The 72,089-nt window shown below is 36.3% G+C and overlaps 1 protein-coding gene and 3 pseudogenes across 6 annotated transcripts; 2 read left to right on the forward strand and 2 right to left on the reverse strand.

Annotated features, from left to right (window-relative positions):
* Positions 1–8,573: 8,573 nt before the first annotated feature.
* Positions 8,574–9,620, forward strand: LOC149235359 (polycomb group protein FIE1 pseudogene; annotated as a pseudogene).
* Positions 9,621–22,711: 13,091 nt separating this feature from the next.
* On the reverse strand, positions 22,712–36,496 carry LOC149235360 (uncharacterized). Of its 5 annotated transcripts, none has more exons than XR_016246164.1 (3): positions 35,501–36,496; positions 23,461–26,119; positions 22,712–22,997 (listed from the first exon to the last, which is right to left on the reverse strand). XR_016246164.1 is itself a non-coding variant. In XM_089372088.1 (3 exons), exons 2-3 carry the CDS (start codon positions 35,572–35,574, stop codon positions 25,864–25,866), a joined length of 330 nt encoding a protein of 109 aa, XP_089228214.1. In that variant the 5' UTR covers positions 35,575–35,668; positions 36,021–36,496; the 3' UTR covers positions 22,712–25,863. The 5 variants fall into 5 exon arrangements, 2 of the variants coding, with proteins under 2 accessions (XP_089228214.1, XP_089228213.1); XR_016246165.1 differs by adding an exon at positions 26,241–26,382 and having other exon boundaries at positions 22,712–26,119; XM_089372088.1 differs by having other exon boundaries at positions 22,712–26,119; positions 35,501–35,668; positions 36,021–36,496.
* Positions 33,887–34,724, reverse strand: LOC149235361 (UDP-glucuronate:xylan alpha-glucuronosyltransferase 1 pseudogene; annotated as a pseudogene). Its single transcript, XR_016268194.1, has 2 exons — positions 34,718–34,724; positions 33,887–34,596 (listed from the first exon to the last, which is right to left on the reverse strand). The product of XR_016268194.1 is annotated as a UDP-glucuronate:xylan alpha-glucuronosyltransferase 1 pseudogene (transcript).
* Positions 36,497–56,309: 19,813 nt separating the features above from the next.
* LOC149235362 (polycomb group protein FIE1 pseudogene) lies at positions 56,310–57,125 on the forward strand (annotated as a pseudogene).
* Positions 57,126–72,089: the final 14,964 nt, after the last annotated feature.

Genomic DNA, 72,089 nt, shown 5'->3' on the forward strand with positions numbered 1-72,089 from the left:
ATTGTTGCATGTATGATTGGCTTTCGAAACTGTGTTTACTTATTTCTTTCCATGTCAGTGATCTATTGTGAACTAGTTTGCAATTAACTTCTAGCATGTTGTTGTTTATGTATGTCTGATTGGGTTTTGGCTCACTGATCCCTCTCATGGCATACCTCTTCTTATTGCTGTTGAGACTTGTTTGTACCTCTTTCTGTAGTTTGTCAATCTTGGGCTGATTTTTTTTCATTGTCTAGGCTTTTCATTATTGTCCCCACTCTAACACCTTCTCATTCGACAACCAAGAGCGGAAACATTCATGGTGGCAACCAGGCCCACATACCGGATGAGGCTCCTATCCCAAAGTGTGTGAGGTATAATTGGGACTTCACATCGGGGAGACCCCCTAATTGTTGGCTATACATTTCAGCTCGTCAACAGGTTAAAACATTTCAAGTAGTCTCACTATTCTATGTTTTGGTCCCTTTTCAAGTATATTTTTTGTCAATTTTGTCTCAAGTTCAACAAGTATTTGTTGGCATTACAAGTTTAAGTTATGTAGTCTACACAATCCAAGTGCCCAAGGGGATATTTAAGGAATTTAATCCATTTATGCATTCAAAAATGAAATTTAGGCATTGAATTTGTTTATGCATTCCACAATGCAATTTAAACAATGAAAGATTACATCTGGTATGTGTGTGTGTAGAACCATTATATATCTATCCTAGCCATGGATCTATGAAGTGTCGAAAGGGATCAAATCTCTTGAGGTGAAAACCCTTGTTCGAGTTTTGCACTCTAAAATAGGTTTGAACCTAAGAAGATTTGATCCCTATCAATGCTTGTTAGATCCATGGTTAAGATGGATATAAACTAGTTAAATAAAACTTTGAACCTTTCCCCGTGGTTTTTCCCATTGTTGGGGTTTCCATGTAAATCTAGTGTAACGTGGTAAATTTTATATTTACTCTTTATTTATATTTAAGTTTATTTCAATCCTCTATTGTTTTATTATTAACAACTAGTGTCTAAGCGGTAGGTTCTTGTTGTTATTAGTGTAAGCTAGGTCTCATAAGAAATATGGAGACCATTGTTGTAACTTCAGAAAGTGATATGAGAGCCAAGAAATTAAATGAGGGTGACATGCCACCCTCCAATTGGCAACTTACATGCAACAAAGTACAAGGTACAAGGTAATCATGAATGAATGTTGGCCAGCTCATGGGAGGTTGTTGATCTGATGGTTTGGTCACATGGGAGTCTAGCGAAGGGCAATCTATTCTATATCTGGTGTGTAGCAACATATTAGAGGTTATTAGTGGAATTAATGGATGATTTTTTGTGTATGCTAGCACAATATGGGGGGGAGAAAGTTATAAACTCCCTCCCTACTACCTCCAATATTATGAAAAACCACTCTTTATGGGTTATCTGCAAATTTTTCCATGGTTTCAATTCTTGGATATCATCTAGGAAAAAGGAAAGTGGATCGATGTCTTATTTTTAATGGAGTTTCCAGTGCATGAAATTATAGTAGTGGTCATTAGCTCGAAATTGTTCAACAGAAGGAATGCCACCACCGATTTGTTGTGAGCTTGGCTAAGGAAACTCAGGTTCGACAAAACAATTATGTATGTCTGCAACGATGTCTCACTTATGAATTTCTTGTTATCAGTACCGAGCTTAAGACTTAGGATTGTTGTTTTTTAGTTTTTTATCCCCTCCCTTGGGTTGATAATTTTGGGAGGGTTCTTTTTATTGTCCCCCCTATGAGCATTCTTCATGTTTATCTCTTCCCTTACTATGCACATTTCCCTCTCCCTATATTACTTAAGCCTAAAGTAGTCACGCCTCTCCTTTATATGTTTACCTCTTACCCTTGTCGTTCATTCTCTGACGACTCCCCTGGTTTGTCCTTCATCTCTTTTCCCAACCTAATCTATGATTTTAACCTCTCACTTCCTCTCTGTATTCTCAATCTTTTTTCTCTCCCTCTCTAAGGCCCTCATTTAATGGCCAGATGTCATCATTATGCATCTCATTGATGTGGTAGGAGAGGCCAACCAATTCCTTCTATTTCCTCCAATGCTTGCCCCTCCCATATCAATCATACTCAAGCTCAGGCAATGGCTCAAGAAGTTATGGCTAGATACATGGATATCATCACTGCAATTGTCCAAAGGGAAATTTTGGATGTTGAAGAGAAAGTAAGACAAGTAAGAAGGCACATTCATAATAATAAAGTTGGATTCCTGATGTGGTAAACTCTTCAAGAGCTCGATCCTCCTCTTATATGAAAATTATCAATTTGTATTAGCATGTTAAAACTCTCATAGGTTGAGTTCTTACTAATAACGCTGACACTCAATAGGAAATGATAATTTGCATGGAAAAGTTAATGGATAAAGTGGATAGGATTAATAGGAAAGTCCCAGCTCTAGCCAAGGATTTGAAAAACATTGACTTCTCTTTCTTGAAAAATGACAATGAGCCACATCCATTGATCTAGGTGGTCTCTCTAGTTGAATGATAATCAAACAAGCTATATATTTCAAACAATGTTTTTATAACAGCACTGCCATTGAAATGTCTATGAGTTTATGGTTTAGTTTCTTTATTAGTTTTTTTTTTTCATTCCTAGAGATAATTAGATAGCATATAGCATTAGATATCATACAATTTTGAACTTGTGCTATTGATCTAGTTTCCCAAGTGGTAGATCAATAGCTAGTGATAATTGTTGATGTGAATATTTTTGAAAGTAATATAAATTGTCTGATCTTACAAAAAAAAACAAAAAACTTTATAAAGTGAAGTTTTATTTATTGTTTCAATAGAAGATACATGTTTATACTTATAAATATAACATTGAATGGGTACTTGACATTAGGGAATCTCACCATGTAACTCCATGCAAAAGCATTTTTGTTGCATGTGAAGTCAATGCTTATGGTATAGTACATTTTAGAAACAATGAATCCTATAATATTATTGGAGTAGGAGATGTTTGAATCAAGACAAAGGATGGATAGGATATAATGCTAAAATATGTTAGGCATATTCTAGAGATGCATTTGAGCTTGATCTCTTTGGAACAATTAGATGATGAAGTTTGCTCTACAAGCTTTGGTAAAGGTGGCTGCAATATTAGTAAAGGGTCATTGGTTATGGCTAAAGGATTCAAGATAGAAACATTATACACATTGAGGGAAAAAAAAAAATTATTATATGTGGTTATTGTTGCAAAAAAAGGAAACTGGGCAGATCTATGGCATAAGCACTTAGGTCACATGAGCAAAAAGGACCTAAAAATCCTTGTTGAAAAAAATTTGATTCTGAATTTGAAATCCTATGAACTTGACCTTTGTGAGCATTGTATATATGGAAGGAAACAAAGGGTTTCATTTATGAGAGGTGACCATGAATTTTTAAATAGATGTGAGGGTCAAATTGGCCAAGGCATGGGCTGTTGGCCCAATGGTTAAGTTTGGCAAATTTGGTGGGGGTAGACAGGGTTCAAACCCCCACCGCCCCCCACATAGTATATTATGGTTCCATCGTTGTTTGGAATGTTTGCGCATTATATATTTTGGGTGGCGTTAGTTTGGATTGTTGACACTTGGAGCCGCCCGAGTGGTGGGCCAGCCCACCAGGTCAGGCGAGTTCAACCCCCGTCGGCTCCACATTATATTGATAAAATTTCATTGGCCGGTGGCTCGGGCGAGTCTGTTGGTGGCGGCCCGCCCACCAGTTATATAATATTTTTTAAGATTATCGTTGGGAGGGGTAGTGGGGTTGGTGGCCCGTCACTCCAAAAATATATACATTTTTTATTTTCTTAAACAATATAGTTTGAATTTACCCACCATAAATTAAAGGATATTAGAAAAACTAATTAGATGACAAATTCATCCATTCTAGTGGTTGGATTCTGTGTGTCGAGATTTTGTCAATTTGTTGCCTCGTTAGACTGCCACTTGGCCAAGTTTGACTTGAACTTTAACTAGCTATAACTTGAGCATACGAACTCAGATTTGAGTGTCGTTCACACCATTGGAATTAGGGTGACGAGAACTACGATTTGGTCCTAGTTTCACTTCCATATGATGACTTTGAGTTTTGAGTTATCTTCAAGGCCACTTCTATTTCTGGATCCTCCCGGATCACTAGAGTATGAACATGACCCCTTCAAATGCAAATGTTGTCATGAATACAAACATCTTATTAGGGATTGTAAAATGAATGAAAAGGAATCGCCTAAAGAACACCCCTCAAAAAGAGAAATATAATTTAGGAAAAGTTCCCCAAAGAAGAAGAAATTTCAGTCATTAGGGTGCCTCAAATCCTAACCAGATCCCTAGATCTGAAAATAGCTTTGAGTCTCTCTCCTCTTCGAAAGAGTCTCTAGAGCAAGATAATAGTCAATCAAGCTTCCAACCAGTAGAAGGAAAAACCCATAATCCCTTATTAAATCCTCCAAAGCATGTGCAATAGTTTCTAGAAGATTACTAGTAGAATCCATTGCTACAGGAAATAGTTTGCTTCCTATTATAAGAAGTTGAAGTGAAAGTCATACCAAAGAATATGGATTTGGATGATCCACGGCTGACTGCCCTTGCAAAATAATGGCATGGAAAATCTATGAAGGACATGTCAGTTCATCCCACTAAGATTCTTTACAAGGCCTATCTTTGGTGCAAGGAAGAAGACTAGCTAGGATCGAGTTTTTCAAAATCATGTCTTGGGGTTCACACAAAGGATTTCAAGGTGGCCTCCAAGAAAGACAAGGAAGCCAAAAAATGAGTCTACAAGAGAAACAAGGCATTGATCCAAGTAGATGGAGAAAAATTAGTCAACTCAGGGAAATCATGCCAATGTCAGAGGCATTTCCTCCCTTGAAATCTTGAATCTTCAAGGAAATTTCTATGTAGCAATGATTATCATAGTTAGTTTTTGACTGTATGTTATTGGTAGGTAGCTTGCTAGTCTTAACCAATCTTGATATGAAGAATCTCCTAGATTTTGGTCCTCTTTCGGAAATCCACACTATATGTAACTTTTTCCTGATTGAAGAAAGGATCCACTAGCTTATATATATATATATATATATATATATATATATAAAAAACTTATATTTTCAGTTTCCATTGTGGTGTGTAATTATGATATTTTAAAAATATTTTAATATAGGACTTAAATAAACTATTTAAATATCCATATCTACTTCTTATATATGTATATATAGAGAGAGAGAGAAAAGGTCATATATATATATATATATTAGAAAGAAAAAAAAGTTAAAAAAAAAACCTTATATTTTCAATTTCCATTGTGAGGTGTGTAATTCTTATATTTTAAAAATATTTTAACATAGGACTTAAATAAACTATTTAAATATCCATATTTACTTCTTATATATGTATATATAGAGAGAGAAAAGGTAATATTCAATCCAGGGTAGTGATTTGCAGATTTAATGGCTTTTGGCCTAGATTTAATGATTTGCATCAATGGGTTTTTACAACATGGACAAAAAAGTATGACGTATAGATGAGAGAACATTAAAAGAAGAGCCCTAGTTTTGGGGAAATGCACGACCCTTCATTATCCCTGGGTTCCCATATATTGATGCCACAATAATGGTGGTCTCAACAATACCAGTGTGGGCGAGGCTACCAAATCTTCCCCTTCCTTTGTAGCATCACAAGGTTCTTGAGGAAATTGGGAACACCTCGGGGTCATTCAAAAAGATGGGCCTTGACTGACAATGAAAGGGTCATTTACCTTCTTCAGAATCTATGTAGAAATAGAACTAAGTAAAGGTCTACCTGATCGCATTCAGTTGAAACATAAAAAAATTCAGTGGACTCAACTTCTGGATTATGAAAATACAACATTCATATGTCGATCATGCTACCAAACAAGACACTTACATAACACATGTCCTTAGGCAAAGAAGAACCCAAAAAAGAAAAAGGGACAGGGCTACAAAACAAAAGGATGGCAACCTTCTGATCCCTACCCCATAAAGGAGGAGGAAGAAGAAATCCTAGAGAATCTTCCAAACCAAGAAAAAGGGGATGCTTTGGTCCAAAATGGCAATGCAACCCACAAGTAAAATAGTACAAAATCATAAATGATCCATGAACCAGAACAACAACAACAAAAAAGTGGCACACAAAGAGGATGGGACAATGCTCACAAAGAGAGTTCATGTTTCCGGATGTTTAGATTCAGACAAAGAACTCCCACCAAAGATAATTGGGAGTGATTTGGCAATGGTTCTAGTCAACCCCAACTCAGGGGGATGACAGAAGGTCCATAAAAAGAAATCCAAGAAAGAGAAGTTAAGTGATTACTAACACACTAAATTTCGTAGGTTTTTGTTATTTTTAAAGTTTTTTCTCATGCACATAAGCCGAGCAGAAACATTGTTAACATTCATTTTTTTCAAAAGTTGAATAAAATTAAGGGTTTTTTCCCTTTGGGATATATATATATATATATATATATATATATATAGAGAGAGAGAGAGAGAGAGTACAAAAATTCAATTACTTCGAAGATGTATAATTAATTCAATTCTTAATATTAAATTGATACATAAGATTTATACATAAGATTTTAAAAATATTAATAATAATAATAAATTCAATGTAGGTCATAAATAAAATCTTTCAACATGTAAGGTTAAGTAATATTGACATGTATTTAAAAATATATTAATAACCAAAAAACATTTTAATGTAAACAATGTAGTTCATAGATACAATATTTTTATGCTTATGTTAAGTAAAATATTTCAATGTTATTGTGTGTATATAATGGTTTAATTTTTTTATGTATATATTATATAAAACAATTGAAAAGATAAATTCTTATGGTTATGTTGTAGCCGCTACAACAAAACCCAAAATTTTAGGCATATCCAAAATTTTGGGTCCCCCTCTGCTCGCTCAGCCCACTAGGGTTTCAATCAAGTTTTCAACTGATTACTCTCTCACTGCACTTCCTATCAAATCTTGATGTTCTATCCATTCACACGTTACATTTTTCACCTGCACATCATGTCGCCTTAGATACTGACCTTATGATTGCATTAGGTTTTTGAAAGATTGTTGCTTCATTGATGTGTTAAGAGTTTCCCATGAATTCGAAACTTATCTTTCCATAATATGCATTGCAATTAGTAGAGGAACTGTGTGGGGGCGAGAAGGAGTTCAATTGTCTCCCCTTATGTTGACCATATTAGGGGTTTGAGAGAAACCCTAGAATGTCAAAATAAGAGTTTCCCCCTCATGCTTTAACTTGACGTGTATGGCTATAAGGGCACATTCTCATCGACATCACATGATATCATGGTGACAGTTATTGCAAAACATATTCCCCTAAGTTCTTGATTGGTCCTACACCTCAGCGTGTGCATTAGGGTTTGAGATAAGTATATATTCCCCTTGCATCCTTGTAACCCTATGCATATGTGATTGAAGATCCAACCTTGCTTTGAATTAATCCCCACTCTCTAGGCTGTTTATCATCTTCACCCTACTCATCTTATCTCGAAACATGATCACAACAGTAGCATTAGGGTTTATGGGAATGCCTTTTGTCCATGACTTCGCCTCACCATCATCCTCATCCCTTCCAAATTCATTAGGGTTTATGTATTGTTATCCTCATCATGCACGCCTAAAACCCTAGATGGTTGAATAAAGCCCCAACCTTGTTCAACATTATCTTATCCTTTAGATGTGTTGCCTCAAACATGTTATGGCACTGACAGCACACCATAACATCATCATGGCATTGATGTGTCATATTTCTATGATTGCACCAGGGTTAGAGGGGATTTGTTGTTTTAGCGATGCATTAGAGGCCCTGTAAACCCGCACACATGTATTCCTCTACAACACTCATCGTAATCAAGCTGGGGAATTTTTTATAACTAACCAGGGCATCTATCCTTTGCGTTAGGGTTTATAAAGCTATTATCTTCCTAACACATCCTTAAAACCCTAGGTGGTCAGAATGAGATTCACCTTCATGTTGTAGCCTCACCCATTTACCCCATGTGTACGCTCTCATTAACATCTCATTGCACTAAATTTGTGTTATTACAATCCCCCCTTGACATGTTAACACCACCTCGACCATTAGGTTAATGCGTGTGTTCGGAACTAGACAAACTGATATAAAGAGATCGAGAACTAGCACATGACCATTTAAAACAGCATTGACTATTGATGCACACATCCATACACCCTAGGTTTTGGTTTCTGATGAGTTGTGAAAAATAATATATATATATATAGATAATGTAATTAACACATGTATTATGTGGGCAAGTGGGGCAATGCCTTTTATTTTGTAATAAGGCATAGTTAAAGGGGCATATCTCCTACACACGCGAAGGTTGTATATACATGAGGCAATTTGTTATAGTCAACACTAATTGTGACCATTACAATTACATGGTGGAAACATTACCTCTTATGGCATTATGAAAATACAACTAAAATATGCGCAGAGATCAACGTTGATGAATTTTTTGACAAAGGCATTACATCGAAAGGGCCTGTATCTAAATGTTAATGACCAAGGTGACAATTTACCAATGCTTGGAAGGAGGGGCTATTTCTGTTTCGCAGGCATGTGGTGGCGAAGATAAAGATGAATCACTTTTTACATATTAAGTTGGGCATGCGATGTTAATGGTTCACCATTATTAGTTGCAGGTGGTCACAATGGTATAATTCGAGTGCCTGGCCATGGAGATTTTGTGAATAAAATAAAGACCCAAGCACCCAAACCTTCCCTTATTTTATCTGCTAGCAATGATGAATCTGTACGACTCTGGAATTTCAAAACTAGAATATGCATGTTGATATTTGTTGGAGTTGGGGAACATTGCAATGAAGTTCTGAGTGTAAATTCTCATCCTCGGATGCATATCATATTGCAAGCTGTGACATGGACAACACGGTCAAGATTTGGTCTATGAAAGAGTTTTGGACCTATGTTGAGAAGTCATGTACCTAGACCAATTTTCCATCGAAATTTCCCACGAAGTACGTGCAATTTCCTGTTTTTATTGCTGCAGTGCATTCAAACTATGTGGATTGCACTTTCTCCTTCATGCATCTGTATACATGTATTATCTGCATCCTTCTTCGAGGTTCCTCTCCCTCGAGCTATTTCAACATATGAATTATGTAACAATCTGCTCTGTTATATTTTCTCAATATAATACAATACTGCTTTTTCTTTCTGAAAAAAAAAAACTATGTTATATTTTCTCAATATAATACAATACTGCTTTTTCTTTCTGAAAAAAAAAAACTATGTTGATTGCACTAGAGGGCTTGGAAACTTCATCATATCAAAGAGTGTTGACAATGAAGTGGTTTTGTGGGAGCCTTACAACAAGGAGCAAAGTACCTGTTATGGACATCATGTAGAAATATCCAGGGCAAGAATGTGACATTTGGTTTATCAAGTTTTCATACAATTTCCACTATAATTCTATGGCAGTCACTGGAAACAGGGAAGGAAAATTTTATGTTTGGGAATTACAGTCAAGCTCTCCTAATTTAATTTCCAGGTCCAACCATTCCATGCTGGCTCAAAATATGCCATGAAATAGAGGACTATGTAACGAAGCATGAAAGGAAGTAACACTGCACGTACTATGCCAATTGTCCATGATCCAAACTTGAAAGTGATAGGGCCGCAATATTTATAAATAGTGTGTGTGGTTTTGGGCACACAACGGCAAATGCGCACATCAAAGGGAGTTCTCAAGTCATGTGTTTTAAAGATGGTTTGATTACAAAACAATAACCCTCCCATACTAAACCAGGTCAAAGTGAAGGGATATATAGGCTCGTCAGAAATCACGCTCAATGATTACGATGAAATTCGTTCCAATATGCATCCCCCATGGTATATTTAAGCATTCTATATGGAAAAACCATGTGCCAGAGACATGGTTTTGGGCCGACGCGATGGCTATATTCATGATGATACATGATTATGGGATGCCATGTTATCTGAAACGTATGCGCACACCACCAAAGCAACGACTATGCAACATGATACTGCATTGATAGCGCAATGGGTAACGCATTGAGGACCGTGACATGCTTGCCACCAAATTCAAATAAGTGCACACTAATTTGGAGGAGATGAAGTTGAATCACTTAGCTCAGGAATTAAATGCAATTGATAGTTATATCCTCCAGCTTGATGCGCTTTGGGTAATTGGTATGGTTTGTAGAAGGGTCATACGAATGCCCTGGAAATGTTTCAACGGGCCATACATCTTGACTCACACCCATACGCTCGGTGGTCATGGATATCTCGCTCTCTCAAAGAAGTGGTTGTTGGAGTGCGTGACATCTGAAAAACCTCCAGATTAATTGTGCAAAGCGAAGAGAATAAACACGAAAATGAAATAACTCTCTTCTCATGAAATGGAGGCTAGTATGATGTAATGAATATAAAGGTTTTGGAATTATTGCTATAGATGCGACTTTCACTGCCACAATGAACCCTTAAGTTCATATCACACTCTTATCACTCATCTAAAGGCCCACACACTACTTTGTAGAATGAGCCTGTGACCTAGATACGTCCACTCTTTCGAGGTTGCAAGTAACTTTCTCGTTCTCCAACGCGGAAACTTGAGATTGTGACCTACACTTATCTTAACAGATGTTTCCTGTACCAAGGGTTGAAGCTACAACTCGGTCACAAATCGCAAAGACAAATTTGATTAACCTTTCTTTGGAAACTTGCCATGCAAGGGATAAATGGGGATACTTGGGCACCTCAAATTGTTGCCCCTCATCAGTCAACTCTGGATACAAAGTTGCGCACTTCACCTCTAACCCTGCCAACTCCAGTGAAAATGGAAAGCACCCTAAACTAGACACCCACTGCTACCACTCAACGATCCCACGTTCAGCTTTTCATTGGATTCATGACTCAGATGACTCAGATCCTTCAAAAAAATTGAAACCTTCGATCACTCAAGTACATCCCATGAATGATAGAGTTCATCTGCAACCTTTCTCAACCATTACCATCCTACTTCTGCAAACGTTGATCCGCCTTGATCTCTTATTGTCGTTTCAAAAACCTATACAAAAATGATGTATTTACTAGGTCAGAAAAATAAAATGAACAAGAGGATTCAGATGGCTACCCGATCCTTAAATGGGTTGAATTGCCATCAAGAGCAAGAGAATGCAGAAGACTGAAAACGGTTCCGCAGATGAATAAAACCAAGCCCAGTTTCGGTGACCATTAAAACCCTTGTCATGCCAGGGAGTGTGAATTTTGTTTTCTAAGTCCCCAAATTGCTTGTGTTGATGAGACCTTATGCTATTTGTTCCCTCTTCTCTGAAACGATAGAGAAGAAGAATCAGATCATAAAATAAAAACCTCGATCTGGCAAATTGCAGGGGAAAACGAACAAGATCATAAAACTAATATCTTGCCTTAAGGAAATTGCAGGAGAAAATGAAGAAATCAATAGCCAGGCTCTCAAGCACGGAACAGAGTTCTGCAGGCACAGCAAACAATGAGGAATTACCAATTGAGACCTGCAGCAAATGCCTCCAGCCAGTGCGCCTCTGAGAAATAAATCCTCTTTCAGAGCATCGTACTTGAAAATGAGTTACTTGTTCGCTACGTTAGGAGATAAGAGGGTTGGGGAATCGATCTAATCTCCCACTATAGCGAATCAAGAACTCATTTTCAATTATGATGCTGGACCTCATCGTTTCATGTACTTTCCAAGTGATGAACCTGCTAGCCAGGAGTAAGAAAATTATTGATTTGTAGCAGTAGTATTAATTTTGCAACATCAAATGTGCAAAACATTCTGTAAAGTCGAAAAGCTTAAAACATGAATGATGACTAGTTCAAACAACAACAAGAAACCACCGATGGAGAGTTAGAAAATGGATCTGAGACATAATGAAGGAAAACAACGGTAGCGTGGCAAATCTGGAAGAAGACAGGGCACCATTAATGGTGCAAATGTGTGGCTGAATAGATATAACGAAGTCGGTGGAATGAAAATCGAGGAGCAGAACGTGATGCTAACGTGCTCACAGCTGTGCATGACCATGGGTTTTTTTATTTATAAATATTAAAAGAGTAACTAACGATGAAATTTTCGAGAATCGCCACGGGGTTTTGCTGTCCGCAAACGAACTCAAAAAGACGCTAACGGGTGGTAAACAGGAATCGAATTTTACGTGCATATTGTCGGTCCCTGGGTGATTTGTTCTTCCAATATACTTAATAAATTTGTAAAATAGTGAAATCGTTCTTTGAAACTTGAAAAGGGTCAACTTTGACATGTGGGTTTGTCTTAAAATTCCAACCTTGGTAGGAAGTGGAGAATCTTTTTAACATTGACCTTTAGAGGAATGAAGAAACAAAATCTTTTTCAACCTTGGTAGGAAATCGAGAATCTTTTAGCATTGACTTTTAGAGTAATGAAAAAATAAAATCTTTCTTTATTTTATATATGATACTTATTTAGCTATGGAAAATTTAACCTTCGAAAGTGTGTTTTTGGAAGTCCTTCAACTGCGTTTTTTATGGCAAGTGTCAATGGAGGGAGTGGAGCTCCTTCATATGGTAGGATTGTACTAGATTATAACTCTTTCAAACAACCTTTTGCCTCTAATCCCAATGTTTATAGTCAAAACCCCAATGGGAAGTAATGAAATGTTGCACAGTGAAACGTCCAATCACAAAAACAATAGTGGGGAAATGCCTCCCCACAACAACATTAGACCGTAAATTCAAAGTGCACTCTACCCATATTAGGGAATATATTCAATGCATGTGAAACCATGTTGTGATCAAAAAAATTATTAGTATATAAATTCAAAGTGCAATCCAACCATATTAGGGAATATATTCAATGCATTTGAGACCATGTCGTGATCAAAAAAATTATTATTAGTATTTGGCCTTCAGAGAAAGCACTCTCCCATTGGATCTAGGTAAAATGGAAACCCAAGGGGCAAATTAAACTGGAATTGAGAGCCAATGGTTTTTTCACCATATTATTCCCCAATATTGAAATAGAACTCGAGTGTTTGAAAATGGCACGTACTTCTTCAACTCTGTCGGGTTATACTCCCCTTCTAGACGAGAATATCTATGCCTTATAAGGAAGACTTCACAACAACTCTGGTATGGGATGTATTCATTGTTGCGGGAATTCTAGGACGATGAAACTCTAGCTAGCATTGGTAATGACATTGGCCATTTTGTTAAAGCTTTGGAAGCAACAAAACAAGCCAAAATATATTTTATACATGTATTTGTGTTTACATGAATATCTCATAACGCTCCTAGAGTCCATAGACATTTATTACTAGGATGAGTCAAAGGTGTCATGAATATAAACATCTTACAAAAACTGCCCTCTTCTGGCTATAAATGTTAACCCTAATCCCATCCCTTCTTCGGATGAAGATGGCTTCACAAAAGCTAGACAAGTGAAAGGACCCTAAAAACCTTCCCCCGCAACCCTCCTCCATGGGGAACCAACCTTCCACCAACAATCGTTTCGACCTCCCCCTCCATGATTCCAACCTATCTCCACTCTCCTCTATCGAGCTACCACCCTCCCCCCTCGACCTCATTTTCCCTTGAAATCGTCATGCATGATTCCAACCTATCTCCACTCTCCTCTATCGAGCTACCACCCTCCCCCCTCCTTTGCACCCCCGCTTGCCCCACCCCCGCATCAAGCTACCCCAAAAAAAGGTCCAAACCAATCCTTGGACTTTAATGAGGATATGGACTTAGATTTGCTTGACCTTGTTGAAATTGCTAAACCCTAGAAAGGAAAAGATCATGGCACCCTTCCAGAACATCAAGTCAAGGTCTTATGTTGAGAAAAACTCAAATCTCACCAATTTGCCTTAAACTTGACCTCAAGGCAATCTAACACAAGATCAGTAGGAGTTCAATCCCAGCCAATGAAGGAGCCCACCAAACCCCATAGGAAGAAAATAAAAAGGGGCAGGGAAAACAATCAACAAATCTTCGAAGAATTGGGAGATATGTTAGACAATTCAGGATGAAAGTGGCTTCATACATTAATAAAGTATCTAAATAAGGGGGTTAAGGTAGAACTCTCATAATCTCACACCTTGAAGCAATCCATATATTACAACTCTATATGGAGCTCAAGTACGAAAGGTATAAGAAGACAATGAAGCAATCCAAAGGTTAGAACTTTGGAAATGTATTTAAGTGAAATATATAAGACACATACATGGGAAGTTTCAATTAGAGAATGCTTGTGATCATTGGTACATGGACAATGGTCATTTCTAGGGAAAACTACTTATAATTTGTATTTGATGACTACTCTCCACTACATGAAGAGAACATTGATGGAAGACACGAGTCAGTTATAAGTACTAGCATTTAGCTTGCATATTCTTTAATGGTAGTTTTCCTTTAAGATCCACAACCAACACTTTATAGTTATATGGATGATCTTTTGGACATGAATGATTCTATTTATTTGGATTTACATTACTATGGTGGGCATTTGAAATACCAAGTGATTCACCATATTCAAGGTTCATTGATTGGGAGTCAACATGAGCACCTCAACATGGGACTTGGGTTCATGGATAAGCTTATTAGGCTCATCCAATTGATGCACATACTTGTACATGGGACCCTAGCTTATGGGTCAACTGCTAAGACCATTTCATTGTTGCAGTTAACATTCCTACATGAAACCCAAGTTTATAGATGAGTTGTTGGATTACTTCAATTTTGTATCCGTTCTTATACATGGGACCTTTGTTCCTCAAACTACTTTATTGTTGCGGTCAACACCCATACATGGGACACTGGTTTATCGTTATGAATCCTTACTATAAGCATTGAAGGCAATTATTTTCGAAAATAGATGAAGTATTGAGATCCTCTATAAAGGTTTAATCAAGAGTAAATTAGTGATGGTCTTTTGGTGTAATGTGTACTAGGTTCACTATGTTCATTATTATTAAATAAGGTCTGCCAAGTAATTAACATGGGGTTGTGATTAAGGTTTCATGTTTACTATTTGGCCATAAAAAATGATGGACTTTGATTTTTCCTTGTAAATAATGTATTGGAGCTAACCTCATTTAGAGGTTGTCCTCTTAGAGAGGCAGGTGAATAGGATTGCATTATTTTCATGATGAATCTGAAAAAAACTATATTTTTAAAAGTAAAGTGTTCATCAATTCTCTAAACATAAAAATAATCAACATATAAAATGAATGTGCATTTTTATATGCATATAACACTACTTGTGTATCATAAAGACTCAATTACAGCTGCTTGATTTACGAGGGCAATAATGTCTACTTTTTATAATAAAAAAATAGTGGTCCATATAACATCAATAAACAGAAAATATATAAAATATATTTAACATGTTATATTATTCTAGTAACAATTTTATGATAAACCTGAAAAAAATATATTTTTAAAAGTAAAGTGCTCATCAATTCTCTAAACATAAAAATAATCAACATATAAAATGAATGTGCATTTTTATATGCATATAACACTACTTTTCTATCATAAAGACTCGTTTACAGTTGCTTGATTTACAAGGGCAATAATGTCAAGTAACAATATATTTAACATGTTATATTATTCTAGTCACAATTTTATGATGAACCTGAAAAAATATATTTTAAAAGTAAAGTGCTCATCAATTCTCTAAACATAAAAATAATCAACATATAAAATGAATGTGCATTTTTATATGCACATAACACTACTTTTCTATCATAAAGACTAGTTTACAGCAGCTTGATTTAAAAGGGCAATAATGTCTACTTTTTATAGTAAAAAAATAGTGGTCCATCTAACATCAGTAAACAGAAAATATATAAAATATATTTAACATGTTATATTATTCTAGTAACATTTTTATGATGAAATCTTGATTTGTGTTATGTTCATTATTATTAAATAAGGCCTGCCAGGTAATTAACATGGGGTTGTGATTAAGGTTTCATGTTTATTATTTGGCCATAAAAAATGATGGACTTTGATTTTTCCTTATAAATAATGTATTGGAGCTAACCTCATTTAGAGGTTGTCCTCTCAAATAGGTAGGTTAATAGGATTGCATTATTTTCATAAAAGAATTGCTATACATTGTTGACTTATCATAAGAATAATTTTTTATGTTTGAAGTAGATGAGCATTTCTAACGTATTGTTTGTAATTCACTTTGCAATGTAAAATATTACCACATAGAAGAAAGAATTTTCCCAAGACCAAAAAATACAAAAATTAAACTAAAAGAACCACTCTAATATTTTACAAAAATAAATCTTAAAACTACAAATATTTCTCCCAATAACATAAATATGAATCCCGAAAAAGCATTATCACACTTGTAAAAAAAACTTTTACTTTCCTGGTAGGTGTATCAATAAGTCTCTAGTCATATTGGTGGCCCTATTATTTGGACTATGTTAGTTAGTATATGTGGATTAATGAATCTATCTAATCACTGTATCATTGATATTACTAAGTCTATTATTTGGATTATATATGTCAACATATAAAACAAATCTTCTGTAATAAGAAGACATATAAAAGAAAAGTCAGATAACAACAATGTTCCCAAACTGTTTTAACCCAAAAAAAAATAATCAACATATAAAATGAATGTGCATTTTTATATGCATATAACACTACTTTTCTATCATAAAAACTCAATTACAGCGGCTTGATTTACGAGGGCAATAATGTCTACTTTTTATAATAAAAAAGTAGTGGTCCATCTAACATCAGTAACAGAAAATATATAAAATATATTTAACATGTTATATTATTCTAGTAACATTTTTATAATGAACCTGAAAAATATATTTTTAAAAGTAAAATGTTCATCAATTCTCTAAACATAAAAATAATCAACATATAAAATGAATGTGCAATTTTATATGCATATAACACTACTTTTCTATCATAAAGACTCAATTACAGCTGCTTGATTTACGAGGGCAATAGTGTCTACTTTTTATAATAATAAAATAGTGGTCCATCTAACATTAGTAAACAGAAAACATATAAAATATATTTAACATGTTATATTATTCTAGTAACATTTTTATGATGAATCTGAAAAAAATGTATTTTTAAAAGTAAAGTGTTCATCAATTCTCTAAACATAAAAATAATCAACATATAAAATGAATGTGCATTTTTATATGCATATAACACTACTTTTCTATCATAAAGACTCGTTTACAGCTGCTTGATTTACGAGGGCAATAATGTCAAGTAACAATATATTTAACATGTTATATTATTCTAGTAACAATTTTATGATGAACCTGAAAAAATATATTTTTAAAAGTAAAGTGCTCATCAATTCTCTAAACATAAAAATAATCAACATATAAAATGAATGTGCATTCTTATATGCATATAACACTAATTTCTATCATAAAGACTGGTTTACAGCTGCTTGATTTACGAAGGCAATAATGTCTACTTTTTATAATAAAAAAATAGTGGTCCATCTAACATCAGTAAACAGAAAATATATAAAATATATTTAACATGTTATATTATTCTAGTAACAATTTTATGATAAACCTGAAAGAATATATTTTTAAAAGTAAAGTGCTCATCAATTCTCTAAACATAAAAATAATCAACATATAAAATGAATGTGCATTTTTATATGCATATAACACTACTTTTCTATCATAAAGACTTGTTTACAGTTGCTTGATTTACGAGGGCAATAATGTCAAGTAACAATATATTTAACATGTTATATTATTCTAGTAACAATTTTATGATGAACCTGAAAAGATATATTTTTAAAAGTAAAGTGTTCATCAATTCTCTAAACATAAAAATAATCAACATATAAAATGAATGTGCATTTTTATATGCATATAACACTACTTTTCTATCATAAAGACTCGTTTACAGCTGCTTGATTTACGAGGGCAATAATGTCTACTTTTTATAATAAAAAAATAGTGGTCCATCTAACATCAGTAAACAGAAAATATATAAAATATATTTAACATGATATATTATTCTAGTAACATTTTTATGATGAAATCTTGATTTGTGTTATGTTCATTATTATTAAATAAGGCCTGCCAGGTAATTAACATGGGGTTGTGATTAAGGTTTCATGTTTATTATTTGGCCATAAAAAATGATGGACTTTGATTTTTCCTTATAAATAATGTATTGGAGCTAACCTCATTTAGAGGTTGTCCTCTCAGATAGGCAGGTGAATAGGATTGCATTATTTTCATAAAAGAATTGCTATACATTGTCGACTTACCATAAGAATAATTTTTTATGTTTGAAGTAGATGAGCATTTCTAATGTATTGTTTGTAATTCACTTTGCAATGTAAAATATTATCACATAGAAGAAAGAATTTTCCCAAGACCAAAAAATACAAAAATTAAACTGAAAGAACCACTCTAATATTTTACAAAAATAAATCTTAAAAACTACAAATATTTCTCCCAATAACATAAATATGAATCCCAAAAAAGCATTATCACACTTGTAAAAAAAACTTTTACTTTCTTGGTAGGTGTATCAATAAGTCTCTAGTCATTTGGTGGCCCTATTATTTGGACTATGTTAGTTAGTATATGTGGATTAATGAATCTATCTAATCACTGTATCATTAATATTAGTAAGTCTATTATTTGGATTATATATGTCAACATATAAACAAAGCTTCTGTAATAAGAAGATATATAAAAGAAAAGTCAGACAACAACAATGTTCCCAAGCTTTTTTAACCCAAAAAAAAAAATATCAACATATAAATGAATGTGCATTTTTATATGCATATAACATTACTTTTCTATCATAAAAACTCAATTACAGCTAGTTGATTTACGACGGCAATAATGTCTACTTTTTATAATAAAAAAATAGTGGTCCATCTAACATCAGTAAACATATAAAATATATTTAACATGTTATATTATTCTAGTAACATTTTTATGATGAACCTGAAAAAATATATTTTTAAAAGTAAAGTGTTCATCAATTCTCTAAACATAAAAATAATCAACATATAAAATGAATGTGCAATTTTATATGCATATAACACTACTTTTCTATCATAAAGACTCAATTACAGCTGCTTGATTTACGAGGGCAATAGTGTCTACTTTTTATAATAATAAAATAGCGGTCCATCTAACATTAGTAAACAGAAAACATATAAAATATATTATGATGAATCTGAAAAAAATATATTTTTAAAAGTAAAGTGATCATCAATTCTCTAAACATAAAAATAATCAACATATAAAATGAATGTGCATTTTTATATGCATATAACACTACTTTTCTATCATAAAGACTGGTTTACAGCTGCTTGATTTACGAGGGCAATAATGTCAAGTAACAATATATTTAACATGTTATATTATTCTAGTAACAATTTTATGATGGACCTGGAAAAATATATTTTTAAAAGTAAAGTGCTCATCAATTCTCTAAACATAAAAATAATCAACATATAAAATGAATGTGCATGTTTATATGCATATAACACTACTTTTCTATCATAAAGACTCGTTTACAGCTACTTGATTTACAAGGGCAATAATGTCTACTTTTTATAATAAAAAAATAGTGGTCCATCTAACATCAGTAAACAGAAAATATATTTAACATGTTATATTATTCGAGTAACATTTTTATAATGAACCTGAAAAAATATATTTTTAAAAGTAAAATGTTCATCAATTCTCTAAACATAAAAATAATCAACATATAAAATGATGTGCATTTTTATATGCATATAACACTACTTTTCTATCATAAAGACTCAATTACAGCTCCTTGATTTACGAGGGCAATAATATCTACTTTTTATAATAAAAAAAGTGATCCATCTAACATCAATAAACAGAAAATATATAAAATATATTTAACATGTTATATTATTCTAGTAACATTTTTATGATGAATCTGAAAAGATATATTTTTAAAAGTAAAGTGCTCATCAATTCTCTAAACATAAAAATAATCAACATATAAAATGAATGTACATTTTTATATGCATATAACACTATTTTTTTTATCATAAAAACTCAATTACAGGTGCTTGATTTACGAAAACAATAATGGCTACTTTTTATAATAAAAAAATAGTAGTCCATCTAACATCAATAAACAGAAAATATATAAAATATATTTAACATGTTATATTATTCTAATAACATTTTTACTATAAACATTTTGAAAAAAAAAATGCTCATCAATTCTCTAAACATAAATTTAGAACACAACACAGTGCCAAGAGCGATATCACAAGAAGTAAAACACAATATCTTTTACTAGAGAAATTTTCCATTTCCAGTGTACTAACAAACAACAGCAAGAAAGGATTCATGGACTATATTTTGTGATGTGAAGGATGCCAAGAGAACAAAATAAGGGATTAATAAGCTATGCTCTGCAATGTGAAGATGCCGAAAGGCCAGAAAAGGATTAATGAGCTATGCGAGCTATGCGTGTAATATGAAGGATGTCCAAAGAACTTATTACAGTTGTGCAAACAATCATAACCATGGAATTGTGCAAACAGTGACTACTTCATATGTTTTTATTTTGATAAAAAATTATTTTGGTTCAGTAAAAGTGATTAGAATAGTATATTAACTTGTATCTTAATTGATGATGAGAAGTAGATTAGTTGGTGACGGTGGGATTTAGTTTGGGTCAGATCATTAATTCAAATGTCATAAAAAGGTTGAGGCCAGCAGCCACCTACATAAATAAAATAAATCTAAATCTTAAATATCATAAAAAGGGTTGAGTATAACAACCACCTATGTAGATAAAACAAAACACAAACGCAAGCCTCACATAAAACAAACCCAAACGCAAGCCTCACATCATTGACACTTGCTAATAGCCCTTATCTAGGCTCAACCTAATCAGATAAATATAGAGAATACTCAACCAATCCTAAAAGCAAATTGTCAGCTTTTGCCAAGAATTCATCAAACCCTCCATTAACATGCAGATAAAGAAAAACCGACTTCTTCACACCAAACACATGCATCTGCGAAGGTTGTACTCTATAAAATGCATAGACAAACAAATCAATGAACAGTAAAGAAAAATGCAAATCAGTGAAGAGAAGCAGAAACACACTAAGATGCCCATCAGTTTTATAGGTATGTGTGATAAGGCAAAAGTACAGATGAGAAAGCTACTATCCATGTTATCAGAGCCATAGATATTCAAGTCATTTTATATGAAAGTAGCAGTCATTAAAATTATATATATATATATATATATATTTTTAATGTAGAAGTAAAGAATTTATATAATTATGGAGTTGTTTTTAGTTGTGATTTTTTGGAATTTCCCATTTTGGAATTCAGCCAAAAATTTTGAGGTGAAATTTTGATTTGTGTTATTTAAACTAGTTTTTGACTGTATATATAGATTCAGCACCCAAAAAAACCCCTACTGCACTTTTATTGTGCAAGGTTACCCACCAAACTTGTGATTTTAATGAATTCTGGCCGGATTTTAAAGAAATTATATCGGAAAAATCCACTGAAAAACACTTCCAGAAAATCACACTAAAACAACTCGTGTAATTATAGTTCATAAAGTGTATTTAATCTTCAGAAAATAATGCAGAGATCGAGTAAAACTGAGGTTGCAAATAATGCATTCGAACGAATTTTAATTTCGAAACCTACACACTAAAACAACTCGTGTAATTATAGTTCATAATGTATTTAATCTTCAGAAAATAATGCAGAGATCGAGTAAAACTGAGGTTGCAAATAATGCATTGGAACGAATTTTAATTTCGAAACCTACTTCTTTAATAAGGCACTGTCTTCCTCCACCAAGGTAGATTCGAACGAATTTTAATTTTGAAACCTACTTCTTTAATACGGCACTGTCTTCCTCCACCAAGGTAGATTCGAACGAATTTTAATTTTGAAACCTACTTCTTTAATACGGCACTGTCTTCCTCCACCAAGGCGGCCAGTTTTACTTGTACTAAACTGTGGAGATATACATCCAGAGAAAAAGGAATTACAATTTCTTTATTAGCTTACACCAACATATTGTTGCTGCTTCCATTTCTTTGTTTTTCATCACATCATTTTCATCCTTCATGTATGGAACCATTGCATCCTTGCAAATTCAAGAAGTTCATAACCTTCGACTCACAATTGGACATATTATGATAACTGTATTGAAATGTTATCTAAATCCAAGATCGGTACTAAAGCCAACCTTGAATTTGAAATTCGTTAGTGTTTTCAATGCAAGCTGCACTAAAGGGGAAACACTAATTTCCCAAACTTGACGAGGATTGATGGCAGTGTTAGCATGAACCACTGATCCATCAGGCACTTTGTTAAATGGTGTAATTTCTCGGGCTATTTACTGTTATTGAGAAAGTTCTAGAAAAACTTTAGTTATTAAAGTTCACTATGTCAAATTAGTTAGATCAACCTTAGTTGTTGAAGTTCAGTATGTCAAATTAGTTAGATTTAGATAATTATTCTTTAAATATTTGGAGAAAACTATCCTTAATTTTTTTATTCTTTTTAAGAAACTATATTTATAAAGATGTTTTTCATAAATCAATAAAACAATATCTTCCTGAGTAAAAACCAAAATCAACCACTGTAATACTTCTGAAATTCTTCATTCAAATAGAATGTCTTGCTCACAAAATCTAAATTTAACTTTACTTAGTCAAATGATCTATTGAGTGTACTATGTAATTTACCTAAAAACTATGTAACGAAGAGCTTCCACCAAGGTAGCTCACAGACCAGCAGAAAACATGGCATCAAATAAGAAACTTTGTACATGAGTTTCCGTAGCAGTACCCATAGCTTTTGCAAAACTCCCTACACACGCGAGTGCTCCCAATAGGTGGGTTTGCCCTGGCGTGACGTGATCTGCAAAGAAGTTGCATTTCAAAAATTAGTTGAGCGAGAGGGTTGATGAGTCCAAGCGAGGCAGAAGGAACGTTGTAATTTTGTTTTTAATTGATAGTGTCAGACCCTCAAAGTGGCAAACCTAACGTCTCAACATGCTGCAGCAATACACAATCTTTCCCCAATAACTATGAAGATATACAATGGAATGAGTGCATAAAACCATTGTAACTGCCACCATCGATTAGAAGAACCACCTCAATGTATGGAATATGAAGTTACAAAACACCATGTGTCCCTAATGCTAATCTAATAACAGGAAAGAAAAAGGTTATTATATTTGTACAGGCCTCAGCTTACTTCATTTCACTCTCTTAAACCCACCAGATAAGAAACGGAACCTCTTGATCAGAGCCTTGGAACTGCCCGTATTTGTTATTACAGAAGACCTGCAACTAAAAATGAGAAGAGAGTTTGAACTTACCGGACAGATAGGACATGTCAGGCTAAACTCCAATTTCACAGAATCAGTTTAACGTGCATGTAATAACAGCATCACTGCCAGTAAAGTCGCGTGAGCATTCAGGCAAAATTTCACTAATATGCCCATGCTCTGAATCTCGTGTTGATCTGAAACACAAATCAATTCAATTAACCAAAGTGACTTCAATAGCTCTATGTATTTCGCCTGTAACTTTGTCTTGAAGTTCAGGCAATTGAATGAGCTATGTACCTGCAATAAAAAATGAAACCATATGACTAACGTCTAAAACCCAAAGTACTGTGAATGAATGCTCCGTTTAAGCATTTCAGAGCACTTTAAGAAACATATAGTTACAATGCAACTGTAGTGGCAGGGGTTTGAGTAGTGGCATTCTCTGTGTAGTTTGCCATAGCATTCTCTCCCAAAAGTGGAAACTTTCAACACATATATTCAAATTGTTGGAAACACTGAGAGGCAGGTGAAATCAGTATTTGTTATTAATTAGTATATTTTTAACTTCACAGAGCATTAATTGTTATTAGCATCATATAAACTTAAACATTCAACAATGCACAAAAATAGAGACAATAGACACGGAGATTTTAGGTGGAAACCCTTCCAAGACAAAAACCACTGAACACTTCTTGATATTTGTCTTCAATAAAATGTACATCAATAGGAAGCTCCAACTTCCATCATTTTCACCTACAACTAAGGGAGGCTCCAACTTGACAGATGCACCAACACCGTGTTTACCAGTTGCTACTAGATGGACACTTTGATGTCCGAGTTTACAGGGTCCAACCTAAAGGAAGCACCAACTCCCTGATTCACCAGCTGCTACTGGAAGGATGCTACAACACCTTGCACAAGCTCCAACCTGCCCTAGCACCACCCTACTGCCCTGAAGTTTTCTCAAGCTTCGACCTGAAGGAGACTACACTCTCCTAACTTGTACCACCCCACCACCCTAATCAGTGGGCGGAGCACTTTCACAATTTTCAAACCAGATCCACCGGTGCTCAATAATTAATACAAAAAGAACTGCAATACAAACTCTGATAATCAAATCTTCCTCTGCTCAGTTTGTGCATCAAACCCTAGCTATCAATGTCAATATTGTACTTCAACTTCTACTATTGTCACTTTCACTGCCACTACTAATACTAATTCTCTAATTGCCGCTACCTGATCAGCAATCCTGCCCCTGCTCAAACTACATGTCAAACCCTAGCATCAGTGAAATCACCAAACCCTGGCTGAAGAATAATTCTATCAAGTACCCTGTCATAAATCTGCCTCTGTTCAAACTGCATGTCAAACCCTAGCTGCATCATCAAATACTTCTTTGCACATTATCAAATCAAACTCTCTAACATTCAAAGCACCAATCAATACTGTCAAGATACTTGATTAACTTGTCTCCCTACTCAATCAACAATTCTGCTAGAATACCTTTGTTACCGCCAAAACCCTAGTCATTGGCAAATCAAAGGTTATTGTTATATAGGTCACTGTCACATATCCAAAGCATTGTCACTATCAATGTCATCAAATGTTACTATCATGCCAAGGTTCGCTGATATATCAAATTCTCACATCTAGGTTACTTCAGGTCAGTGTCAAATGGATCAAGGTTATGTCATATATGTTACTTCTTCACTGACACACTGTCACAATAACTTAAATGTCAAAGAGACACTGTCATACACATCTGTCATCATCACTGTCATATTAGACAACCAGATTAGATTACTGTACTGCCATTCATGAAATAGGACACAGTGTTATGTTCTAAATACCAGTGTTGAAAATATCGGTATCAGCAAAATATCGACGAGGGTCCAAAAAATATCTTATCGGCAATATCGGTGACAATATCGGCAAAATATTGGCAAATATCGCCAAGCATAAAAAATGCATAATATATTCATTTTTTTTTTCAGATTTTTAAACATATAAAGCAATAACAACATGAAATAAACACATTGGCACATAAATATGAAGAAAGCACTAATATATATGATGTCAAATAGAAATGATACATCAAAGGCGATACCAAATCCTGCTGATCCCTAATAATTGTCCATTCAAGGACTCAAATGTGGAGAACCAATACAAAATAACATCACATATATAAAAGTATCTCATCATCATGAGTTATATGTAGCATAACAAATAAAACTAGCAACTATCTATCTGAAATAACTGCCCTCTCCCCCTTTTACGGGAAAACATGATGGGTTGTTTGTCAGGCCTACCCCTAGTAGTAGAAGGCCCTGACCCTGCCTCTGCACCTAAAGTCAAATAATGAGTGCTAGGTATGGAGCTGCGCTCTCCTATATCTATAGCAGATGGTATTAATGCTAATGCTCCCACAGTGTCCTCCTCCTCCTCCTCCTCCTACTCCTCCTTCGAGTGTTTCTCCTCCTCTGAGTCCTCCTCCTCTTGCTGTCCCTGTTCTAATGGATCATCTAGCTTTAACCATGAAGGTGACTCCTCCAAGATGGGCTCCTCAGACTCCACCCTCCACTGAGACAATACATCAATATTGTCTAAGGAAATGGCATCTGGATCCATTGGTGATTCTATTTGCCTCACTCGAAGTCGGATGTTGTAATGCACATACACTAAATCATTGAGGCGTGCGAACTCCAACCTGTAAGAGTGTCAAAAAAACTAATGAGTCTTGACTCTTGACACTTGAAGGTCATAAATTAAAAATTAAAAATTACAATAAGTGTAATTGCTCAACTGAAGGCTGGAGCTCAAAGTTATACCTGTTGCGCTTTTTTGCGTGTATTTTCTCAAATACACTCCAATTGCGCTCACACCCTAAAGAGCTACATGTTTAACTCAAGATTTGTATGGCCAATTTTTACAAATTTGGTGCCCTTGCACCATAACTTCGCCACCAAATATCTACAATAAAATAATGAAATAAAAAATTCAAAAACTTAAAACATAATTAAACTTTCAAATAAAAGTTACATAATTGAATTTAAAAAAAATAGAATTATAAGTAAGGAAATTCTAAATTGAAAATTCTAATTTCTAATGAGTGATGACTTGTCACTTATGTGGCATGAAGAGGGTCATTTCCCTAATAGCATCATCAAAGCCAAATAGGCCAACACAATCCCAATAATACTGTATCTCGCGATTGATTTTGCTACGAAGCTCAGGATCAGGTACCATCCTCTGAATACAGGAATGGAGCCCTTCCATCACCTCGCCATCAAAATCAAAGCCGCATTTGTATGAAAATGCGGGGTTGAGGAAGAGTGTTGCTGCATGAATGGGTCGATGAAGCATCCTTGTCCACCGACTATCAATCACATCCCATAACATCATCTGCCTATCAAGGCCAACAGAACCCTTGTCTGCATAATAAGAACAAATGGCCTCCTTGGCCCTATCCATGCCCTCATACAAATAAGCCATTGCAGGCTTCTCCCCATCTACCAATTTGAGAACCTTTACTATAGGTTCACTAACTAAGCATGCTTCTTCTACTCCACGCCAAAACATCTCAGAGTACACCATTTTTGCAATGGCTTTCTCGTCCTGTCTCCTGCTGTATCTACAATTACGCCAGTCATCAGACACAAACATTTGCTTCAACTTGAACTAACATCGAAGCAAAGACTGAAGAGTAATAAAGTTTGTGGCAAAACGTGTGATCGTAGGACGCCGCAACTCCTTGTTTCTAGTGAAACTCCTCATGAGGCTAAGAACAAAAGCATGGTTATAAATAAACTTGAGGACGCTCTTAGCCATATCAACTGCCTACTTGATGAAGGAGAGTTTCCCCATATCCTCAAGCAACAAATCGAGACAATGTGCTGCACACAGAGTCCAGAACAATGTGGGATGCCTCTCCATAAGCATCTTGCCAGCAGACACATAATTAGTTGCATTGTCTGTTATGACTTGCACCACATTCTACACACCAATCTCCTAAATGAACCCATCTAACAACTCACATATCGTTGTTGCATCTTTGATATGTTCTGATGCATCCAACGATTTAATAAACATGGTACCTTTAGGACAATGTACCAAGAAATTTAGAAGGGTCCTACCCTTCCTATCTGTCCAACCATCAGACATCACTGTGCATCCAGTAACTTCCCATGTCTTTTTCAACTCCACCAATCTAGAGTTGATGTCCTGCTTTTCTGCTTGAAGAATTGGCCCCCGCAACTCCTCATATGTAGCACTTTTGTACCCTGGGCCCACAACAGCAATAGCATCACACATTGGCTGCCAAAATGGATTGGTTTTGGTGATGCTGAGAGGTAAGTCGCTCCAGAAAATACACCTCCCCATGACTCTATCTGCTTCTTGCTTCTCCTTTTTTTTAACAAGCGATTTTATGCCAGGTTGTGCTCCATGTCCTGTTCGTGGAACAAAAAATGATGACCTCGCACTAGCAGTAGCAGGTGATGATGTGCCAGCTGTGGAGCCCCTCCCACTACCCTCAACATCAAAATCAGGAGAAGATATCCCGAAAGATCTACTTGCACGTTCAGCCTTGTTTCTTTCTGCCTCTTCCTTCTTTCTGTCTTTTTCATCAATTGCCTCAAGAGCTTTTTGTATAAGCTCCGGACTAGAAACTGTACAAATCCCAACATCATGTCCACTGAGTCTAGCCAAATGGTATTTCAGTCGTGTAACCCCACCTATCATCCTGGTCCCACACAATTTGCATGTAAGATATGCCCAATTTGTCCCACCATCAGGGTTCCCATACTCCCAAAATGGGTCCAAGGCTTTTGGCATATTTGAATTTTGTAGTGGGCTAACTCAAACCTAGGGCACCAGAAAACAAATTTGGAATTAATAGCTTAATAAGTAATAACCACATCATTTTACAAAACAATTTTTTTGCTACATTATTCGCAATTTTGCAATGTGAATTCAATGAAAAACCATAAATAACAATAAGAGGGTGTATTTGAAAGTTAAAAAAAAAATGGAGTTTGCTCTCCAAATATGGAGAAAAGTTAAAAACTTAAAACCCTTGCATTTGCTCATGGGCATGAAAATCTTTTCAAATGGAAAAAAAAACAAGCAAAATGATTGTAGGCAAATAGGCAAGCAAGAACAATCCTAAAACTAACAAAAAATTCATTAACATAGGGGTTTATTTGAACATACCTGTTAATGGAAGAAATGAAATTGTCTCACTGTTCTTCAAGCTTAGATCAACAAAATCTTCGTTGTTGGTGGCGATAATAGCTATTCAACGCTCAAACCCTCCTTGGCAGCAAGCACATAGCTCTCCCCTTCCTTCTCCAGCAATCAGAAATGAAAATGATTGAAAAAAAACAAAATCAGACTTTTATAAGCCGCACGGAATTTTTTGACTGTCGCTGGGCGATTTTTTGCATCGTCGCGCGATATTTTGCCGAAATATCGCCGATATCTTGGAAATATCGCAATATTTTCTCGGCAATATTTCAGCTCGCCGAAAATATCGCGATATTTACAAAAATCGTTGATATTTCGGCAATATTATATACACTGCTAAATACTATCTCAACATAGCATCAACCATACTGTTATCACAAATTTTTGTCAACAAGTACAACTGTCATATAATAATCAGAGACACTATTACTTTCATCAAGAATGGGTTACTTCTATCAACAAAGGATTGTTACCAAAACATTGTGACAAGCCTCATGCGAGCTACAGGAATCAATGTCAGCATTAGTATTAGGGTTTTAATCCAGATCTGTCCAAGAATTCATGTGATAATTGTTTGTTGTAGGATGGTAAGGTACTCTCAGAAAAACTACTGCAAAATGTTAAGTTAGAGAAGCCCAACTATCACTGCCATACAATACTAGTCTTTACCAATACCACCATATTGCTATACTTCAACCACTCAATGCAAACCTTGAACCATACTACTATAAACAATAGGACTGTTAATTGTGAAACCTTTAGAGACTGCTAATGAAGAGACTGTTGGATAGTTGGCATTGCCTAGATGACTAGTGCCAGAGAGTGTGTTGGCATTGATGTCAACAACCATGGGGGAGATTGTTAAGCAGTTAGCATTGTTTGACAGTTGGCATGGTTTGATGGCTAATGGCAGCAAGTGTGTTGGCATTGATGTCAACCAGAGCATTGAGGCTAGTGGTAGCAGATGAATGGCATTGATGTGCATAGTGTGTCAAGCTAAGGGGGAGTCTCATGGTTGTTGCAGTCTCTTGTAGAGAATCATCATAGCAGCAGGGTTATTAAATAAACCATAAAAAAATGAATATTATGATTAGGGAGTCCCAGACTTTGGAGGAGATTATGTCTCATGTGGTTAGCTCAGGTGCTCCTGGAGATGGCATAGTTGGATAGTGTTTTGAAAAAGCTTTCCAACGGTATGTAGAAGTCCAGAATGGCCTTCTGGATCAAAAGTTATTAACAGTCAAAGTCAAGATCTCTATGGCCTTAGTTGCAGTGCCTGGAAAGCCTAGAAGCCTGGAATCCCGGAACCCGGAGGTTTATTTAAAAGAGTTACAGGAATGGCATTGACCCAGGGTAGCGAGATAGTGCTCGAAACCCTGAAATCCTAGAACCCCGGAAGGTCGGAACCCTGGAAGCCCAGAGGCTTATTTAAAACTGTTACGGGATTAAGTGAGTTGGGGAAGGAAGCGGGAAGCCCGGAACCCTGGAAGGCCCGGAAGCCTGAAAGGCTCGGAATCCCGAAGGTTTATTTAGAAAGGGTTTACGAGAGAGTAAGGAGTTGGGCTAACAGGGGCCATTAAGTGATGGACCGTCAACTAACAAAACTCGTAACAGAGATTTCCCAGAAGGTGGAAAGCCCAAAACAATTTCAGTTGAGTGTCAAGCAAACAGATCGGGGAGACGAAGATTTTGTTGGCAGTCAACAGTTTCGACAAATGACAAAAGGCACACCCAGGTCTAGGTTTTGCCGTGGTTTTTCATGTGTTTTGGTGATCAAGGGGCCTTCAGGCTATTAATAAAGCAAAAGCACTATTGGCAAGTGTTTAAAGGACTTCAGGCCATATTCAAAGAAAAAGGCACCAGGATAGGAAGGCATCGCGATGGCGCTACATGTCATCTCGACAGGTTTTTTGATTGGCCAATGCATATAGCGGGCATACCCACCTTGACATATAATCTCGGAGGAGAAAGTTGAGGCTACAGGCTAAAGCACCAGCACAAGGTGATACTGACAGCAGAGAACTAGGGGCGCACAAGTTTACAAGGGGAATTAAGCCCCCTGTGGGCCAACAAAGAGGTTGGACGCCTAGAGGCTTAGTCGAAGGTCACAACACCCAGTCCTCTGGAGGAAAGCAGGTAAAGGTGCCAAGGGAAAGGTGCTAAGGACAAGTGGGCAAGAACGAAAGCCCGCGACCTTGTAAGTCTTAAGAAATGCTATTAAAAAGGGATAAGGGCATGCGGGCATCTGGGCCTCCGACTGGATAACAACTTATGTTTAATGGACTGGACGAGTCAACAGCTGTTATGTACGCATAGTTTGAATGCATAGACAAGGGTAATGAAGTTAATGGCGATTGCAGAGAATGAAGATTGCAAGGACCACGATTTGTATTAAATTAATGGAGTCTGTCTTGAATGGGAACAAGCCACCTCTGATCTTTCGTGAACGCTATGAAGAATTAAATGGAAGAGATGGGTAGATGCAGAGGCTCTGATCACAGTTCAAAAAGCCATACCTAAGTGCAATCTGAGCCCTGTGACAAATTAAGAAGCATAGAGAGCCTCCCTGCGTACTCAGTAGAACTGAGAATTAAGTGTTAGCATGGAGAAGTGCTCAGAGCCCATTCTTCATTTAATATGGTAGCAGTCGCAAGTAATCAAATCTTACAGCAGTATGGAGAGCCATGCTCGAGTGCGCTTCCAGACAACATAAAGGACAGCATAGACAACATCGACCATTGTGCAGCAAAGGAACAAAATCCAAGATTGCCATTGAGCAATTGGGGGGGAAGCAACATTGTAGCCAATGAGCTAAGTGGAGAGCTCTGAGTGTGTGAGCGCCGCTAAGCAGAGGCAAGTGTGCCTGAGCTGCAGAGAGAAGCTGAGAGTGCCTATGTAGAGGAAAGAGACTCAAAGTGTGTCAAGGCTGCTGTGAGAGGCCGAGTGTATGTTGTTGAGAGCAGAGGGTTAAATACAGTGTGTTGTTGCAAAGTAAGCAAAAGACAGAGAATGTTGCATGGGCCAAAAGGGCAGAGGAAAACAAAGTTGATATCAGGCAGAGTGGCTGCCATCTACAAGGAACATTAGTTCCTCATTGAGTGTGGGTTGGAGCCTGCATACAGGAAGTTGGTGTTTCCATCTCTAGTAGGTATCTGAAAAGACTTGGGGGTTGGTGCCTCCTGCAAGTTGGTGCTTGCATAAATCCAAGGAACTGCAAGTTGGTGCTTGCAACAAATCCATGAAGTTGGTGCTTCATATGGTGCTTCTAGTAAGTTGATCAAGTGTCTACAAAAGGAGGGAGTTGGTGCTTCCTGCTAGTGGGTGCTAGCAAACAATCAAAGGGAGTTGGTGCTTCCTGCTAGTGGGTGCTAGCAAACAATCAAAGGGAGTTGGTGCTTCCTGCTAGTGGGTGCTAGCGAACAATCAAAGGGAGTTGGTGCTTCCTGTGAGTGGTGACTCACAAACAATTTGATGTAATAGAGTAGGTGTTTTTATTTACATCATAATAATAAACAAGCTTTGGTGGTTTTTCTCCTGGAAGGGTTTCCACGTTAAACCTCAGTGTTCATATATATGCTGCTCATGGTGTATGTATTTATGTGTTGATTTTATGTTGTTGCCACATAATATGTTGTTGATGTTAGTATGGATGGTTGCCAAGATTGAATATTAAATATAATGTTTAAAGTTAGCCTTAATACTGATTCACACCCTCCTCTCAATATTAACATTGTTTCTAACAGAGACCCCTTCTCAAATTTTTGATCATACAAGCCTACAAGACTTAATGTAAACATAATCAAGGACAAATCAAACCTTGGCATAACCTTAGCAAAACTCATATTTAGCATGTGCAGTTAATCATGGTAGATTCAAGCAGTTTTATATGAGACTGCTCAAGAATACTCTTGTCTCTTTATGTTGATCTCATGCACACAACTTGGGTAATCCACTACAATTTTTGCTCTTGCTCAAATTCATCACAACCAATCTTCATGAATGTCCCCACTAGACTCTCTGTACATGATATTTTGGTGCATACGATGTTTCGGTATTGCTTCTCTGGCAAAGCATTACGACTTCCACCAGCAAGAATTTAACTAAACCCAACGATGCCCCTTTAAAATAAATGAACGAATCCTAAAAATTATATACCCAAAACTTGGCCGAGTAGCCTCCTTGTCCGATAAACAATTGCTCAACAAGCCGCAGCTAAACTGAGAGAGGATCCATATATTTTTATACTCAAGAGGGTTGGAAACACCTCCTTTATATAGGAACCGAGGTGCCTTCTAGAAGGCAGCCCACATACCTTTGGATGGAAAAACAATTTTTTAAATTTCAAGATTTTGAGCCCAAAAACCCTAAGCATACTGAGGCGTACATGAAATTGTAGGAATATCCAAAATTCAAATTTGAATCAAATTATTTAATTTGACCAAGATGTTTCCTCCAAAGTTTAGGCCCATAGTTGAATATATCCTCAATTAATTAAATTTAATAGTTAACTTTACCTCTTCAACATATCATCCATCTTTGCCATATCGCCCAATCGTCACTTTTTGGGGCTTCTGACCACAGCAAGGGGCTTGGATATTTGACCAAGCATATCTCTCCAATCGTCACTTTTTAGGGCTTCTGACCACAGCAAGGGGCTTGGATATTTGACCAAGCATATCTCTCCAACTGTGAGGCCTCTCATGGCGCTCCACACACTAACAGAATTGTCATGACAATAGGAATCCAAAGGCAAGGGTCTCCAAGGCAAATTCAATGACTTGCTTCTTCACCAACCTCCAACAAGTGCAGGGTCTGAACATCGTCCAGGGAATCCAAACCTGTCAGGGCCCCGAGTTGGTACCAAGGCTAGCGGGCACCCCATGACGGGCCATGTTGACTTGGTGGTGAAAAACCGAACAGCGTGGGGTCGTGACAAAACCCTAGAGCTAGGGTTTCTAGCCATTTTTCCATTGGAACTTCTAACTAATATAATCCAGACAAATATTAAAAATGTTCATTAAAAGACGTTGGCATCAATGACAACACCATTCAATACAAATGTGTAGCAATGTTTCATTTCTATTGCTCATTAAGGAGTTTTGATGCTTCAGCTTGTCTTTTGTCCCATGCCAAGAGCGTAGCGAGCAAAACTTTTGTAGGTTCTTAAGGCATAAAAATGCACTTTCCATTATGGAACATGGGCTACATCACTGCCAAATTTTGGAGAAAGTCAAAATTCCAATTTGCAATCGTACTATCGAAAGTAAAGCCATGGTTTTATTTCGTTAGTGCACACTGCAGAACTTACAAGATTGGAGGATCAGCTCCAAAGAAAGAGGTTTTAAGGTTCTCATCTGCTGAGTCACTTGACCAGATATGTTTCAAAAAGATCATAAATTTTGGCAGACAATGGCACCATTTAAATATTTCATTCAAGAATCCCTGGTCACCACCATTATATGGCTCTGTGTCATTGACATGATCCATAAGCAGCTGAAAGGTACAATTTGACGGTTCTAATACCATCATACCATAGTTCAAGAGTGCTCCATTATTTCCTGTGGCGGTTATCTCTGGCATACCAAAAGGAAAATGTATGTTCCTGAGATTAAGTCAGTCTACATCAACAGAAATTATCATTCCATAGTTTGTAAGCTGTCAAAAACTGAACTTACCAATAGTTCCACTAATTGTATGCATCACGCTCACCCTTTGGGTTTTAAATCCTTTCAATTTGCCGCAGTTTCGAACTTGTCCGTTGAAGTCCCTCCTTGAGCTCTGGACTAATTGATCCATTCACAAGCGTCACTAGATCTCCGTTAGAAGCTGTTAGGAGAATGCTTTGAGCAACAACAATCGCTCCACAGACCTAAAATTCTTCTGAGTGTGGAATTGTAGCACATGCCTCACGCTTAGGCCCTAGGGTTCCCTGGATATTGCCTGGTTGTGTATGTAAAAGCAGAAAAGGAATTTTTCTATGAGTTGTCAATGCAGCAACTAGTCAAAACAAAGATCTCATCATGTGATTAGAGGGGAAGGAAAAGGAATTCTAGAATCTAACCTTTCATCTCATCCCGTGATTAGAGCGGGGAGAGGGGGGGCGGGCTTTCCTTCTGAGAGGCACCGCAAGATAGCGGGATCCAACTGGGAGTTTCAGTTTTTCCTTCCACTCTTTCAAGTCGGGCCCGTATAACCATGTAGTTCTCTCGCGGACTATGAGATCTTTACAAGTGAAAGGGTTCGCGATCGGCCAGCAGTCCGTTATAAGAAGCACGGAGTAGGCGTTCTGGCAGACTATAAGATCTTTACAAGTAAAAGGGTGCGGGATCGGCAGCACTCTGCTATAAGAAGCACATATTCACTGGATCCCCTCATTGATGGAGCCAGATTTACAGATGCATCAAGTTTATGTCAACAACATCGAATTTTAAATGTTTGAAAACCTTTGGCAGGGGTAAATGGGGACATTTGCACACCTCAAATTGATGCCCCTCATCAATCCACTCTGCATATAAAGTTGCCCACTTCACATCTACCCGCAGCATACTCCAGTAAAAATGTAAAGCACCCTAACCTAGGCATCTACAGCTACCACTCAACGATCCCACCTTCAGCTTTACATTGGATTTATTACTCAGATCCTTAAAAATCTTTGAAACCTTAGATCACTCAAGTACATCGCATAAGGATAGAGTTCATCTGCAACCTTTCTCACCCACTACCATCCTACTTCTGCAAACGTTGACCCGTGTTGATCTATTATCGACGTTTCAAAAACCAAAACAAGAATGGTGTATTTATCAGGCACAAAAAATAAAATGAACAAGAGGATTCAGAAGTCTACCCGATTCTCAAATGTGTTGAATTTCTATCATGGTTCCGCGGATGAATAAAACCAAGCCCAGTTTCGGTGACCATTCAAACCCTTGTCATGCCAGGGAGTGTGAATTTCGTTTTCTTAGTCCCCAAATTGCTTTGCTGATGAGACCTTATGCTATTTGTTCACTCTTCTCTGAAGCGATAGAGAAGAAGAATCAGATCATAAAATTAAATCTCGATCTGGCAAATTGCAAGGGAAAATGAACAAGATTATAAAACTAAAATCTTTCCCTTCAACAAATTGCAGGAGAAAATGAAGAAGAACAATAGCCTCTCAACTCTTCTCTGAAGCGATAGAGAAGAAGAATCAGATCATAAAATTAAATCTCGATCTGGCAACTTGCAAGGGAAAATGAACAAGATCATAAAACTAAAATCTTTCCGTTCAACAAATTGCAGGAGAAAATGAAGAAGAACAATAGCCTCTCAAGAACGGAACAGAGTTCTGCAGGCACATCAAACAATGGGGAGTTGCGAATTGACACCTGCACCCAATGCCTCCAGCCACTGCGCCTCTGAGAAATAAAACCTCTTTCAGAGCATCGTACTTGAAAATGAGTTACTCGTTCGCTACAGTAGGAGATAAGTGGGCTGAATAATTGATCTCATCTCCCACTCTAGCGAATCAAGAACTCATTTTCAATTACGATGCTGTACCTCATCGTTTTATATACTTTCCAAGCGCCGAAACTGCAAGCCAGGAGTAACAGAATGATTGCGCGCGGATTTCAACTCCATCGTCTGATCTGTAGCAGTAGTATGAATTTTGCAACATCAAATGTGCGAAACATTCTGCGAAATCCAAGAGCTTAAAACATCCACGATGCTGAGTTCAACAACGACAAAAAACTACCGACGCTGAGTCAGAAGATGGATCTGACACATTTCTTTTCGCAGAAGGAAAACTATGGTAGCGTGAACCAACCTGGAAGAAAAAGAGAGTGTACCATTAATGGTGTATAGGGATATGATTAGGAGTTGTCTATAATGCGATTTTTTGGAGATTCCGGTGACGGAATCCGGCGGAAGAAATTGAGGTTAAATCTTGATTTGTTGCAGTTAAAATGGTTTTTTCACTGCATATTTGGATTCAGCGCCATGAAAAACCCCTGGGACGCTTTCATTGTGCAGAAACTAGCTATCAAACTTGCGATTCCAATAAATTGCTACCGGATTTTGACCGGAAAAACCCACCGGAAAGGCTTCCAAAAAATCGCATTATAGACAACTGCATATGATTATATGGATCTCTCAGCGTTTTGGTATAGAGTCAGCTTTTTGGTATAGAGTCACGATCATTAAAAGATGGAATCAAATACTTGGGTTTTCATCTCAAAGCGAAAGCTTACTCAAAGAACGACTGGCTATGGCTGACTGACAGATTTTTTAAGAAGATATCAGTGTGGGAACATAGATCCTTATCTCTGGCAGGCAGAGTCATCCTCACCCAATCTGTCTTGATGCAACTGGCGGTCTACTGGGCCCATCTGTTTATCATCCCGGCTAGCATAATTCATATCATGAACAGGATTTCGGCCAACTTTATCTGGGGTGCAAAGGCTGATCGAGGCAAATTCCATCTGTCCAAAATGGATAGCATCTCGATGCCAAAAAAGCTCGGGGGCTGGGGTCTTATGGATCAAAGGTTGTTCGGTAGAGCTCTGGTCTGCAAATCAATGTGGAGGGGTATCTTGGGCGATGGTCCTTGGAGTGCTATCATCCAGCAAAAGTACCTAAAAGGTAGAAGCATGGAACATTGGTTCAGATCCGGGTCTATTGGAATTCAACAGGGGTCGGCCATATGGCTTAGCTTCAGAAAAATTGGAAAATACTTCTTGAAGAACCTGAAATGGAGGATGTTCTCTGGTAGATATATCCTTATTGGTGTGGACTCTTTTGTAGGCTTTAGGGGGAGCCTCTCAATTCCAGACTCTCTTCTTTTTGTCCTTCACAGAATGGGTTTTTTTACATGGGATAAGCTCATCGCGGAATGGAGGGGTCCTTTGCCTATTTTGAAGGATGCTGCTGATATTGGCTTGCCAGTCGCCTTGCTGTCATCATGGGACAATGTCAAAGCTGCCCTAGCGAAAGGAGGGATCATTCGTGCTGGGCTAAAAGATCACTTAGTTTGGTCACTGTCTCATTCTCATTCGATAGCAAAAGTTAAAGAAATTTACTATGATCTCGCATCTAAAAAGTTGTCGCCTACAAGACAGAAATTCCCGATGGTGTTTTGGAAATTGGGTTGTCCTCTTAAAATGACTTTCTTCTCATGGCTAGTTTTCAACAACAAAAACTTATCATGGGAAAATTTGAGGAAAAGGTGTTGGCACGGCCCAAGCAGATGCGTGATGTGTGAAGCTGATGAGGAGACAAATTTTCACATGTTCTTCCAATGCGAGGCCTCCCAACAAATCTGGTACGACCTGGCTGTCTCTTTTCATTTTCCTCACCTTCGTTTTATTTCTATCCATGCAGCGTTCGAGTGGTGGGGAAGGCAAGAAGAATCTAAGCGAGTCATCCTTCCCATTATGTTGTGGTGTGTCTGGAAATGGAGGAATCTCAAGATCTTTGAAGACTCAAAGCTCCCGTTCAAGTCTGTTCTGCTCAACATCTCGGCTCTCCATGATGCCATCCCTAGAAGGCTGTCGAAATAAGCTCTGAGTGCCCGCATGGTTCGGGTTTCAATCTTTTGTTTTTGTCTATGTTTTGTCTTTTCTACTATCTGGACTATCAGACTTCCTTTCAGCACGCAACAACGTCCTCTTTGTTGCATTCTGTTTCTATATGGATGGCCCAATGTGTTGTGTTCTTCTTTTGCACCTCACAAAATCTGTAATATTTGTCCATCTATAGTTTCTGCTACTTTTTTACTCCGACTCGGGAAACCACAAGTTTCCTCTATATGTACCTTATCAGGTTTTTTTGCTTATATTGCCTCAATATATATATACTGCTTTTTCTTCTGAAAAAAAAGGGATGAAAATCGAGGAGCAGAACGTGATGCTATTGTGCTCACCGCTGTGCGGTCGTGTTTAATTTGGCTAATCATGGGTTTATTGATTTATAAATATTAAAATAGGAACTAATGATGAAGTTTCCAAGAATCCGTGCCACAGGGTGTTGTTGTCCACAAAGAACAGGACACTCGAAGTGTGAATGGGAAATGGAAAATATTTTGGTGTCGTTTATGAAAGCGGAGGAATTGCGACCACTCTCAAAAGTGGCTGAAATAATTTGGATTTATAAAAATTTTGGCTAAAAATCTTGTCATAATTTCTATGATTTTACCGTTAGGTAAACTAGTCTAATATTTTATCATTTAAAATATTAGGGAAAAAATCTACATAAAAAAAAATTAAAAAGATGTACAAACATTTTACATCTCGGGAGATCAAAGTTGGTCCCAAAATTATAGAAGTGAGACTTTATTCAAAAGAGGTTTCCTTGAGCCATGGAGATGGAGATGGAGATGTGTGATGTGCAAAATAGAATAGATCTTGAAACTTATGCTAAGTGGAATTCAAATTCTATTGAAGATTGTTTATTAGAATGGATGATGAATAACAAGGTATATTGCACTCTCTCATTATATATCTTATGGCGATATGGAGAAATAGGAATGCTCACAGTTTTTAGGATTTTTATGTAGACATCATGCTTATTTGTAGGAAGGTTGTTGCATACTATTCAGAAATTAGTCTAGTTAATAAATGGCTTCTCCAAGAGTTATAAAACAGGTGGATGTTTGGAACTGATTTCCAGTTGGCTTTTTTGATAAGGCGGCATGCAAAAAGGTTTGTGGTTGTGGGGCATATATTGTCACCGAACCTGGTATTTATTATTATTTATGTTAGCAAAGTGGGGTGGGTACTAATACTAGAGCATAGGTTATAGCTCTTTGGGGGCTACTTTTCTATGCTAAATGGTTATCCATCGAGTCTATTGATGTCTTTGGAGATTCCAAAGTGCTTATTCACTGGGTTCATATTCGGTCTTCTCTTGAACCATGCTTGCTCATAAATTGGATAAAGCACATTAAAATGTTGTCTAGTAGATGTCAAACACTAACCTTTTCTCACATATATAGGGAACAAAACGTTGTTGCAGATGCATTATACAAGGAAGGTTGCAATAAACAATATGGAGAAATCTATTTTTCAACTTTTTGCAATGACTCTCTCCAAAGATTGGGGAAAATAGATATCGTATTGACAACCTTTTTGTGTATGGTGCATTTGTATATATCGAGAGAGAAGTTTTTGTGTTATTGTGATATAGGGTGTCCTAATATGTCTATTGGATAGACTTTTTTTGGCTTTGATCATTGATATAACTTGTTCTAGATATTTTGAGGAATGGAGTAGAACAAGGCTTATCTTTTATGATGTAAACATCTTTTTTTAATAAAAAGTATGTTGGTTTTCTCTTAGAGATTAATAACTAGTTGGTTTCATTGTATATTAGTTGTTATTTATGTATATGGTATTGACAATTCATTGTATTGTAACAAAGCTTATTTACAAGTTAGAAATTATCTATGATAAAAATGAGTGTGTGAGAAAGAAGTGAGTGGATGAATGTATTTTCATTTGTTGATTGTATTATATTTTACAACCCAATATAAGGGAGATGTATAATTTCTCCGATGGTCAACCTCAAGTTGACGTGTGTTTCTTTTAAAATAAAAATAAACTATTCTCCAAATGAAAAACAATGTCCACTACAGTAAAAAACAAAAATGAATATTGCTCACAAGGTGTAAAATAGACGATGACAAGGTGTTCTGTTAAGGCACTCTATAGTGAAAAGGTCACTAGTTCAAAGCGCTGCGGGCAAAAATTCAACCATGCTAAAGGCTAGTGTGGCCCAAATGGGGTGCAATCCCCAGGTGATTTTGATGGCTTAGATGCTCTTGGGTTGTGGCTACTCAAGCCATGGGTTAGGCATGTTAGTCATCTCAGGACTTGCATTACCTAACAAAAAAGAAAAATGAATATACATTTTTGGTTAGTTTTAATTAAAAGCATTATAAAACATTAATAATACCACTATCGATGTGCTCACTCTATTAGTTGTTGATATTACAACTAAGTATGAAGGAGATATGGTAAAAATAATTCACTCTCATTCTTAGCCATAAATAAAATATTTCAATGTCTATCTTAAATAACATAATTGTATAACACCTACCATTTTTTTAATAATAATGTAAAAATATTATTGATCACCTCTGCAATCTTAGGGTTTCTTTTGCATAGCCATCCATGATAAGCTCCACGAGAGGGGGCTTTGCCCTTTCCTTTAGTCAAATTGTTTAAGGAGTTCATAAGGATTCTAGATCTACTAATATTCTCTTTCAATTTCCTTATCTTCGACATCCTTTTCATAAAGCAGTTGGGCGAAGTGATCATCTTTGTTGGGTGCATCTTGGCAAGCTAGAAATTCAAGGCACTGCCTCCAAAAGCAGTGCAAGATCCAAAATATGACGTTATATCTAGTGAGATTGGAAAATATATCCAATATCTGTAGGAACATGCTCTGATCTGCGATTTCATCAGATTATGGCCCTCTAAAAAGTCTCTAATTGGGTGGATCCAAACTAAATGGAACCTTGAGGGTCAAATAGAATTGGAGCTAGGGGCAAAAGAATTATTCACAGTCATTTTCTCCGACTTAGAAGATAGATCAATGGTTTTTGAAGAATGATGATATTTTTTAAATAATGCAGGGCTCTTCATGCAAATTGGAAAGAGAAATATAATTTGGAGAAGGAAGGCTTCCTTGCTACCCTAGTGTGTGTTTGATTCTTTTCTCTTCTAAGTGAATATTGGGAGGATGAAACCCTTGAAGGCATAGGCAATGCCATTGGTATATTTTTCAAGGTCTCAAAGGATATTAAGAGAGGGAGGTATACATCATATGCTCAGATCTGTGTGTTGTATGAATATCTCCTAGCATCTTCCGGCATCAATAAATATTTATTATCACGATAGTCTTTGGAAGCAGCCTCTAGATGATCCAGATCTTTTAACTTCAAGGATGCATTTAGAATTTCATATAAAAGAGCACAATAACTAAGTAACTTAACACATGAAAAAGAAGCGGAAATCCTAAAGCAACCATGAGATCAAAGGCACGCAAATGATTTGATTACGGAGTTCACCCAATGTGGGCTATGTCTTCAGGCCCTGCTTAAAAGTGGAGATGTTTTCTTTTATTAAGTGGCATCAAATAAATCAGTTACAAGAAACTTTACAAAAATGACCCTCATACCTCCAATTCGGATGATGTCCTGAAAATGGAGAGCTTGGCTAGAGAAACGAATTGCACAAATGGATTCCTAGCGTGAAAACGTGCAAAATCGACTATAAACTTGTCCAATTCTTACATTGACACCTCTAGCCCTCTAAGGGAATCTTTTCAGCATCTCCAAGATACCCTTGTTCATGGTTCCACAACCTCTGTTGCTCAGGGTTCCGCCCATCCTCCACCATTGCCTCCGTTTGAATGGCATATGAATGTTTAAATAGATGTGAGGAGCAAATTGGCCAAGGCATGTGTCGTTGGCACAATGGTTAGGTTTGGAAAATTTGGTGGGGCCGGACAGGGTTCAAACCCGCCACACCCCACATAGTATATTATGGTTCCACTATTGTTTGGAAGGTTGGAGCATTATATATTTTGGGGTTTGGATGGTTGACACTTGGAGTCACCCGAGTGGCGACTCGACCCACCAGGGCGGACGGGTTCAACCCCCGTCGGCTCCACACTATATTGATAACATTTCATTGGTCGATGGGTCGGGTAGGGCCTTTGGTGGCGGCTTGCCCACCCGATATATAATATTTTTTAATATTGTCACTGGGAAGGGTGGTGGGGTTAGTACCCTGCCAACCCAAAAATATATTTATTTTTATTTTCTTAAACAATATAGTTCAAATTTTCTCGCCTCAAATTAAGGGATATTAGACAAACTAAGAAGGCGATAAATTCGCCCATTCTAGTGGTTAGATTCCGTGCACTAAGATTCTGCCAATTTGTTGCCTCGTTAAACTGCCACTTTGCCAAGTTTGATCCAAACTTTGACTAGCTATAACTTGAGCATACAAACTCATATTTGAGTGTCGTTCACATTGTTGGAATCAGGGTGACAAGCATTATGATCTGGTCCTGGTTTCATTTCCATTTGATGATTTTGATTTTTTATTTATTTTCAAGACCACTTCTATTTATGAATACTCTCGGATCATTCCTCCCCACTAATGAGCTTTTGGACCGCCAAAATCTTTATCAGTCAATTGGTAAGTGAGGGAATTGTTCCCTCACTTTCTCCTTTTCCATCCATCGAGCCTTACTCAGATGCATTCCCTTGAAACCAATACGAAGGTACTCCACGTCTCCCCGTCATGAAATCTTGGTTTTCCTGTCAAGAATAATGTCCTCTAGTAGCTTGTCCAAGTATTCTGGTGCAAAATCGTCCACTGTAGGAACCTATCCAACCTATTCGGTGTCCATGATTAACAGAGGCTCATAAAGCTTCAAATTTTCAACGTTCACCACTGAGTACATCTGCATGTATGTTCTCTAATATGGTGAATGGGCCATATCAGATTGGTCACAACTTCTTTCCTTCCCCTTTCATCCTGTCTTTTCTAATGTGGAGCCACACTTTGTCTCCAACCTGGAATTGGTGATCGACTCGGTGCTTGTCATGTTGGGCTTTGTATTGAGCTTGACTCTTCTCCAACTTCTCCTGCACTGCCTGGTGAATCATTTGAATTCGCTGAATGAAATTCCGCGCTTTGTCCCTATCATCTTGCCCACTGGAATCTTCATCTCTCCTAAAGACCATGTCTAAGGGATTATTTGGTAAATAACCAAAGCATGTCTCGAATGGTGAGCTTTGCGTAGATGAATGCATTACTCATTTATATGCATATTGTAAATAAGGAAGTTGCTTGTCCCACAACTTGGGATGCTTGCCACAATAGCGTCGGAGTAAGTGTATCACTGTGTAGTTGAGAACCTCTATTTGTTCGTCGGTATGCAATTGAAATGTCGCATTCCTCTTCAACTTGGTGTCCATCATTCTCCATAAACTTGTCCAAAACTCTCCAAGAAAGCGAGAGTCTTGGTCAGACACAATGGATGTGGGCTACCCAAAGTGAACCCATACAAATTAGAAGAAGAGATGAGCAGTCTGTTCTGTAGTGATCTGCTTCTTACAAGGCATTAATACACGCATTGTGCTAAATCGATCCACAACGACATACAAATAGTCATGACCTCTCCTAGACAAAGGAAAATCACCTACAAAATCCATTGACACACTTTCCCATGGACAACTCAGAACAGGGAGTGGTGTGTAGAGCCCCAATTTTCTATTAGTGGGCTTGCTAACTGAACACAACACACATCCCTTTACATATCGAGTCACAATATTTTTCATGCAAGGCCAATAACACAACCTCGAAAATGACACAAAGTTTTCCCTACACTAAAATGACCTGACACAAGAGAGGTATGTGCCTCTCTAATTACATGTATTCGTTCATTGGTGGGGATACAAAGTTTTCCAAGGTGATACAACAACTTTCCCTACAAATGGTAATTATCCACCTGTGATCCATGAGTCATCTTTGCATAAATATCCTTAAAATCATCATCATCAACATATTGTTCAACATAAATTTCAAAAGATAAAGAGGCATTTTGCAAAACTATAGATGCAGAAATAGGAGGGTGAGAAAGCATATATGCCACTTTATTTTTGGTGCCCTTCTTGTATTTTATTACCAAGTGAAACTGTTAAAGGAATCCCATCCATCTAAAATGACGTGCTTGTTGAAGCTTGGTCTGCGACTGAAGGTACTGCAAGGGTTGGTGATCTATGTGAATGATGGTCTCCTTGCCGATAAAATAGTGTTTCCACTTCTTCATGCTTTGAGCCAAGACATACAACTCTTTGTTGTAAGTGGGATGGTTCACAACAACTTGGGAGAATGTCTCTGAATGGTAACATATTGGTTTCCTATGCTGCATCAATATTGCTCCCATGGCATATCCACTAGCATCAGTCTTGATCTCAAAAGGTTGTTGGAGGTCTCGTAAGGAAAAAACTGGTGCGGTGCTGATATTTTCTTTCAGTGCATGAAAGTCTTTCTGTTGCTTTCCTCCCCATTGAAAGTTTTACTTCACACTCACCAATGCATGTAAGGGGGATGCAATGGCGGAGAAGCTGGCAATGAACCTTCTCCAATATTGTATCGCACCCAAAAAGCTACAAACTTCTGTAGGTGGGTTTAAGCCACTTTACAATCACATCAATTTTAGAAGGATCTATTTTCAATTGTCCACCACTGAAATTGTGACCTAAGTAAACCAAAGAGGTCTTTCCAAACTCACATTTTGACATTTTGACATACAATTTTTCTTTTTGCAAAACATCAAGCACTTTTTTAACATGACACACATGATCATCCCATGTCCTACTATAAACAAGAATGTCATCAAGATACACAAGTACAAAATCATCAAGAAAAGGCCTGAAAATATCATTCATCACCCTCATGAATGTAGTCAAAGTATTGCACAGTTTGAATGGCATCACCATCCATTCAAACAACCCTCGTTTTGTCTTGAATGTAATTGTTAGGTCCCTATACTACTAGTGTAACCCCTTATTGTTATTAGTACAACCCCATTATTATATTGTTGTGCCCATGTCGTCCCCATATTGTTATTATTGTGCCCCATAGAAGTCCACTATTGTTATTATTGTGCCCTTACATTATTATCGTTATGTCGACTCTGATTATATTATGACCCCTTAGACTCCTATATATAGAAAGGAGGTCTTCTCATTTGTATCATCTAAGAATTGTTCATTTGTGTAATGTAAAGGAGGTTGCCCCCTCGAAGAGGCTTATTTCTAAGGCGTTCATCTATCTTTTCTATCTTTTTGTGAGCTGATTTCATAACATTTGGTATCAAAGCTGTGGATTCTAGGGTTTCGCTGCTCCAAACAGGTCATTGTAGTATTTTCACTATACCTTTTTTTCTGCGACGTTTCAGAAGCTAAAAAAAAACCCATTTGAGAAGAAATCTTGTTGAACCACGCATCCAAATTTCAGATCTTGTCTTGCTATATTTTCGGAGATATGATATGAGGAAGTTAGGGTTTTTGCAAGCTCCATAATTTCATCTAAAACAGGTCATCGTGGTATTTTCGCTATAACCTTTTTTCTACGAAGTTTCAGAAGCTAAAGAAAAAACCCATTTGAGAAGAAATCGTTTTGAATCTCGAGTCCGAATTTTAGATCTTGTCTCACTATATTTTCGGATATATGATCTGAGGAAGTTAGGGTTTTTGCAGACTCCCAAATTACATCCTAAACAGGTGACCTTAGGAAAATTGTCATAACTTTCTCTCTGAGCAACAAATTGAAATTTCGTAAGAAGTTATAAAAAGAGGACGGACTGTAGTTTTCTGTGCATAGTTTTTAGATCCGAAGGTCGAAACAGTGACACGTGGCATGTCGTACAAGTTCGCTCTACTGAAACATTATATAATCAGGTCATCTTAGGAGATTGGGCATAACTCTTTCTTGGAGAATCAAATTCTGATCAGACTTGCGGGGTTAGAAAGAGGACTCAGAGGGCTACTGCAGGAGACAATTTTAGAACTTTGAGATCTAAAAGTACAGAGTTACAGTCATTTCAAGATCGAGCTCCTGAAATCAAGAAAAGGCGATATGAGGAAGTTTGATGGAAAGGATCCAGTAAATTGGATACTACAGATGGAGCAATATTTTGATCTACATGGTGTACCACTGTTACAAAAGGTATGTATTGCATCTTCATATTTAGAACCGGATCAATTTTTATGGTATAAAGGGCTTTGTTCTCGTAAACAACTTGTTACGTGGTCAATTTTCACGGAGGAAATGATAGCACATTATGAGGATACAAAGAGCAACACCACAACAATTGGAAGAAAAAAGAGAAAAAGGGCTTTGTTACAAAGTGGAAAGAAAAATTATGGCAACAAGGAAGTCTACCCCTCACAACTATAAAGATGGAAGTGTTGTTTCTCCTAGCCTTCCACAACCTACAAGGGTTACACCACAACAATTGGAAGAAAAAAGAGAAAAAGGGCTTTGTTACAATTGTGATAACAAATACATTAAAGGTCATAAGTGTGCTGAGAAGAAATTATTTTACATTGATTGTGGAGAGGAGAAAGAAAAGGATCAAGAAACATCAAAAGAAGAGTATATACACTAGGAACCAACCCCAGAGAAAGAAGAAATGAATCTGACCATATCTTGTAAAGCATTGGAAATAATTACCACTCCTAAAACTCTCAAGATAGAAGGACATATCAAGAAGAAAAAGGTTCAAGAAGTGAAAGATCACATCGAGAAAGAAGAAATGAATCCGACCATATCTTGTAATGCATGAGACAAAATTACCACTCCTCAAACTATCAATATAGAAGGACATATCAAGAAGAAAAATGTTCAAGAATTGAAAGATCACATCGAGTCTCAAGATATCAATCCGACCATATCTTGTAATGCATTGGAAGAAATTAACACTCCTCAAACTATCAAGATAGAAGGACATATCAAGAAGAAAAAGGTAAGAGTGTTGATTGACTTGGGCAGTACCCATAATTTTATTGATTGTAAGATAACCAAGGAATTGAATTGCTTCCTATATCCAGCACCGGAGTGTCAAGTGATGGTTGCAAGTGGAGGAACCATAAATTTCTCTGGAAAGTGCCATAATATCAAGCTATCCATGGGAGAATATGTATTGAATAGCCCAATGATTTCCATTCCAATGGGTGGTGCTGATGTTTTATTAGGAGTCCAATGGCTACAATCTTTGGGTACGATAGCTTTTAATTTTCAAGAACTTTTCTTGAAATTTTTTTGGGAAGGAAAGGAAGTTGAATTGAGGGGTATCGAAGGAAAACCTAGAAAGATAATCAACTCTAACAACATGACAAAGCTTCTAAATAAAGAACAATGGGGTGTAATTGCACAATTATGTTCACTAGAGGATTCCACATCGAAATCATGTATTTCTCCAGATCTCCAAAACGTTTTGGACAATCATTCCAAGGTATTTGAGACTCCCAAAGGCCTCCCACCTATTCGTGATCATGATCATGCTATTCATTTGATTCCACGAAGTGTTCCTCCAAACATCAGGCCTTACATATATCCATATGCCCAAAGGAGTGGGAACTCATTCAAAAGTTGTAGGAGATCCCAGTTCAAACAGTATTGCGAGAACTTGACAAGGAAGGAAAAATCGAAAGCTACGAAATAGATCAATTTCAGAGTATCTCATCAAGTGGAAGAACTTACCCGCTGAAGATTCCACATGGGAGGACAAGAATTTATACAGAAGCATCAAGAACTACTCAAGCGTTGAGGACAAAACTTTTTGAAGGAGAGGGGCATGTTAGGTCCCTATACTACTAGTGTAACCCCTTATTGTTATTAGTACAACCCCCTTATTATATTTTTGTGCCCATGTAGTCCCCATATTGTTATTATTGTGCCTTTACATTATTATTGTTATGTCGGCTCTGATTATATTATGACCCCTTAGACTTCTATATATATAAAGGAGGTCTTCTCATTTGTATCATCTAAGAATTGTTCATTTGTGTAATGTAAAGGAGGTTGCCCCCTCGAAGAGGCTTATTTCTAAGGCGTTCATCTATCTTTTCTATCTTTTTGTGAGCTGGTTTCATAACAGTAGTCTTCCATACATCTTGTTCTGCAATCTTGACATGATGATAACCACTGCGCAAGTCTAGTTTTATGAAATAGATAGAAATTTTCAATTGATCTAACAAATCATCACTGAGAGGGAGAGGGTACCAATTATTCATCGTTATTTTGTTGAGTGACCTATAGTCTACGCACATCCTCCATGTGCCATCCTTTTTTGACACCAACACGATAGGTGAGCCACATGGAGAAGAACTTGGTCTTATGACCCCTTGGTTCAACAATTCATGTACCTGCTTCTTTATCTCCTCCATCTTAATAGCTAACAACCTGTACATACTAATGTTCGGTAAAGAAACATCATGTTGCAAGTGAATCTCATGTTGGATCTCACATTTTGGAGGCAACCCACTTGGTTCCTGAAAAAGCCCATCATAGTTAGAAACAATTTCATACAATTCCTTTTTATGAGTGGGATCAAAACCTTGGAAAGCTTCAAATGTCTCAGCATATTTTTCTCTCACAACCATGAGAATACACCCTTTGCTAGAATTAATCAATCTCTTCATCTGACCTGCACTTACAAGACTGGCACTGACTTTGACGCAATGAGCTCTAACAATGTATTCCACCTCATCTTTCATGAGATGATACTTGTTTTCATGGCGAAATAAAATTGCTTTCCTATCATACAAATACAAACTCCCCAATACAATACCACAGATATCCAAGGGTACAACATCAAGATCAACCTCATCAACTATTTTGGATGCAATCACAAATCTAGCTCTACACTTCTTGGTTACATGTAATTTTGCTTTATCACACACCCAACCAAGTGGGTATGGTTTCAGATGAGGCTTGGTCTCTAATCTTAACTTTTTAACCAAGGATTATGAAATCAAATTTGCTTGTGAGCCCGGATCAAATAAGGTTTCCACTTTAGTATGTTTCATTATGACTCTAATGTGGAACAATTCAATTCTCTTTCGTTCATTAACAAGAGGCTCATTTGAAGAACTTGTACTTGCATGTGATTCATAATTTTCATTAGCATGAAGAGAAAGAGTACCTTGTGTGCCCACTGCTATGATCAATGTCTCATCACTAGAATCAGATCCAAGGTCTTGTTGCATGGTTGCCACCGTCTTTTGCTTTCCCTTTCCACCAAATCTCTTTGGTTTCAACTCCAGATGCAATTTCCAATAATGTTCATCATCATGGCCTTCCTTCTTGCAATGTGTGCAATATGGCTTCACTCCTTCTTCCTTCTTGGTTGTAGTTGCCTTCTTGTCCTTTCCCTTGCCTTTTCCTTTGAACTTTCCATTATGAGGTTTAAAAGATGATTTCTTTGGTTGCTCTTCTTTATCATTATTTCCCCTGCTTTCAAGGTGAATGGCCTTCACACTAGCCGCATCAATAGTAGTAGGCTCAAATAATAACAAAGAATGTTTGATGTAACTATGTAAAGCACCAATATACTTTGTTATAGTTTCAGGTGAATTAAGTGAAATGCCCAAATTCAATGCTTGTTTTCTAAACTCTTCTGTGAAGCTTTGCACATTTTGACCCTTTCCTTGCCTTAAATATTGCCATTCCATTAAAGCCTTTTGTCGATAACCCAAAGGATAAAACTAATATTTTAATGTAGAAACAAAATTGGACCAAGAAGAAAGGAGATTACCCAAGTTTTTGTTTCCTTTCTGCAACTTTCTCTCCCACCAGACGAGAGCGGTGCCACTCAGTGGAAGAGATGCTAATTGGATCTTTACCTCATCTTCCTCGATCTGCTGAATCCAACAATAAACCTCGATCTGTCTAATCTAATTGTTTAGTTTCTCTGCATTAGATTCTCCATTATATATGCACAAATCAAACTTTACATCTAGCTTTAAAAATGGCTTCTTAGATGTATTCTTATGATGCCTGTTAGAGTGATGAGAAGAAGAAGAAGAAGAATTGTCACTAGAGGATGGAGAGGGTGGTTTAGGAGGATCTCCTCTTCCACCTTCATGATTTACCGATGCATGGTCATCTGGCTCTTTCTTCTTAGGCTTGATTGTCTTCTCATACTCTACAAACAACTTGTCAACTTTCTCTGCCATGGTGAAGAAGATCTTGCGATAATTTCGCTCTTCCTCCATTTGAGCTTCCTCATTTGCCATGTTCTGTCTTCGTGGTGCACGCCCCACTTCGGGATCAAAGGATTTAAGTTTTCCTTCACCTCTTTGGAGCTTGTTCCTGGTTAGCATTCACTCATGCAACTTGCATCAAGAAGACCTGCTCTGATACCAAACTTGATCTAGATCTTTTAACTTCAAGGATGCATTCAGAATTGCATATAAAAGAGCATATTAACCAAGTAACTTAACACATGAAAAAGAAGCGGAAATCATAAAGAAACCATGAGATCAAAGGCACACAAACGATTTGATTACGGAGTTCACCCAATGTGGGCTACATCTCCAAGCCCTGCTCAAAAGTGGGGAGGCCTTCTTTTATTAAGTGGCATCAAAGAAATCAGTTACAAGAAACTTTACAAAAATGACCCTTATACCTCCAATTCGGATGATGGCTTGAAATGGAGAGCTCGGCTAGAGAAATAGACTACACAGATGGATTCCTAGCGTGAAAACGTGCAAAATTGACTATAAACTTGTCAAATTTTGACACTGGCACCTCTGGCCCTCTAAGGGAATATTTTCAGCATCTCCAAGATACCCTCGCTCATGGTTCCACAACCTCTACCACTTAGGGTTCCGCCTGTCCTCTGCCGCTACCTCCATTCGAATGGCATATGAATTTTTAAATAGATGTGAGGGTTAGATTGGCCAAGGCATGGGTCATTGGCCCAATGGTTAAGTTTGGCAGATTTGGTGGGGGCAGACAAGGTTCAAACCCTCACCGCATCCCACATAGTATATTATGGTTCCATCGTTGTTTGGAATGCTGGCGCATTATATATTTTTGGTGGCGTTTGTTTGGATGGTTGACACTTGGAGTCGTCCGAGTGGTGGGCCAGCCCACCAAGTCGGGCGAGTGGCGAGTTCAACCCCTGCCGGCTCCACACTATATTGATAAAATTTCATTAACCAATCTTGATATGAAGAATCTCGTGGATTTTGGTCCTCTTTCGGAAATCCACACTATATGTAACTTTTTCCTGATTAAAGAAAGGATCCACTAGCTTATATATATATATATATATATATATATATAGATTACAAAGAAATACAAGTATTAAAAAAAACTTATATTTTCAGTTTCCATTGTTAGGTGTGTAATTCTTATATTTTAAAAATATTTTAATATAGGACTTAAATAAACTATTTAAATATCCATATCTACTTCTTATATATGTATATATACAGAGAGAGAAAAGGTCATATATATATATATATCTATATATATTACAAAGAAAAAAAAGTATTTAAAAAAACCTTATATTTTCAATTTCCATTGTGAGGTGTGTAATTCTTATATTTTAAAAATATTTTAATACATGACTTAAATAAACTATTTAAATATCCATATTTACTTCTTATATATGTATATATAGAGAGAGAAAAGGTAATATTCAATCGAGGGTAGTGATTAGCAGATTTAATGGCTTTTGGCCTAGATTTGATGATTTGCATCAATGGGTTTTTACAACATGGACAAAAAACTATGACGTATACCTAGAAAGATGAGAGAACATTAAAATAAAGAGCCCTAGTTTTGGGGAAATGCATGACTCTTCATTATCCCTTGGTTCCCATATATTGATGCCACAATAATGGTGGTCTCAACAATGCCAGTATGAGTGAGGCTACCAAATCTTCCCCTTCCTTTCTAGCATCACAAGGTTCTTGAGGAAATTGGGAACACCTTGGGGTCATTCAAAAAGATGGACCTTGACTGAACAATGAAAGGGTCATTTACCTTCTCCAGAATCTATGTAGAAATAGACCTAAGTACAGGTCTACCTGATCGCATTCAGTTGAAACATAAAAAAATTCAGTGGACTCAACTTTTGGATTATGAAAATACAACATTCATATGTCGATCATGCTACCAAACAAGACACTTACAGAATACATGTCCTTAGGCAAAGAAGAATCCAAGAAAGAAAAAGGGACAGACCTACAAAACAAAATGATGGCAACCTTCTTATCCCTACCTCATAGAGGAGGAGGAAGAAGAAATCATAGAGAATCTTCCAAACCAAGAAAAAGGGGATGCTTTGGTCCAAAATGGCAATGCAACCCACGAGTAGAATGGTACAAAATCATAAATGATCCATGAACCAGAAAAACAACAACAAAAAAGTGGCACACAAAGAGGATGGGACGATGCACACAAAGAGAGTTCATGTTTCAGAAAGTTTAGATTCGAACAAAGAACTCCCACCAAAGATAATCAGGAGTGATTTGACAAGACAATGGTTCTAGTCAACCCCAACTCAGGGGGGTGACAAAAGGTCCATAAAAAGAAATCCAAGAAAGAGAAGTTAAGTGATTACTAACACACTTAACTTTGTAGGTTTTTGTTATTTTTTAAGTTTTTTCTCATGCACATAAACCGAGCAAAAACGTTGTTAGTCATTTTTTTTTAAAAGTTGAAAAAAATTACGGGTTTTTTCCCCTTGGGATATATATATATATATATATATAGAGAGAGAGAGAGAGAGAGAGAGAGAGAGAGAGAGAGAGAAGTAATTGAAAGTACAAAAATTCAATTACTTTGAAGATGTATACTTAATTCAATTCTTAATATTAAATTGATACATAAGATTTTAAAAATAATAATAATAAATTCAATGTAGGTCATAAATAAAATCTTTCAACATGTAAGGTTAAGTAATATTGACATGTATTTAAAAATAAATTAATAACCAAAAAACATTTTAATGTAAACAATGTAGTTCATAGATAGAATATTTTTATGCTTATGTTAAGTAAAATATTTCAATGTTATTGTGTGTATATAATGGTTTAATTTTTTTTATGTATATATTATATAAAACAATTGAAAAGATAAATTCTTATGGTTATGTTGTAGCCGCTACAACAACACCCAAAATTTTGGGTCCCCCTCTACTCGCTCAGCCCATTAGGGTTTCGATCAAGTTTTCAATTGATTACTATTCTCACTACACTTCCTATCAAATCTTGATGTTCTATCCATTCACATGTTACATGTTTCACCTGCACATCATGTCACCTCAGATACTGAACTTATGATTGCATTAGGGTTTTGAAAGATTGTCGCTTCATTGACGTGTTAAGAGTTTCCCATGAATTCGAAACTTATCTTTCCATAATATGCATCGCAATCAGTACAAGAACTATGTGTGGGCGAGCAGGAGTTCATTTGCCTCCTCTTATGTTGACCATATTAGGGTTTGAGAGAAACCCTAGATTGTCAAACTAAGAGTTTCCCCCTCATGCTTTAACTTGACGTGTATGGCTATAGGGGCACATTCTCATCGACATCGCACGATATCATGGTGAGAGTTATTGCAAAACACATTCCCCTAAGTTCTTGACTGGTCCTACACCTTAGCATGTGCATTAGGGTTTGAGATAATTATATATTCCCCTTAAGTCCTTGTAACCCTAGGCATATGCAATTAAAGGTCCAACCTTGCTTTGAATTAATCCCCACTCTCTAGGGTGTTTATCATCTTCACCCTACTCATCTTATCTCGAAACATGATCACATCAGTAGCATTAGGGTTTATGGGAATACCTTTTCTCGATGACTTCGCCTCACCATCATCCTCATCCCTTCCAAATTCATTAGGGTTTATGTATTGTTATCCTCATCATGCGCGCCTAAAACCCTAGATGGTTGAATAAAGCCCCAACCTTGTTCAACATTATCTTATCCTCTAGATGCATTGCCACAAACATGTTATGGCACTGACAACACACCATAACATCATCTTGGCATTGTTGTGTCATATTTCTATGATTGCACCAGGGTTGGAGGGGATTTGTTGTTTTAGCGATGCATTAGAGGCCCTGTAAACCCGAACATATGTATTCCTCTACCATGCTCATCGTAAGCAAGCTGGGGAATTTTTTATCACTGGCTAGAGCATTTATCCTTTGCGTTAGGGTTTATAAAGCTATTATCTTCCTAACACATCCTTGAAACCCTAGGTGGTTAGAATGAGATTCACCTTCATGTTGCAGCCTCACCCATTTACCCCATGTGTACGCTCTCATTAACATCTCATTGCACTAGATTTGTGTTATTACAATCCCCCCTTGACATGTTAACACCACCTCGACCATTAGGTTAATGAGTGTGTTCAGAACTAGACAAATTGGTATAAAGCAATTGAGAGCTAGCGCATCACCATTTTGAAATAGCATTGAGTATTGATGCACACATCCATGCACCCTAGGTTTTGGTTTTTGATGAGTTGTGAAAAATTATATATATATATATATATATATATATATATATATATATATATATATATATATATATATATATATATATATATCTCTCTCTCTCTCTCTCTCTCTCTCTCTCTCTCGATATATATATATATATATATATATATATATGTATTTATGTATGTATGTATGTATTATGGTGGGCAAGTAGGGCAATGCCTTTTATTTTGTAATAAGGCATAGTCAAATGGGCATATCTCCTACACGTGTGAAGGTTGTATCTTGATGCTATATAAATGAAGCAATTTGTTATAGTCAACGCTAATTGTGACCACTATAATTACATGGTGGAAACATCTTATGGCATTATGAAAATCCAACTAAAATATGCGCAGAGCTGATGAATTTTTTGACAAAGGCATTACATTGAAAGGGCGTGTATCTAAATGTTAGTGACATAGTTACACGGGTACCGCTCCTAGGCATTGGAGAGCACGTACCCAAAGCTCCCCCGCTCCTAGGAGCTTGGGAGCTGATCGGAAACGCTCCAAAACTGTCGGGAGCTTCAACGGGTACTTTGGAGCTTTTCAAGAGCTTCACTGCAACCCATTTTTGACGTTTTGGGAGCTTCACTACAATGAATAAGTGCAAAATTAGGCCTATTTGACGTTGCAAGCTTGGGTGCTGCTTAAACTGATGGAACTGTGCGAAGGGAAGGGTATGCCGTTGGGTTTAGATTTGGATATGGGTCTAGAACTAAGAGAAACAACCTGTTTATGGAAAGCCCTTCTATCCAAATGAAGATGAGGCGTCTGGCCAATCCTGATCTTTGTCATTGGAAAGCTATTCATTCTCCTCATATACGTGGATGACAGATGGATATAAAAGAATTTAGGAAGATTGTTGGCCACTGGAAAAACCATCATTATCGCCCGAGCTAAATGGACAAAAGATGGAATACTAAAGAAAAAAAATAGTTGAAATTATGAAATATAAATATTATGAAAAAAATAATTTTTAATTTAATTTTCATATTTATTTAAGTATAAAATATATATTAACTTGGAAATTTATAATTTTATTATACAAACTCTTTTTAAAATAACATTGGATTTAAACTCTATTGTTTTAATTTCTTTTTTTTTTAATTATTATTAATATATATTTTATTTTTTCTTATCTCTATTATAATTAGATGTAATATATATAATATTGGTGAGGTTACATCAAGGGCGAAGAATTGAACCAATGACTTAACATATAGTGTTGCATGAAATCACCTAATAATCGAGTAATAACAACCTTTTTTATGGTTTGGGAGTTCTGCATGTTTCTTTGCTCGAAAGGAATTTGATTGAGAAATTGTTGATGGATTAATATTTTGATTTTTTTTTGGCAATGTTTCAAAGTTCAATCTTTTACATGTTTCTTTGCAAGATGGAATTTGATTGGCAAGTTTTGGATAGAAATAAATAAATAATTTTATTTTTATTTTTAATATATATTAAATTTTAATATATTATACTATTTCCGCTCCCAACTTGATGTTTCCTGTAAATTTGGGCAATACTTCTAGCCATGCTGGATACTCGTTCCCGCATACCGAAAACTTGTGCAACATAGGTTAATGACCAAGGTGAACATTTACCAATGCTTGGAAGGAGGGGCTAGTTCTGTTTCGTAGGCATATGGTGGCGATGATAAAGATGAATCACTTTTTACACATTAAGTTGGGCATGCGATGTTAATGGTTCACCATTATTAGTTGCAAGTGGTCACAATGGTATAATTCGAGTGCTTGATGTTGCAGTGAAAAGGTCCATAAGAGTTTCATTGGCCATGGAGATTCTGTGAATAAAATAAAGACCCAAGCACCGAAACCTTCCCTTATTTTATCTGCTAGCAATGATGAATCTGTACGACTCTGGAATTTCCAATCTAGAATATGCATGTTGATATTTGCTGGAGTTGGGGAACATTGCAATGAAGTTATGAGTGTAAATTCTCATCCTCGAATGCATATCATATTGAAAGTTGTGGCATGGACAACACAGTCAAGATTTGGTTTGTGAAAGAGTTTTGGACCTATGTTGAGAATTCATGTACTTGGACCAATTTTCCATCAAAATTCCCCACAAAGTACGTGCAATTTCTTGTTTTTATTGCTATAGTGCATTCAAACTATGTGGATTGCACTAGAGGGCTTGGAAACTTCATTGTATCAAAGAGTGTTAACAATGAAGTAGTTTTGTGGGAGCCTTACAACAAGGAGAAAAGTACTAGTTATGGAGTTGTGGACATCCTGTAGAAATATCCAGTGCTAGAATGTGACATTTGGTTTATCAAGTTTTCATACGATTTCCACTATAATTCTATGGCTGTAACTGGAAACAGGGAAGGAAAATTTTATGTTTGGGAATTACAGTCAAGCTCTCTAATTTAATTTCCAGGTCCAACCATTCCATGTTGGGTTCAAATATGCCATGAAATAGAGGATTATATAATGAAGCACGAAAGGAAGTAACACTGCATGTCCTATGCCAATTGTCCATGATCCAAACTTGAAAGTGATAGGGCCGCAATATTTATAAATAGTGTGTGGTTTTGGACCCACAACGACAAATGCGTACATCAAAGGGAGTACTCAAGTCATGTGTTTTAAATATGGTTTGAAAGAAAGAACGAAATTATTTTAACATCCACGAGGCTAAAGATAGCCTATGGGACAGATTGCTTCTTCATCTACTTGATGTATTCGGCCCTTTTTTTGTGAAGCTTCACAATAAATGCTCCCAGCTTCTTGACAAACCCCTCGATAAATAGATTATCCCAAGAGCTAGCTGCCAGCACATCTGCATAACTTTCCCTGTTGTCTTTGAAGGCCTCACATTCTAAAATGAAATGTTTTTCTGTTTCCACTTTTTTGGAAGAACAAAAAATGCATACCCTTTCCTCCCAAACTTCCTTTGGCCTTTTCCAGGGCCCTGTTTCACAACGGAGTTAATGAGAATTAGTCCTTAACTAAGCAATAAGAATTTTGGCTCTCCAAGAGATATTGGCCTCTATGTATGCTTTTGGTTGATTATTATGAGTGGGATTAAACACTTCAACATAGTAGTTTTTCTTTCTTCCTATCTCCTTATCCCAAGTATGTTTGTGGAACTTTTCCATAACAAAAGCTTTTATCTCTTTGCTGTTATTGGACACGCGTTCAAGCAAATACCCCATTTACTAAACCATTTGTTATTTTGCTGCATCCAAGTTTTTTTGCTCTTGCACAATCTATCATTAAAGATAACCTTAGGCCATCTACCCTCTTCCATTTGCTCAAGTTTTTTTAAATACCTTATGACTCGCACCATAGCAATTGCTTCAATAGGAGCAGTCCTTGTTTCACTTAACAAGATATCATAAGGAATTGCACTTTTAATATTAAATTATTTTGTAATCAAACGCTTCTGAATTTTTTCAATTTGTCTTCACTGCATGTCGGAGGTACTACTAACCCACAGTTCACAACCACAGAGAATCACCGAAATCACTAGAAGCCCAAAAAGAGTTTGAGTGGTTTTCCAGTCCCATAACTCCACCTCTCTACACCTATTTTGCAAAGCATAAAATGCTTTCCAACCCCCCAAAGTTCTTTTCTTTCGACAACCATTCCAGCTTAGAATTTTTGTTGAAGTCAATTCCGAGGGATTTAGAATCCGCAACTTCTTCTAGAATGTTACTTTCAAAGTAGAACTTATGTTGGTTATGTTTTCTTTTCTTAGAGAAGACCACCACTTTTGTTTTGCCAAAACAATAACCCTCCCCTACTAAACTAGTTCAAAGTGAAGGGATATATAGGCTCTTCAGAAATCACGCTCAATGATTACGATGAAATTCGTTCCAATATTCATCTCCCTTGATATATTTAAGCATGCTATATGGAAAAACGATGTGCCAGAGACATTCATTCAAAGGCATTAAATCCATTTAAAAGGGAAAGAAAAGGACATATCGAATGTTTTGGGTTGACACGATGGCTATATTCATGATGATACATGATTATGGGATGCCATGTTATCTGAAACGTATTCACACGCCACCAAAGCAGCGACTATGCAACATGATACTGCATTGATAGCGCAATGGGTAACGCATTGAAGACGGTGACATGCTTGCCACCAAATTCAAATAAGTGCACACTAATTCAGAGGAGATGAAGTTGAGTCACTTAGCTCAGGAATTAAACGCAATTGATCATCATATCCTCCAGCTTGGTGCGCTTTGGGTAATTGTTATGGTTTGCAGAAGGGTCATATGAATGCTCTGGAAACGTTTCAACAAGCCATACATCTTGGCTCACACCCATACGCTCGGTGGTCAGGGATATCTCGCGGTGGAGGAATTTGAAAATGGCATTACCTGTTATTGAAATGCGCTGCCATGGATAACATTGAGGATGGTCTAAAGCGACATGGGACACATTGTCAGATGCATTATGCAACATGTTGAGTTGCGTCAGGAGCATATACAAAACATGAACACATGAAATTCCAATAAAACCATATGTGGAATGGCATTCATAATTCCAAAGTTACATGTCAAATATGTCAAAGAACAAATTGACACCATTGAGTCCCAAGAAAGCGCTTGTAACAGGCACAAAGGGAATATCATCATGAGTGCGATTTGGGCACTGGTGTTAATGTGATTTACAATAGCTAGTCACAACCCTTCTAATTTCAATATCCTCACCTCTACCAGCTTCCACTGCCTGGCTGGAGCATTACAGTGTGTTGAATAACTTTTTGTTCATGAAGCCAATTAATCAATACATTGCTAATAACGTTATATGGAGAGATTAAAATGACAGAGTACTGGTTATGGCCTTTGAATTTGACAACAGAGATGGGGAATGCATGCTACAAGTTGTAGTGCTTCCACAAAAGGATGTTTTGCATATAAAAGAAGGAGGAAATGGAAGAATTACTGCGCCATAATCTTCTTGTAAGGAACTCAAGTGTCACCACACTGTATTGACCCAAATTCGTAGCTAGAATAGGTAGAGAGACATTCTCCAGAGGTGAAACATTTCACTAACAATGGGAAGTGTGATTGGGTTGAAGTCGCAAAGTCGCGAAATTACACTTGGAAAAGTTGATGGCTATGCAACCAGACCTGTGATGCGATTATGCGACTTCTCTTGAGGTCGCCCAGTCGCAAATCGAGATTGTAAAATATAAAGAACGATGCGACCTGGCCTAGGCTACGACCGTTCGACCCCTCCCAAGGTCACATATAAAGAACGATGCGACCTGGCCTAGGCTACGACCGTTCGACCCCTCCCAAGGTCGCTAAGTTGTAAATCATACTTAACAACCAGTGGTCGTAAATCATACTTGAAACAACCGATGGTCGATGTGACTTCTCCTCTTCTGCGGCTGTGTGACCTTTAGGGATATGGGTCACACAAAGTCAACATAAAAGGAAGCCTGCCTCACAACTATGTAGGGAAGCTACATCCACTCTTTCAAGGTTGCAAGTCGCGTTCTCGTTCTCTAATGCAGAAATTGGAGAATGTGACCTACACTACTCTTAACAGATGTTGCCTGCACCAGGGGCTGAAGCTACAACTAGGTCACAAATCGCAATGACAAATTTGATTAACCTTTCTTTGGAAACTTGCCAATGCGAGGTGCGACTTGCATATGCATGTGAGGATATGACCGATGTATAACACTATCACCTGCATATGCATTTAGGACTTTCAAAGGGATGGCTCACATACAAGAGAATGCATTTTCCTCTTGGCCAAATCGCTCCAAAGACACTTATCATATGTTGTCAGGGGGCGTGATGCGAACCAAGTTGGAGAATGTGGCTATCTTCTGGGATCTTCTCCTATGGTCACATACTGTAATATGAAGGATCAAGATCACCCTATAGGGACTGCACATTGCAACAACACCGTGGTGTAGAAGAGGGCTATACAGGGGTCCAATTAATACTTTTTCCTCAGCTAATTAGTTGTGTTTTAATATCATGATATCTTTAGAAATATATATATGACAATGTCTTTCGTTTGCAGGTAGGAGGAAAGGAGTAAGAGCATTGATCATGTGAAAAGAGCCAAGCCATACCAAAGGCACGACAACAAAAAATGGTTGGATGAAAGCAAGGCACAATAGTAAGAGGTTCAATAGTTCATGCAAGCCTCCATGGGTTAAAAATAATGTTGGAAATAAGGAAAAATATGGGGTCCCTTAAAACTTCTCTTTTCTCCTTCCATTCTCCCTTCTATTAGTATGAAAATGTTCCCATCATGGTCTTAGTAGTCATGTTGAGATCAATTGAGCATGTACTAGGCAGTAGGCATGAGAGAACAATGAGGAAGTTCAAGAGTCATGAGGGGAGGTCAAGGGTCACAGTAGGTGAACAATCACCTCATCTCTATAAATGTACCCTCATGCCTCATTGTGGAAGGACCTTTAGCCCTTGAGTCGAGGCTAGGACTAGACAATTGATTTGCACTTGAGAGCTAGAGGTGCTAAGCTCTTGGCAGCTAGTAGAGTGGAGTTGTAGTGAGGCTAGGGTTTTGCATTGGGCAATGACATGACCAGCCCATGTTACACTGTTGGGTTTTAACCAATTGCAAGATATGTACTTGAAGTTGCAGCAACATTAGTAAGATGTTCTTCATGTTTGGCACTGATTCCCATGCTTAATCATTGTGGTTGTATTGGTTGTTTGATATTTTCACTATATTTTTATGTTTGCTTTCATATACACAATATGTTATAGATTGGTTCATCGTTGTTGCATGTATGTTTTTTTTTCGAAACTGTGTTTACTTATTTCTTGCCATGTTAGTGATCTATTGTGAACTAGTTTGCAATTAAATTCTCGCATGTTGTTGTCTATGTATGTCTAATTGGGTTTTGGTTCACTGATCCCTCTCATGGCATACCTCTTCTTATTGCTGTTGAGACTTGTTTGTACCTCTTTATGTAGTTTGTCAATCTTGGGCTGATTTGTTTTCATTGTTTAGGCATTTCATTCTTGTCCCCACTTTGACACCTTCTCATTTGACAACCAAGAGCGGAAACATTCATGGTGGCAACCGGGCCCACATACCAGATGGGGCTCCTACCCAAACAGTGTGAGGTATAATTGGGACTTCATACCGGGGAGACCCCCTAATTGTTGGTGGTACATTTATGCTCGTCAACAAGTTAAAACATTTCAAGTAATCTCGATATTCTATGTTTTGGTCCCTTTTCAAGCATATTTTTTGGTCAATTTTATCTCAAGTTCAACAAATCTTTGTTGGAATTACAAGTTTAAGTTATGTAGTCTACAAAATCCAAGTGGCCAAAGGGATCTTTAAGGCATTCAATCCATTTATGCATTCAAAAATGAAATTTAGGCATTGAATTTGTTTATGCATTCCACAATGCAATTTAAATAATGAAAAACTACATATGGTATGTGTGTGTGTAGAACCAATATATATCTATCCTAGCCATGGATCTATGAAGTTTCGAAAGGGATAAAATCTCTTGAGATTCAAACCCTTGTTCGAGTTGTGCACTCTAAAATAGGTTTGAACCTAAGAAGATTTGATCTCTATCAGTGCTTGTTAGATTCTTGGTTAAGATGGATATATACTAGTTAATAAAACTTTGATCCTTTCCCATGGTTTTTCCCATTGTTGGGGTTTCCATGTAAATCTAGTGTAACATGGTAAATTTTGTCTTTACTCCTTATTTATATTTAAGTTTATTTCAATCTTCTATTGTTTTATTATTAACAACTAGTATCAGAGCGGTAGGTTCTTATTGTTATTGGTGTAAGCTATGTCTCATAAGAAATATGGAGACCATTGTTGTAACTTCAAAAAGTGTATGAGAGCCAAGAAATTAAATGAGGGTGACATTCCACCCTCCAAATGGCAGCGTACATGCAACAAAGTACATGGTACAAGGTAATCATGAATGAATGTTGGCCAGCTCATGGGAGGTTGTTGATCTGATGGTTTGGTCACATGGGAGTCTAGCGAAGGACAATCTATGTTATATCTAGCATGTAGCGACATATTAGAGGTTATTAGTGGAATTAATGGATGATCGTTTGTGTATGCTAACACAATATGGGGGGAGAAATTTATAAACTCCCTCCCTACTACCTCCAACATTATGAACAACCACTCTTTATGGGCTATCCACAAATTTTTCATGGTTGCAATTCTTGGATAACATCTGGGAAAAAGGAAAGTGGATCGATGTCTTATTTTTAGTGGAGTTTCTAATGCATTCAAATATAGTAGTGATCATTAGCTGGAAATTGACCAACAGAAGGAATGCCACCACGAATAATTTGTGAGCTTGGCTAAGGAATCTCAGGTTTGACAAAACTGTTATGTATGTCTAGAACAATGTCTCACTTATGAATTTATCGTTATAAGTACCGAGCTTAAGACTTAGGATTATTGCTTTTTAGTTTTTCATCCCCTCCCTTGGGTTGATAATTTTGGGAGGGTTGTTTTTATTTTCCCCCCTGTGAGCACTATTCATGTTTATCTCTTCCCCTACTATGCACATTTCCCTCTCCCTATATTACTTAAGCCTAAGGCGGTCATGCCTCTCCTTTATTTGTTTACCTCTTATCCTTGTCATTCATTCTCTGAGGACTCCCGTGGTTTCTCCTTTATCTCTTTTCTAGACCTAATCTATGATTTTAACCTCTAACTACCTCTCTATATTCTCAACCTTTTTTCTCTCCCTCTCTAAGGCCCTCATTTAATGGACAAATGTCATCATTATGCATCTCATTGATGTGGTAGGAGAGGCCAACCAATTCCTTCTATTTCCTCCAACGCTTGCCCCTCCTATTTCAATCATACTCAAGCTTAGGCAATGGCTCAAGAGGTTATGGCTAGATACAAGGATATCATCACTTCAATTCTCCAAAGGGAAATTTTGGATGTTGAAGAGAAAGTAAGACAAGTAAGAAGGTACATTCCTGATAGGAAAGTTGACTAGGATACAAGGGATTGGATTCCTGATGTGGTAAAATTTTCAAGAGCTCGATCCTCCTCTTATATGAAAATTATCAATTTCTACTAGCATGTTAAAACTCTCATAGGTTGATTTCTTACTGATAAAGTTGACACTCAGTAGGAAACGATAATCTGCATGGAAAAATTAATGGATAAAGTGGATAGGATTAATAGGAAAGTCCCAAATCTAGCCAAGGATTTGAAAAACATTGACTTCTCTTTCTTGAACAATGACAATGAGCCACATCCATTGATCTAGGTGGACTCTCTAATTGAATGATAATCAAATGAGCTAGATATTTCAAACGATGTTTTTATAATGGCACTGCCATTGAAATGTCTATGAGTTTATGGTTTAGTTTCTTTACTAGTTATTTTTCATTCCTAAAGACAATTAGATAGCATATAGCATTAGCAATCATACAATTTTGAACTTATGCTATTGATCTAGTTTCCCAAGTGGTAGATCAATAGCTAGTGATAACTGTTGATGTGAATATTTTTGAAAGTAATATAAATTGTGTGATCTTACAAAAAAAACAAAAAACTTTATAAAGTGAAGTTTTATTTATTGTTTCAATAGAAGACACATGTTTATACTTCTAACAATAGCATTGAATGGGCACTTGACTTTAGGGAATCTCACCATGTAACTCCATGCAAAACATTTTTGTTGCATGCGAAGTCGATGCTTATGGTATAGTACATTTCATAAACAATGAATCCTATAATATTATTGGAGTAGGAGATGTTTGAATCAAGACAAAGGATGAAAAGGATATATTGTTGAAATATGTTAGGCATATTCTAGAGATGCATTTGATCTTGATCTCTTTGGAACAACTAGATGATGAAGTTTGCTCCACAAGATTTGGTAAAGGTGGCTCAAAATTAGTAAAGGGTCATTGGTTATGACTAAAGGATTCAAGATAGAAACATTATACACATTGAGGGAAAAAAACAAAATTATTATATGTGGTTGTTGTTGCAAAAAAAGGAAACTGGGCAGATCTATGGCATAAACACTTAGGTCACATGAGAAAAAATGGCATAAAAATCCTTGTTGGAAAAAAATTGCTTCTGAATTTGAAATCCTATGAACTTGACCTTTGTGAGCATTGTATATATGGAAGGAAACAAAGGGTTTCATTTATGAGAGGTGACCATGAAAGGAAAGAAAATCTATAAGAATTGATACTCTCTGATGTGTTTGGGCTAGTAAATGTTAAGCCTTTAGGAGGAGCCTCATATTTTATCACATTCATAAATGATGCATCGAGGAAGGTTTAGGCCAGCCCCATGAAAAGAAAAGGTGAGGTGTTTGAGATATTTCAAAAATTTCATGATGTTGTTGAAAGAACGAGTAACAAACTACTCAAGTGTTTGACAAATAATGATGGAGAGTATTACTCGAACACATTCAACAATTTTTGTAATATATTTGGTATAAAACATGAGAAGACTTTCCTTGGAACTCCTCAATATAATAATGTAGGAAGAATGAATCTCACTATCACGGGGAATGTAAGGAGTATGTTGTCAATTTTTGGATTAGACAAATACGTTTGGGTAGAATTAGTAAGGATATCATGTTAACTCATCGATCAGTCACTTAATACAACACTTGATGGTGGCATTCTTGAAGAAGTTTAGACCGGTAAGAAGGAAAACTATTCTCACCTATTTTTTTTGGATGTGAAACATTTATGAATATTACCAAAGAGAATAGAACCAAGTTAGATAATAAATCAATGAAATGTATTTTTCTTGAATATGTGGATGGCATGTTCGGGTACCATTTATGGGATTAACTTAAACACAAATTGTTAGAAGTAAATATTATATATTTAATGTTTCAGAGGTGTATAAAAGGTCTACAGGTAATATGGAGTTCAAGAAAATTATTGATATACTTGTAGAACGACAAGAAAATATCACACCATTGGAAGAAAGTAAGCAACAAATTCAAGAAAATGATGGATAATAAGTACAAAATGATGGACAATAGGAACAATAAACCTTGCAGTAGTTGTTACAAGTGATCCAATGAGAAAACACACCACCATAGTTAGTTCATAGGTTTATTAGGCCTCATAAGTTGTCATAAAGGTATCCACCCTCAAATTATATTTTGTTAACTAATGAAGGTGAACCTCATTGATTTCAGGAGGCCTATAATGTGGAGACTAGAAAAGAATGGAAGAAAGAAATGGAGGATTAAACATGAGGGTGAAAGAATAAGGAAATATACAAAGCAAGGTTGGTGGTGAAGGGATTTGCCTAAAAAGAAGGTACTAAATTTTTTCGCATGTTGTTAAGATGTCATCTGTGAGAGTTATTCTTGGTATTGTTGCTTCTTTAGGTTTGGTATGTGAACAATTAGATGTAAATAAAACCTTCCTTCATGGGTATTTGAAGGAGGAGATTTATATGGAGTAACCAAAAGGATTCAGAGTAAAAGGTAGAGGGAGCCTAGTTTATAGGTTGAAGAAGAGCCTTTATGGGCTATAACAGACACCCCATCAATGGTACAAGAAATTTTATTTATTTATGTTGGAGCATGGTTTTAAAAGACTAGAGACTAATGACATTGTGTCTACATCAGGAGATATGACTAAGAAAAGTATATTTGCGAATGGCAATGCTAATTGTTAGACATGATCAATATGTTTAAGAAAGAATTGGGAAGTCAATTTGCAATGAAGGATTTTGGTCCAGTGCAACAAATTTTGGGCATGAGGATCATATGTGATAGAAATAACAAAACATTTGGTTGTCACAATAAAAAGATTTTGAGAAGGTATCATATAGGTTCAACATGAAGGATGCTAAACCAATTGGTACGCCCATGGCATCCCACTTCAAACTTGGTGTTGGTTTGTTCCCTTGTGATAAAAATAAGGAGGAAATGAGTAAAATCCCATATGCTTCAACAATTGGTAGCTTGACATATGCCATGATATGTACCCAACCAGATATTTCACATGCAATGGGAGTAATAAGAAAATGCCTTGCAAATCCAAATAAACAACATTAAGAAGTGGTAAAGTGGATTTTAAAATACCTTAAGTGTACTAGTCATTATTGTTTATGTTTTGGTAATAATAATAATTATATCCTTGAAGATTATACAAATGAAAATATGGCTTGGGATGTAGAAACCAAAGATTGCACCATTAGTTATGTATCTGATTTTGCAAGTGCAAAAATGTCTTGGGCCTTTAGACTAAAAAAAGTAGTAATCTCCATAACAAAGGCAAAACACATAGCTACCAAAGAAGCCCATAAAAAGATGTTGTGGATGCAACAATTCTTAGGAGATATGGGAATAAATCAAGACAAATATGTGCTACATTCTGATAGTCAAAGAACTATTTATATAACAAAAAATCCAACATACCATTCTAAGAAAAAACACATTGATGTGAGATATCATTGAATTTGTTAAGTAATAGATGACGAGATGCTACAATTGGAGAATATACACGCTGAAGATAATCCAACTGATATGTTAACACGTATTTTGTCAAGGGATAAGCATGAGTTTTGCAAAACCTTGGTTAGGTTGATGCTAATGTGATGAAAAACATCTTAGGAAAGGATTAGTAGCAAGGAGATAGAATTAATAAAAAAATATTCACTTAAGCTTATATTTGGTTATTTGATCTCAAATGGGAGATAGATGTGAGGCCAAATCAAATAAAAATTAAATATATATAATATGTTGACTTCTTCATACTTCTAAGATGTTACAAAAGAGTCAAATGAGATATAATTGTTGGAGCACATGGTATTGATAATGCATGTTATTGGTCCATAGTATTGTAACAAAGCCTATTTACAGACTAAGAATTATCTATCACAAAATGGGGGTGTGCGAATGATAAGTGAGTGAATATATGTATTTTCATTTGTTCATTAATTAAATCTCAAGTCCTTTCTCTGTGGTTTTTCCCATTCCTAGTATTTCCACTTAAATTTGGTACATTATGGTAAATTTTATCTCCACTCATTATTTCGTTTTAATTTTATTTTCATCCTTTGTATTTTTGTTATTAACAATGTTGATATACATACCTATGAGATGTAAACCAATTGTTTTGCTTTGGGTTTAGTTCCCACGGGGTCTCAGGTTCAAACCTCATGGGGAGGGGTTGAGGATGGAAGCCACTTTGGGGGAATTGAAACCAGGGATCCATCCAATAATTAGACTCAACCTAGTCATGAAAAAAAAAGATGAAGAGAGGCTATACAATGTTTGATAGTTGATATTAAAATGGTTTCATGAAATAATTATTATATTGAGAGTGGTGAGATTAAGAGAGAAATTGTTATAAACAAATATAACATTGTATTAAAAAATTAAAAAGAAAAAAAAATTATAAATTATTTTCATATTAAATAATATATAATTAATTTAAATAAAAATCAATAATTATATGTGTGATTATATTTAAAAAAGTTAAACCAACTTAAATCCATCTTAAATTTAGATTTACTAAACACTAATCAAATTTGTTAATATGAAAATTTAATACTTGATATGAAATTAAATAATGAAAAAGGTTATATATTTAAAAAAATTGATCTCTCTCAATACCTTATAAATTTGAGTTTAAAATAGAGCTAGATTAATAGCCATCAATAGTTTCTTGTTATCTACAATCTTGAAGGAAAACTAGTTATTAAGTACTCTTGGGGGCTTGGAAGGAGAACCAATAACCAAGTTGAAATGTATGGCCTCTGGTTTGGGCTAATCTTGGCCAAAGATATGGCAATCTCTAAGATAACAATCTTGGGGGACTCTCTTCTCACAATTCAACATTTAAATAAAGGTTCATTTCCTAAATAAAACTACCTCAAACTCCTTCTTCAAATAATTATTGGTGCTTTAGATCACTTCCACTTTAAGTCCTTTTTTCACATCCTTAGATCACAAAATGTGGAAGTTGATAAACAAGATAATATGGCATGCCTTCTAAAAAAGGGCGTGATTGAAATAAATTATTCATCTAGATGGAGAAATATTCCATGATATTACCCCATTCCCCCTTAGTTTTAATGAACATTATAAGAACCCCTATACTAAGACGCCCCTCCCATATATTGAATGCAACATTAGAATTCCTGATCCAAAAAGGTGGCATATTAAAATTGATGTTGTGGCTTATGGAGAGAACACAACTAATGTGTGGGAATTCTACCCAATACCATCACATGCGCTAAGATATGAGTCTAGATGGCACAACCAACCTTGAACTGATCTTTCACTTGGAGCATTGATGAACTCAAGGTTGTGGGTTATTATGAAAATTAATGGTGACATGATTTGTGCGGTGTGTGGATCTCTAGTTCTAGGATTAAATCCATGGATTACACTTGCTTCCGCTATAGTTCTCCATTTCCTAATCCATGGGAGGTATGGTTTAATACTTCACAAAGGCTTCCTTGCTCCTGCTCATCTAAGCTGGGGTTTTTCTCAAAAATTGTTTGCGACAATTGGAGTGTCTTGGAATATATCCTTAATAAATGCTCTATCATATACAATGTTGGTAGAAGGTGGAGTTTATGTAGTGTTGATGGTGGAAAATTGAACAAAATTAAACTATTTTTGGGGCTCCTTAGGTTTCCCTATTTGTTCATGAAGACTCAATTCCTATTAGCTTGGCTAGTGGTAGACTAATTCATTGCTTGGTTTGTCCCTGTGGATGCTTATATGTGCAAACCAGCTTTCCTCTGCAAGGTCCTTTTGAAATCAAGTACCCCTTTCCCCTTTGTATGAAATTCAATATTACTCTTGCTTCCAATGGTTCTTGGAAGCTCAACTTCTTTAATTGGAAGCCTCCTCTGTTTCTTTACCATTGTGGCCTGTGTGGTCAAGGCCATGTGATCATTTTGACCCCCCATGCTCTTCCCAGTGGGAAGTGGCCACTTCATTCTAGATCCTGTGATGTTGTTGCCTGCCTTTGGACCGTCGTTGTCCCCTTAGCTTCTCTTGGTAGTCTTTCAATTGGACCCATGAATCCTCTACGCCCTATCATCTAATGCCTTTTCTCCTGCAACTTATCAATGTCGACCAAGAAAGGAAATTTAGTAGTAGCAGGGGGAAACAATGAATGTAAAATGTGCTTACAATAAATCGAATCCTTGCATCTAGAAAATATGGAAATTAATTGGAAAATTCATCAGCAGATGACAACCTCCATCTCTCTTATGGATGAGATTCAGTCCCTTAAAGATAAAATAACTCACCAAGATGATGAAATTGATACACTACATAGGCAGTTGAATGACTTGAAGTTGCAGATTGAGGTAAATGAAAACCAATACCCCACAAGCACAACTTCTAGCTGACCCATAGGTAAATTACAACTTGATCTCAATAGGCCTCCAGAAGAAGTTTTCTCTCCTTTTTTCAGATGATCTCATATTGTAAATGTCTTTTTACTCAGCCAATTTTGTAATGTTTATGTATGTAGGCCTTTTGTAGCAGTTGGTATTCAATTTTGTATTTTTGAAACACTTGTTAGTCCCTCCTTGGAGGATCCTCTGCAAGAAGAAGAAGTGCACCAGATTTGTCGTGTAGTTGTTGCATCCAGACGCAGATTTTAATAGACCTTACCCATTTATGTTAAAAATAAATAAAAATTAGCCATCCATATGATTTTTTAATAAATTTTAATTAGTATTAAAACATATTTTTGTAATTGCTTAAGTCAAATAGAGAAAGAGAACATAAACATTGTTTGATAGTTGATATTAAAATGGTTTGAAATAATTATTATATTGACACCGATAAGATTAATAAAGAAATTGTTATAAACAAATATAACATCGTATTAAAAAATTGATTTTTATTTTTTATTGTTTATAAATTGAGTCAATTTCAAATAATATAATATATATATATATATATTAAAAAAATTAAACTAATTTCAATCATTTTAAATTTATTAATATACAAATTTAATACATCACATGAAATGAAATTAAGTGATAAAAAAAAAATACACTTTTAAAAAATTTGATCCTTCTAATATTTTATAAATCTAAATTTAAATAGATCGAGATTGATATCCATCCATAATTTCTTAATTATTATGTCACTGTAACTGATATATAGCAATCCGTTTTTTCATTAGTTTTGCCCCTACAGCTAAAAAATTTCATGTTTGTAAACTCTTAAGTTTTTGAGTTTTTATACAGTTGACGTAGATTCGCCGTGACATGCCCACTATGAATTTCAAAAATGAACGTCAGCGAAATGAGTTTCATTAATGTATATACAAAATTGTTTTGTTTTTGTTTTTTTGTTTTTTTGATGGGAGGGGTTAGTTTTTTTTAGAAGTATATATGGGCTTTCTTTTCTTTACATATATGTGTCAGAACTATACGTAACTGACAGTCGTCACATTGGGATTCACATTACAACGAATATGCTGCAGACGCAGCGGTACATATCAAGCTGGGATCAAATACACTGCAGCGCGCAGCACCACAGGACTCGAACGTGGCGGGGAGCGTGCAAACCGACTGCGCCGACCGCCACATCATGCACTCATGTGCAGTGTATACAAAATTGTTATAACACTGCAGTCTATCGTATTGGAGAGGTTTTCGAATCGGTGTGCAGTGAGACGTCGTATCCATCTTGCTGCATCTTTACCATTTGAGATGCGCCAACAACCGGCCGGCCGAAATAACCGATCGACCGTTGAAGACCATAGTTACTAAATTTGAATTCGAATTATAGGGAAAAAATTGGATGACCTAAAATTCAATATGAAAAAAATAGAAAATATAGATCTTTCAAAATTAAAATATTAAAAAATTAAATAAAAAATCTATATTTACTTTTTATGTTCTTAAACTAATTATTTAGTAATTAAAACAATTAAAAATATTATACATGTATGGAAAATTATATAATTCTACAAAATAAACCACCAAAAAACAATATATTTTTAAAAATGAAAAATAACAACATTATTAATTAATAACTAAAACAACTTAAATCTCTCGTGGTAGATTTAGCGTTTCAGTGGATCCCAATGAAAACACACTTTCAAAGAGTTGTTTACAGTGTAGATTATGTTTGTCCAGTTGAAAGGTGCACATTCTACTCAATTCAAAAAATAGACAAGAGGGGAGCAACACACCCAAACTTTTAGTTCACAATTTCGATTTCGTTACTTGTGGAAAAGAGCATTAGAGTGTTCCCAAGATACTTACCAAATTTGAAAAAAAAACCATTATATAAAAATTCAAATAGAAAACATTAGTAATTAAATATTTTATAAATATTTATAAATAAGAATTTATTATTTTTTGTTATGGAAATTTATTATTTTTAGCAAGTAT

Source organism: Pinus tabuliformis, chromosome 8 (genome assembly GCF_031772625.1).
Source record: "Pinus tabuliformis cultivar Carrire ecotype Pingquan chromosome 8, CPIR1, whole genome shotgun sequence".
NCBI lineage: Eukaryota > Viridiplantae > Streptophyta > Pinopsida > Pinales > Pinaceae > Pinus > Pinus tabuliformis.

Coding starts and splice junctions, on each gene's coding strand:
- LOC149235360 (XM_089372088.1), bottom strand. CDS start 35,574: ATGGTCACCGAAACTGGGCTTGGTTTTATTCATCCGCGGAACCATGAT. Junction 26,120..35,500: donor TCAACACATTTGAGAATCGG/GTAGACTTCTGA, acceptor ACACTCTTACAG/GTTGGAGTTCGCACGCCTCA.